Source organism: Mesocricetus auratus, unplaced genomic scaffold, assembly GCF_017639785.1.
Source record: "Mesocricetus auratus isolate SY011 unplaced genomic scaffold, BCM_Maur_2.0 Super-Scaffold_100045, whole genome shotgun sequence".
In the NCBI taxonomy this organism is placed as follows: domain Eukaryota; kingdom Metazoa; phylum Chordata; class Mammalia; order Rodentia; family Cricetidae; genus Mesocricetus; species Mesocricetus auratus.
The window spans coordinates 7,372,197-7,444,285 of NW_024429222.1; the positions used below are offsets into that span (position 1 = coordinate 7,372,197).

General features: G+C 45.0%; 2 long non-coding RNA genes across 2 annotated transcripts; one reads left to right on the forward strand and one right to left on the reverse strand.

The window, feature by feature from the left end:
- Window positions 1-12,682: 12,682 nt before the first annotated feature.
- On the reverse strand, window positions 12,683-16,463 carry LOC121135908. The gene is made up of 3 exons (XR_005873026.1): window positions 16,345-16,463; window positions 14,435-14,607; window positions 12,683-12,973 (listed from the first exon to the last, which is right to left on the reverse strand). It is a non-coding gene; the product is annotated as an uncharacterized LOC121135908 (long non-coding RNA).
- A 22,568-nt stretch (window positions 16,464-39,031) lies between these two features.
- Window positions 39,032-42,955, forward strand: LOC121135958. Its single transcript, XR_005873076.1, has 2 exons — window positions 39,032-39,910; window positions 40,025-42,955. It is a non-coding gene; the product is annotated as an uncharacterized LOC121135958 (long non-coding RNA).
- Window positions 42,956-72,089: the final 29,134 nt, after the last annotated feature.

Here is a 72,089-nt window from a genome sequence, read left to right on the forward strand (position 1 = left end):
GTGACAACCCCAGGGAAAACAAAAAGATACACAGTACATAATTGCAATCACTGTGCCGCCAACAGCTCAGCTATGGGAACATTTACATGATCTAAGCATGGAGCATGGGTTAAATTCAAATCATGACACAACTCTGGAGAAGGTGGTAAAGGCAAGTCTCTGTGTTGTCAGCCGAAAACAACTCTTTTTCTTTTCTTTTTTGGCTGGGCTATCCTGGAACTCATTCTGTAGACCAGGCTGGCCTCTAACTTGCTCTGTAGACCAGGCCTGCCTCTGCTTCCAGAATGCTGGGATTAAAGGCTTGTGCCACCACCTCCTGACTGAAGACAACTCTCTAAAGAAAGAGGTAAAAAGCTCATACTGCCCAGTAGGAAGTTAACACACAACCCCTAGATTTTAATATCTAGAAAAGTCTGTTCCTACACAGACATGGCCCAGAGAACACCAAAAAGAACCCAGCCAGAGTCACCTGTGGAGACAGAAATTAGTGTGGGGCGGCCAACATTTGAAGAGGCCAAGGGAAGTCTCAGCAAATTCCTTTAGAGCTGGAAACCTGTAACTTCCTGAACAAAATTTATCTCACAAGAAAGAGGGAGAAGCTGGGCCATGATAATCACACAGCAAGCAGAAGTCCCTGTTGAACCATAAACAAGAAGGGGTTAAGGCGGGGTTTGTAGTCATGGGATTCAGAGCCACCAAGACGTTATCTTGACTCTGTCTTCGCCGCTGGGGAATTAATAGGTTACAATGAACATCTCTACCTAGGAAGGCCTGGCTGGCATGAGATTCAGCACTTCACAAGCACCCAAACACTGACAACAGCAATAAAGAAGCTGCCAATCCCAAAGGCACACAGTGGACACAGCTGCCATGGGCTGGCCTTGTAGACTGCCAGTATTCTCAAATGCAGATTGCTGGACCCCAGAAAACTGTTACTAAATGTCCCTGGTATCTACTTGTTGGTCACTGTAATGGCTCGTTTTCACAAATCACATCACAGGAAGGATTATTGTCTGCTTTATTGCCTCTCCTTTCTTTTGGAATTTTCTTTCTTCCTCCTTTCTTCCTTCCCCCTCCCTCCCCCTCTCTCTTTCTCTGTCTCTCTCCCTCCTTTCATTCTTCCTTCCTCTTCTTTTTTATCCCTCCTTCTTCCCTGTAGCCTTCTCTCCTGAGAAAGTTGTTATTCAATTATGCCAAGATTGAGTCCACTTACTGGCCTGGAATTAGTTTCTAGTTCTGGGGAACATGGAGGGGCCTCATGTGAGTTCTGCAAACCCCTTAAAACCATGAAATATTGCATTTGTGAAATATGCCAAAATGCACTTATTTTGTGAAGCCTCAGTGCACTTCTGTTGGAGAAGGGGACATTTGCAATTTGAAGACCGGGCATCCAGGTCAGGAGAAGGTGACACCATAGTCCATCCTCAGAGACAACTGGGGCAGGGCGAACATTCCAGGCTCCAGGGACTCATTGGTGTGCCCTGGCCTAACTGCTTCCATTTTGGTTGAATGTGCAGGTGGGGAACATGGGCTTTCCACAGCAGGATGGGGCACCAGGTGTGTTTCACTTTTGGTAGGACCCTAGACTGAATGGCTGATTCTTTGTACACCCCACTGCCTGTTCAGTGGCCCAGTGACATCCCAACAATCCAAGGCACAGGCAGACTCATCAGGACTGCTTTGGAACCATAAAGTTGACTGAGTTTAGACAGGCACAGGGAACTAGAGGCACTTAGTGCAGGTATTTATGAGAAGGTCACACAGCCAAGGGTACAATCAGAGAGCCACTGGGCTCCTCTGTATCTGCCATAATTGTAGATTGGCTGGAGCAGGTCTTTAATGTCTCTAAACCTCTGTTTCCTGTTTATTCAATTGGAATTATTTTATCCAATCCATCAGATTTCTTTCAAGGACTCTCTAGTGAAGAAATGTATTGGATGCTGTGTAAGTAACTGTTCAAAAGAAGGTGGCCAGAATTATTGCTTTTTAAAAGTGTGTAAGTAGTCATGAAGTCTCTCTGCTTACTCTAAGGGAAAAGTGACTTTAACATCTTTTCCTTTTAATTTTAGATTGATTTTTAAACTAAGTAAAATTGGCTGGGCCATATCTCAATGGTTGAACACTATGTACCATGAATTGAGTCCTGGGTTTCAACCCCAGCACCAAAACCAAAGATAAGCATATTTTTTTTAACTGTAGATACAGCTCAATATCAGAGTACTTGCCTAGCATGCCAAGGTCCTAGGTTCAGTCCCTAGTACTGAAAAAGCAAACAAACAAAAACAAAAAAATCAAACAATAAGAAAACACAAACCATAAACTCAAACATAATGCCAGGCATGGTGGCACAGGCCTTTAATTTCAGCACTCAGGAGGCAGAGGCAGGTGGATCTATGTGAGTTTGAGGCCAGTCCAGTCAACATTACAAGTTCCAGGACAGCCAGGAACATACATATATGTATGTATGTATGTATATATGTATGCATGCATATATGTATGTATATATATATAATTTTATTACATATATAATACATTATATTTTTAATTATACTATTGATTATATATGAATCATCAATATATAAACTTCATATGATTAATATATGTAATGATAGAATATAGTACATATATGTATCATTTTTTAAGAGCATCGTCTCACAGTGAGTGAGTCAATACATGAGACAGCCCTACAAAACAACTACTCTACCCAAGATGGCCATGATGCTGGTGGGGACAAGGGAGGCCTGAGCCACACAGTGGGAAACTTGAGTAGGAAAATGTGTTCCAAGACCAACCGAAGACACCCTAACTCTGATTTCAAGAGCAACAGTTCCCAGTCCCCCACTGTTACTTCTCTTGTGAAGATAGCTGGGGAGGATGTGGCAGCCTCCTCATGAGGACCACACCGGGGGCAATGGGAGCCAATTCAAGATGAGGCCTCTGAAAACTCACAAAGTTTCATTTAGCATCTTGTCCTGATTTGAACTTTTAAGAATTTTAAAATTTTATTTATTTATTCATTTATTTTTAAGATTGGCTCTTGCTATGTAGCCCAGGCTGGCCTCATACTCATGAGCCTCCTATTTCCTTGGGTGTAACATCACAGCCAACTTAGGAAATGCATTTTAGAAAGTCAATTAATATGTTTAAAACACTACAGCAAAAATCTGCAACTATTGTGATTTAATGGTCAAAATGTCTTTCTGGTATTATTTTTACAACTCTGATTCCCCTGTCTCTGACTCTCATGTCCTAGGAGGAGTGCTAAGGTTACAGATGCACACCCCCACATTTGACTGAGATTACAGATGTACACCCCCACATTTGACTGAGATTACAGATGCACACCCCACATCTGGGAAGAGATTACTGATGTACACCCCACATCTGGGAAGAGATTACTGATGTACACCCCACATCTGGGAAGAGATTACTGATGTACACCCCACATCTGGGAAGAGATTACAGATGCACACCCCCACATCCAGGCTGAGATTACAGATGCACACCCCCACATCCAGGCTGAGATTACAGATGCACACCCCCACATCCAGGCTGAGATTACAGATGCACACCCCCACATCCAGGAAGAGATTACAGATGCACACCCCCACATCCAGGCTGAGATTACAGATGCACACCCTACATCCAGGCTGAGATTTCAGATGCACACCCCCACTTTTGACTGAGATTACAGATGCACATCCCACATCTGGGAAGAGATTACTGATGTACACCCCACATCTGGGAAGAGATTACTGATGCACACCCCCACACCCAGGCTGAGATTACAGATGCACACCTCACATCTGGACTGATGTAACAGATGCACACCCACACATCTGGGCTGAGATTACAGGTGCACACCTCACATCTGGACTGATGTAACAGATGCACACCCACACATCCGGGCTGAGATTACAGATGCACACCTCACATCTGGACTGATGTAACAGATGCACACCCACACATCTGGGCTGAGATTACAGATGCACACCTCACATCTGGACTGATGTAACAGATGCACACCCACACATCTGGGCTGAGATTACAGATGCGCACCCCACATCTGGCTTTTTACACGGGTTCGGGGTCTGGAACCCACGCCATCAGTCCAGTGCAGCAAGTGCTTTTACCCACTGAGCCATCTCCCTGATCCTGTATCTTACAATATTTAGATAGCAGCTCTTCTTGTGAGTTGTCACCCTAGGAGCCACTGTGCACCAAGCAAACGAATTCAGAGAGCTCAACCTGAATGCAGCATGCCTGAAAGAAGGAAGGGCTCAGAGATACAGTAATAACACATAAGCCACACTTTCTTGTGTCTTTTATTGTTAAGCCACATTGAGATATGTTAATGTAAAGATGTACAATACTACAGCAAGGGCAACCACAGTGACCCCAGGACCCTGCAGTCGAACCAGGAGTGTTTGTCCCAGCTCCCCAGCCAGCCATCTTTCCCCTCTCCTCTGCCTTTTGTGTGCAAGTCTTTGCTGAGAGTCGAGTCTCAACTGATAAGGCCTCCGAGACATAATCATTTCCCATTGACAGCACCTTGCAACCAATTCACAAACATTTTCATATTAATATTGAGCAATTTCCCTACATTCTAATCCATCAAAGCAGGCTATTAATCCTTCCTGTACCATTCTCTATTCAAATGCTAACAATTTTCTTCTCACAAGCTAAAACATTTGTCCGACAGCCCCTCACACAAAGACCCCGCATTGTTAGCGATGATGGATCAGAGCGTTAATATGAAGGATGCAATGTAAATTACATCATTGATACTGTACATATGTAGACGGGAGAAATCTTCTTAAAAGATCATTTGTATGCTAAAGATAATGAAAGTGATCCCATGGTGCAGCAATCTTAATTTTCCTTTCTAAGCAGGGGGTGGGGGGGAGATTATGTGAGAGAATATGGAAATCCATCATGATTTATAACAGCATAAATGCCATCATTTACTTCCTGGAAAAAAGTGAAATACTCACTGTTTCCTTTAGAGGACTTATTGAAATGAATAAGAAACCTCGTTAAAATCTCTTAAGAATTGCATACCCTGAGTTTGCTCAAGGAGCTGTGTGAGTAACAGCTCAAGTTGGGGTGGAAAACAGGCGAAAACATCCACTCGGGGTACGCGGGCTGTGCGGGTTCATTGTTGAATATTACCGAAAAGCAGAGAGAGAACTGTGAGAGGCTTCAAGACTCATTCGTGCGGAACTGCAAACCTCCGCATTGGTGCTGGCACTAACTTCTTGTAAACAGTACTTGTGTTTCACGCCATCCAGATGCTGAAGGACATGAACTGGCCGTCTGTTTGGGGCCTGCGCTCACGTACACAGGTGCCTAGTAAGTCAGAGGCCATCCACTCACAATAAGTAGGTGTATGGATGCCTTGTCGGCTACAATTGTCTGCACGGTCCTCAGCCTTCCCTGGCGTGGGCCCAGACACCTGGTAGTCTCCCATGTCATCCTTTCTCTCACCAGTCTCCATCCCTAGGATTTGTTAATGCTCCAAGCCTGCCAATTTTCCCATATCTGCTGACCACAGACACAGCCAACACCTGGGGCTGAGACACTCCCAGCTAGCTATGCACTCAGAAAAGCTCATCTCCCTCTCTGCTCCTCTCTTCATAATATAGCCTGAAAAGGCCTTAAAATACAAATATGAACAAATTATTAGTAGTAATAACAATATTATTGTTAATTTTAATTTTGAGACAGGGTTTCTCTGTGTAGCCCTAGCTGTCCTGGAACTCACTCTGTAGACCAGCCTGGCCTCAAACTCACAGAGTCCCACCTGCCTCTTGTCTCCTGAGTGCTGGGATTAAAGGCACGTACCACTACTGCCCAGTCCAATGAATTATTTTTTAAGGAAATTTAAAAAAATGTCCTCCTTTGTTCATATGTTCATAGGATAATATTCCACTGCCTCCCTATGGTCTAACCCAGACTTGCTCATTCTGGTCATTTTGCCCATTTATCTGACCCTGCCCCCACGACTTCAGATGAGCAGGTGTTGGGCTTCTCTTGTTGCTGGTGTGTGTGTGTGTGTGTGTGTGTGTGTGTGTGTGTGTGTGTGTGTGTGTGTGTGTACCAGTGCATAACATTGCATGTATGTGGAGACCAGAAGATGAAGCTGGTGGCTTTCCTCAGTTTCCTCAGTTGCTATGTGTCTTGTCTTTTGACACAAGGTATCTCACTGATGAGATGAACCAGGTACTCACCAATTGCCTAGACTGGCTGGCCAATGAGCTCTAGGAATTCACCTGTCTCCCAAGTCCTGTGCTATGGTTACAGGGTCACAACTATGTCCAGCTTTTGCACATGGGTTCTGGGGATCCATCCAAAATCAGGTCTCATGCTTTGTAGAAGGCATCTTCTGAGCTGACTCCCCAGTCCCTGATGCTTGTGTCTCATCCTCTTATGAGTCCTCATATGCTCTGGCTGCCTGGAAAACTTTGTCCCTCCGCCTTACTGCCTGGAGTCTAACAAAGCTCTCTAGACATGAGCCGGTACTTCTTTTTTCAAGGAACCCCTTGGCACCACTCCTTATACCACACAACCCCATCAGAACCTGAGACCAGTTCTCTGGGTAGATCCACCCTCACCAGCCATCATTCAGTGTGCTTTCTGTGAGCTCATGGACATGTGAATTCATGCACATGTGATCATTTGCCTAAGAAGTTCTCGACTACCTGTGTCTACCCAGAGGGCACAGATCATAATGCCTTTGTTCTTTCTTGAACCCCACTCCCGAGCACAACACTTGGCACACAGTAGTTACTCAATAAACAGTGGAACAGTAGATAAACAGAGGGATAATGCAGGAGGACTGAGACATAGTACCAAGAAATTGCCACGTGAAACTTGAGCCCAATTAAAAACAAAACAGCAGAAAAATGTGAACCCCCACTCGGATCTGTTTGGCAATGTGCTCCCTGACTTTTTGTGTTTGCTCTACTTTGGAACAAATAGTTTTAAGTTTGAAGCAGCAATGTATGAGGGTGGTTGTCTGCTAAACCCATTACTCCTCTTTAAAGATTAGAACCCACCCTGAGTGATTAAGGACCACCATTCTTAATCAGAGCCAAAGAAGGGTCAAGATTCCCAAGCAACCTTCATGGAGATATACCTGTGGCCATGGAGCAATCAGACTGAATACCAGGAAGGAGAGAAAGAAAAGTGTGTGTGATGCTGGGGGGTGGGGGAGTTGTAAGAGATGGGGTGTGCGGGTGGCGGGGTGGCACAGAGACCGATCCACAGAATGCTCTAGCAGCTTCCCTACACACTCCATGACTCTGGATCAGAACACAGAGAACCTTGGAATCATGCAAGGGTAGGAAAGGAAAGCACAGCAAGCCACAGCCCTTTGCCTCCTGGGCATTCAGTGTGGGTCCAGCACTCTGTGGGGGCAGGGCTTGGGTTCTCCTAAGTGCAGTCTTCCAGGTTGTGATTTCCCCAGCATTGTGTACTGAGAAACCCTGGTGTCAGCAGGAAACTGCTGGAGGAGGAGGGGATCAAGGCCTCCATTTGTGTACACAGAGGGATGGGAAGGTTCCTTATCATCTTCCCCCTTAAGGGATAGCCCAATGGACATGCCATGTGGAAGACATCTGCGCCTCTGCTGAGAGGGTTCACAACCAGCACCAAACGACCACTGGAAACTTGGAAATCTGGGATGTCAGCTTTTCAAGCTTAATACTCCCTGCTCTGGGTCAGTGATTCAATCGCTTTTCCTCTAATCTGATGATTCTCCTGGAGAGTCAGGAGATATATAGTTATCCTTGTAAGTCTCAAGGTAATAGGAGGCTTCCGTTTTCCTTTTCCATGACGTACTTGAGAAGTACTGATCTGCAGGTAGAAAGGGTCCTTTTAGTCATCACCATTCCCCACTAAGACTATGGCTCAGAAAGGGATTCAGGAGAGTCCTGCCCATGCCCTTGGTAAAGAAGAGAGAGTTTGGTAGATGTTTTATCAAGTACAGAGTAGAAAACAATAGTTGGGGAGAAACTTGAATGTCTAGGACCAGGGAATTTGTTACATATCTGACAGCAGAGCTTGGCAGGGCATCCATAAAGCCATCAGACAGTGCTGGCTAGAGGAGGCTATAAAAATTACTTGAAACAGCCGGGTGTTGGTGGTGCATGCCTTTAATCCCAGCACTCGGGAGGCTGAGGCAGGCGGATCTCTGTGAATTCGAGGCTAGCCTGGTCTACAGAGCGAGTTCCAGGACAGTCTCCAAAACAATACAGAGAAACCATGTCTCAAAAACCCAAAAAAAAATTTACTAGAAGCAAAATTACCTGCCTAGTATCATCTCAACTGGAGGGAAATGCCTGGAGATTGGACCAAGGGTTTGTAGTGGGAGGATCAGGGATAATTTCTTCCTGGTGTTGTTTTTGCCTTTCTCTAAAAAAGAAAAAATGCATTGCTTTTATAAATAGATAAAAGACTCCTATCTGTTTTTAATCTATCACCTGCCTATTTATAATCTATGTAGCATCTACCTATCTAGTATCTAATATCTATAATCTATCATCTATCTTTCATCTAGCTATCATCTATAATCTACTTGTCATATATCTACCTATATTCTATCTTCTCTTACCTGTCTATCCATTGCCTACTATCCACATGTCTTCTATCACCTATCTTTTATTACCTGTCTATTCATCCATGTATCATATCTAGCATATTGGACAAAAGTTTCCAGAAAGAAGCTATGCCTTCAAATAGAACATTCTGCAAGCTCAATTAACTGATTGTTAGAATGTCCATGGGTATGCAGTGTTTGGAATTTTGTGAGTCCACAGCCAAAGTATCCTGAGCCATATTTAGCTATCTTAGCAACTACTAATTTAATATCAGTTTACTGGCTTCCTTAGTGCCTGACATAACTGTCTTGTGATCCTTGGGAAAACCAGATGAAATGAAACACTGGGTTCTTTGGGCTGTATTAACTCAGTAGACCACTAGTTTCCACCAACTCAAAAGCTAAGAGTCTCACCAGATAGCTTCCAAGGCCTACAGCAGATTTCCCGTTTTGCTAGGATCCACCTCTTTGATGCATTTGAAAGGGGTCTTGATTTGCAGCTTTCTTTGCTCTATTACTATAAAAAAAACTTCATGAAACTGTTGCCGTGTTGAGATATAGAAACTAAGGTAACCTAAATTTGTGTTCCCAGGCTATGACCACTCATATTTGGCCCCAAAATGAACCAGCTCTTTCCACATTTGAGTAGAGATTTGTGATTTTGTGTCTACAATGTCTGGAAATCAGCCAGGTGTCATCTCTATCTTCCCTCTATCATGCCTTCCATGCTTGACTACCATCTGTCGTTATCTGTTTGACTGTCCATCTGCATGTCCATCCATCTGTCCCTCCATCCATCCATTCATCCAACTGTCTAGCATCTATTCATGGTGTCAGGGCAAGAACATTGGTTTACCAGTTATCCCAAGCACTGACCTAGATTACAGAGCCTTTGCATCAGCCCAGGGTCTTCTTCCCTGCTGCTTGTGCTCTCATCACAGCTCTGTGCTCCAAAAAGAAGAGCAAAAAGGAAAAGGTAACAAACAATCTGACCGTGCCACCGGGTCTCCCAAATAGTACAAGCTCCTCCTGGTGCTCAGAGTGACCAGTGAGAGCCAGGCCAGCTCAAGCCAAAGGTGACATTTTACCAGGCTTTCCAAAAAGCCAGATTGTCATTTTAGAAATGCTACCAAAGGAAAGCCTGCCCTTTGTGCTGGAGCACCCCATCAAATCCCAGGCACTCACTTGTCACAGGCGTTCAGAGCACCAGGGAACTGTCTGCGGGAGCCCTTCTGTGCCTGGTGCTGAAAGCCTGTGGGTAGATAATTATTCAAGGTCAGACTTTTAGTGTTGGATGCCAGAAAAAGAGGGGGAGAATGCAAACACCGAGGGTTAGCCAATGCTTTGCAAACTCTTGCTTAAGGATTTCCTAATTAAGTTAAGTGGTCCCTGGCACACTTAAAAGCTGCTATTTGTGTGATGTCATCCTCTGGCCATTATCTCAGCAGTCAGTTTGCAGTATTCGGAGAGGCGGCAAGAAAATATTTGCAAACATCAACGTTCTCAAGTCTTAAAAGATAATCCCCCTTTCAACTCCCCATGAGCATATCAGCAGAGCGCTTGGGTTTCCAGATTTCTCTAAAAGGCAACACCAGCAGCTGGGTTGCACAGAAAACCTTTCTTCTGAGGAACTCAAAGACTTTTCTTAGTGGGATCACATCAATCGCCAAGCAAAGTCCTCAGAGGGCTGGCAAGCCGGGAGTTAGAGGTAATTAGGAATGCAGATTGAGAAGCCCTTTAAGCCAGCTTCCAGAGCAGAGCTCACCTGAATAAACCCCAGTAGGGTTTTAGTTTACACCAGGTGGGTAGGGTTCTAGTTCAAGCTTATGCAGGTGGTTCTAACCCAGTGGGGCATTATACTGACTCATTCATCCCTCGCAGTGGAAATATTGCCATTAGCACCTTTCTCCTGCAGGGAAACTGAGGGAGACAACTTGAAACCAGGCAACTCAACCTAAGTGACAATCTAAGTTGGGACTCAATTGCATCTCTGTTCTTTAAAGTTCAGAATCTAGCTCTCCCCATGGCTATTCAGTGTTTTACACCCAGACCGAAGGCTGAGGGCTTGAATAATACACTTTCAAAGAAGCATTACTTAAGAAATGGAGCTCTCACTGAAGCAGCTCGGGAAGCAAAGGGTGCTTTGGGGCCAGATTGTCTGGTTTTGAATCCTGGTTCCTCTAATCATTACTCTGGCCAAACTCCTAGTTTCTTTAGCTAGACAATGGAATCAGACTGTGTGGAGATTATTAAGATCATACATGTCAAGTAGTATGACACCACATTCACACTGTAAGTCCTCAATATATGTGTCAGTGTTATTTTTATTATTACAGTGTTGTCATAGTTCATCTTTGTTTGGTTGCAACAAAGTATCTTAGATGGAGTATTATATAAAGAAATTCATTGGTCTCACTATTGTGATGTTGGAAGGACTTTGACATGTGCTAGGACATGGTAAGAAGGGAAAAGGGAGGTGACTGTGTGGGCCAGGAACAAACAAGCTCATGGAAATGTCTAACTTTATAATCTCCCACACTAGTGAGAAGTAACCCAGCCTGTTAAGAGCTACATTGATCCGTTCCCTGAATCCCTTCCAAGGACAGTATTTCCACAGCTCAGCCATCTACGAGGGCCCAGTTCATCAAGGTTCAACAACCTCTCAGTGCTATTCCACTGGCACCAAGCTTCTAACACCTACGTTTTTGGGGGACACACTCAAATCACATCCAAACCAGGATGATATCTATTGTATACATCATGGTAGAACTTACTGTATATTTTGTTACTGTAATAATTCAGCAAACTTGTTATTGCTATTATTAGCTGGTTCTGTTCTGTGGATGGAAAGCAGCTGGGTCCCTAAATTCATACTTTGTGTCTTAAAGACCCCTGCCCAGTTAATTCTGGAAAATCTGACGACCAAACTTCCATCTCTCAATTGGCTCAGTCCAGGAGACAGCTGCTCCCAACGGCCCCTTCCTTCGGCTGGTTCTCCCAGCACCCTCATGAGCCAAGACTTCTCTAAGCAAACCTTCAGTGGACTCTCAAAGCAGGGAACTGAACTTGATTTCATATGCAAGAGAGAGCCCAGGGCTCCACATTAGTATCTTAAATTACGGAGCGCCAAATAAACTCCAGGTCGGACCAGCTGGTTTAAGAGAAGAGATAATAGGATACCAAGCAGCTCCCAGCCAAGTAGCTCAACTCATATCAAATGAAATTCAGCCATATTTAAAAGTAATTCAGCTCATTTGAAGCTTCTAGACATTCCAAAAGTCAGTAATAACTAAAGCACACAGTGTAATGGATAAAATGAAAACGTGACCCAGGAGCCTAGCATTTATTTAGACCCGAGCAACTGAAAATTGCCCTCTCTAACTGATAGGCCTAAAGTTATTACTTCATTCACTTAAGCATTTTACATAAAGTAATTCTCTGATGATAAATCACATTGAAATTGATTTCAGTTTGAAAAAATAAAAAATAAAAAAACTACACTAAAATGTGCGTGCTCAGAGGCCGGCAGAGCTGAATTATTGGGGTGCTCATGCTAAGAATTAATGACAAATTGGAAAATAAGCATGTAGTCACTCCAGAAAAATAAATCTGGTCCCCAGCACCACCCATTATGCAAAGGAAAATACACTGCCACGCGTTTCATTAGGAAAACTCATCTGCATCAGCGTTTATACTTACATATGTAATAATGCATGGTCCCAGCCTGAATACAAGGTGGTAATTCAATCAAAAAACTCACTTGATATGCTATCATAACCAGCCAAAATGGAAACAGAACCTGGGGAATAAATCACCCTCTTACTATTCAGCTGGGACCACACTGGGCTACTTTATACTACGAGCATTGGTGCAGTATTTCACAAATACAAAAGTCTTTATTTTCCTTTTCTTAACTGACATGTGGCTGTTGAAACTGGCAGCTTGCATAACTCCAGCAGGTGCTGAGAACGAGCCCCATGGTGGAATCAGACCGCGAGCGACGAAAACAATGAGGCAATTAACATTTTTTTAATTAAACAAATTTTAATCAAAATCTTAGCGACACTTGAAATTTTAATCCTAAGCATAAGGTTTGTTCATACATTTCCATTTCCAGGGAAGAAATCCAATGGAAAATTAGCATCACTTTCAAAGCAGTGAGATTTTCAGTTGCTAATTAGGCATCTTCTCCTGACTGATCATGTAATTTAGAGGATATACAAGTGGCATTTTACAAGGTTATTTCTCAGATAGTGTCAAGTAATCTGGTGTCTGTGTCCTTGCTGTTCCCTCTGCCTGGAACACGCCTGCGTTCGGTCCTTTTGTCACTCGGGTCTCAATGTCTCCTTATCAGCCTGTCTTCTCAGATACAACCTAGATGAGAAGAGAATCTCAGCAAGACATTGTCTACATTGGGATGGCCTGTGGATGTGTCTGTGGAGGACTGCCTTAATGAAGTTAATTGATGTGAAAAGACACAGGCCACTGTGAGTGGCACCATTCCCTAGGCAGGAGGTTCTGTGCAAGAGTAGAGAAACTGAGCCCAGGCAAGCACACACTCAAATGAGCACGCATACATGCAATTCTCTCTGCTTTTCACTGTGGGTGTCTTGAGACCAGTTAAGTCAAGTGCCTGCCACTGATTTCCCTGCAACAATGGACTATAATCTGGAATTGTGAGCTTATTCAACTCTCTCTTCTGTAATTGCTTTTTGTCAAGTTTTTAGAATAAACCATAGCAACAGAAATGAAGTTAGGGCACCAATCCTCCTTCCTATGACACCATTCTGGATTCTTTACAAAAAAATGTGAAGCAAGTTTAAAATTGGAAAAAAATAAGTCTGATGTCCTCATGCCAAAGTCTGGCCATCATTTCATACTCGTGTCCACAGTCCACTTCTTCCTTACACACAGACAATGCCAGAGTCCACAAAAAAAATTATTTTTGATGACCAGATTTTTTTAAAGATAAAGTCTTTTAAAATTTCCTCATAAGGCCGTTTTACATCTAAAATATTAACAACTACCTTCAGTGGTACTCATCCCCAGTTAAGTGTTCGGTCAGCCATTTTGTTAGAACTGGGGCCCTAACCTTACAATTTTCTATTACCAACGTCTTTTTTGACCTTGAGATTTGTTTTCCTTGTCTGTCTGTCCTATTTCATTTTAAGGTATCTGTGAGACTCTGTGTTAAAGAAACCAGGCCACCTGTCTTACAGCAGCTGCTGTTGTCTGGATTTGCTGGTTGCATCCCATTGGTCACTGACATGTTTCCCTGACCTTTGAATGTCCTGTAAATAGGCGGTTGAGTCTAGATGCTTAACCACACTCAGATGTAGTATGTTCTTAGCTGGGTCATTTCATAGTGATCGCTCCTAGGGAGGTAGAAAATGTCTGCTGTCTTCCTTTTCATGACCTTTCCATTCTCTGTCACTACTGGGGACTCCTTAGGGGTGAGAAGAGTAATGTTCCAATCCCAACTATCCTCCTCCACTTATTTAGTTAGGAGACATCTACAAAGCAAAGGCTTGAGCTGGTCAACCACCAGCAGACTTGGAGGTTGAAGACATGTCGGAAATGCAGGGGAAACACCTGAGTTGACAATTTTCAAAATAGACAGTTCTCAGAGCTTCTTCAAAGAAATGAATCCAACGATATCTGTCTACCACCTGTGCCTGTGTGCATCTATCTACCTACCTTAAATACACTGTTTTAAGTAAAAATAGAAGTCAGGCTAAGAGAAAACACTGCTTAGACAATGGGGATGGGAATAAGGTATGTGTGAAAGGGCCAGGGGAGGGAGGAGAGGAAGAGGCTGGAATTTGGAAATGTTACCTTAGAAAGCAGTTGTCTGTCACTGGGCCACTGATCAGATGGCTGAGCTTTAAAGGTGTTTGTCACAAAGCCCGATGAAGTGAGTTTGATTCTCAGGACCCACGTGGTGGCAGGTTGTCCTCCGATCTCCACATGTGTGGTCACACTTAAATGCCCACATGATAAATCAAATGCTTTGTTTATAAGAAAGAAAAGAGTTGTCACCCTGTAGAAATGGGGCAGGAAGGACTATGCTTATTCAGATTAGCTGACAGTATGGGCCTTCCTAACAAAAGCATTGGTCCTACATGGATTTGGGCAACAGTGTGATGAGGCAGCAGAATGGAGAAGCCCAGAGAATGAAACCACAGAGAATCAATCCAGAATTCTGATGCCCTTGCAGGTTCAGTCAGTGGTGTGGACATAGACACTGCATTGCCATCACAGGATGACACCAGCATCCTGGATCAGAAACCCAACAAACTGTGTTTAGAACACTCTTCCCCAGCTCTCTAAGGCAAGAATGAATGGGAGAGTCACTTGATGATTCAGAAAGTCACTCTCAGGCTCCACTCCTAGTCAGTACTGGGCTAGGTGTCAGGGACACAGCAAACAAGTCCCACCTACATCCTTCAGACCAGCGGCTGCATTGCAGAATGTTAAGAAAGGGCACATTCAGGTGGGACCCCAGAGCAAAGACATCCTCAATAGCCAGAGAGGGGTGGGCCAGCAGATGCCCTGTGGTCCAATGAGGCTGTAAGGAGGAGACTGGAATGTGCCCGGGTCAGATCCTCCAAGTCAGTTTCTCTGTTTTCCAGTCTACAGTAAGACGGAGCTTGCTCCCTCTCTTTGTAGCTCAATGTGGCTGTGTGGCTGGAGTGTCCAATAATGTGAACAAAAGCAAACCTGTGAGCAATTCTTTAGACTCTCTCCCTTAGGCACTATAACCTGCCGTGTCCCAAAGAAGTTAGCTGGCTCTGCCTGATATTCAAAGTGAGGACAAAATGACTGGAATCCCCTGTACTGGCTAGTTTTATGTCGATGTGACCCAAACTAAAGTAATTTCAGAAGAGGGAACTTCAGTTGAGAAAGCGCCCCTGCAAGACTGGCCTGTGGGCAAGCTTTTGGTGCATTTTCTTGATTGGTGATTGATGTGGGAGGGCCAGCTCACTGTGGGTGGTACCACTCCTGGGCTGGTGGTTCTGGGTTCTTTAAGAAAGCAGGCTAGGGAAGCCATGAAGAGCAAGCCGGTCAGCCTCATCCCTCCATGGCTTCTGCATCAGCTCCTGCATCTAGGTTACTATGCTAAGTTCCTGCCCCGACTTCCTTTAATAATGGGCTGTAATATGAAAGTATAAGCTGAAATAAATCCTTTCTTCCTCAAGTTGATTTTGGTCATGGTATTTCATCATAGCAACATAACCCTAACTAAGACATTTCCCCAACTCAGTCTATGTCAGACACTGAGCCTTAGGCAAAAGAAACCTTTGTAGCGTTCAGCCCCTGCAGTTCTAACTATAAGTTAGTCTGTCCTGGCTGAGGAAGGCCACAGGAGTAGCTGACCAGTGTAAGAAAGACCCTCTTACGAGAGTCTGGAGTCTCCCAGAGTTTCTCAGTCTTAATGATATTGACATTTTGGGTCTTTACTCATTAGGAGACAGAAGCAAGCTACCTCTAAGTTCCAACAACGCAAATGTCTCTCGACTTCGACACATGTCCCCAGGAGAACAGTCACCCCATTTGAGAAGCACTTTTCCCAAGAGAACAGGACAAGTTAACCACATGGGAGTGAGTCCGGCTGTGACATGGAGGGCAGCTGATAGAGAGTGACCAGGCAGGAAGAGGTGGCAGTGAGTCACACCGAAGTGTTTAGGCTGAGGTCACTGTTTGTGCAAAAGAAAGATCCGTCTGGCTATTCTAGGGTCACTTACTCTTGCAGACATCTTGGTGGTAGCCCTGAACATTGTGAAGTGACACGTCAGGAGTGTAGGTCAGGCGTCTTTTGTCACTCTCGTTGTTACAGGGGAGCTTCCAGACTGCAGTCACTTTGTCTATTTCATGGGAGAGGAACAAAGGCTCAGAGAACAAAATCAGTGTCCCAACACTGCCACTGCTGGTCATCAAGGTAACCAGTCCTTGCTCTTTCTCACTTTACCATGCCAAGTGACCCATGCAGGCCACACTCCCTAATGGTACATCAAGCATGACACTTACCACGTACTGGATACTGGGATGCTCAGTCAGTGGGCCGGCCTCTTGGGAGTTTCCAGCATAGACACGGCACCCTGGACCCTCCTGGGGTCTTTCCACTGACGGTGTCTGCATCCAGAAGGAGACAAGTGCAGGCTCATGTGCTCAAAGTCCAGTCTCTCCAGGAGAAAGCAGCAGGTGCCAGCAAGCACGGTGGCACAAGGACAAGCTGGCCCATGCCTCTGGCACCTGCCATGCCATGAGTGTGCTCTGAGAGGTCACCGGCCTATGTGAGTGTGGCCTTGCCTGAGATGGGCTTCCTCCTTTCTGGTGGGGAGGCCTCATAATCCCTCAGAACAATGCTTCCGCCCTATGAAAATGTGGAGTGATGGAACGCAGGCACAAGGTCTCCCAGAAGGCAGCACGAACAAACGGGCCGCGTCCAGGGCAAGACCCTGTTTGCCAAAAACGCCCAAGAAAAGCTCAAGTTTGATTTTACATTTTTATTTGTAATTCTCACTTTGGTTTCAATAGTCAGAATTCAGTCTTTCGTCCACCTGCTTGTCTAGTCTTCAGACACTTCTGACCAAACCCTGGGGTGGGGTGGGGGATCCTTGCTGTTGCCCTGCCCTGTGAGGCGCTCAGAACTCCCCGCCCCCAATTTCCTTCACCTCTTCACCAGTTGCAGTAAGAAAAAAAAAACCTTTCACCGGTTGACAAGAAAAAGTCAGTACTGCCTCAACTGTTGGAGAATCCAGGGAGCCTCTTTCTCATTTTAATTGGTTTCCTAATTGGACTGTTTATGGGTTGTGCAATAGCTTGGGATGAAAAGCCTGGCGAGCAATTATGTGCCTGGCATCACTATCTGGCAGGAGTTAAGAGTTTAATAACCAGAAAGAGAAAGCCCCAAGTCTACAGAAGTGCCACGGTTTGTTCTCCAGAAACACCCTAGTTCAAAAGAGTCCCCTAAGTCTGAGCCGATGTCAAGCTGCACCTCGCTAGCAGAGCGGAGTTCCTCCCTCGCTCTGCCTTTCCAGAGTCCAGGCTCCCTTCTGATTTAGTGGAATATGAAGTTGGGGCTCTTTGGAGCCTGTCAGGCTTTTAACTGCTCACGTGCTGGATGGCTGGAGCTAAGGGGGCAGGGAGGGCCCTTGAAGGACCTGATTGATTCTGTGGAAGGAAGGTTTGTCTTCCCTGGTAGGATGGATGACTTCATTCGGCTAGATGAGGTCACCCCCGTCACAGCAATAAAGCATCTGATAGTCACATGAAAGCCACTTTCAAGGCGGTCCCGGAACAAAGCCTGCTGGTGCCCCATTTGCTCCCGCAGGCAGGCTACCTCTGTACAAGGACCGTTCTCCCACACGGGCTTTATTTCAGAAGTAATCTCACACCTCAGGGGACATGGGAAGCCAAACTGGATGGTTCACATTTACAAAAATTTGGGGGGACAGAGGGAGACATCTTGCAGGAAAGATCACTAGATGTTTGGCGGAACCAAGACGAATGACACTTTCCCAAAGGAAATTTCATCCTAATTGTTGACACATCGCTACAACTGGGGCCTTGGTTATTTTAAGCCAACACTGCTCTGTTTCAGCTGGGAAGGTCTCTGGTATCAATTTTGTGGTAGGGAAACGGCAGCTCTGGGACCCTGGCTTCTGCCTAACCCTGAGGATCACACGTCACTTTCTCATAGTGCTATATCAGGGAGCGTGGTCCCTACGGGTCTGGGGTGGGCAGCACCGGAAGGAAGTTCTGGATTAGGGGAAGGGACAGAAAAGGGTTTGTGAAGCTTCCCTCTTAAACAACAGAGGAATAGACAAAGCCACACCCTGTCCACCACCACGGATCGTACTGGACAGTCACCTGATCTGTGTGACCTTTGTTGTCACGATTTGGCTGAGTACCTGGAGCTCAACCTGAGCACTCAGGAACCTCCCAAGTTCCAAACAGTACTGTCTCCACCCCTACTGGAGCCCAGGTACTCCTAAGCCTCACATACATGGATACTGCTACCAGCTGTGAGACACAGCACTGGACTGTGACTCCCCAAGAAACCACAGGACACAGTGACCAAAGCGTATCCCAGAGTTTTCCCATAACTTGAAACTTTTGTTGAAAACGTAAAAAAAAGCTAATTTAAACATTAATTTAACATGAACCTCCTCTAGCGTTCATTTAAAAATGAAAATGTGGGCTGTTGAGATAGGTCAGCAGATAAGGCAGCTGTCACCTAGCCTGATGACCTGATTTCCATCCCCAGGGTCAAGATGGTAGAAGGAGGGAACTGACTTCACATGTTGTCCTCTGTCTCCACACATGCGTGAATGTTCGTGTGCACATGTGTGCACACACACACTGTATAAATGTTAAGAAAAAAATCGAAAATGTGACATATTGATTAAGAGATTGACAGCCAGGCCACAGGCCGAGCTTGGGTAAAAGCTACTGTGAGAGGCCCCCATGTAAAAGATGTACGCTGTTTCGGGAACGTTCACATGGGAAGTGGTGTTGCTTAGAACTTCAGGAACAAGAGCACTCAGCACATAGTAGCCGCTCAGTTAAAGCCAAAGCCATGACCACACTCGGCATTGTTCCTAAGAGGGCTGTACTGTATGTACTTGCTTACAAATTTCCCCCCTCCCCACTTTTTATCTATAGAGATGCCTCAGCAAGTTTGGATGTCTTGATTTCCACAGACATCACTCCTCCTGTCTCCTTGCTCCCTGGGTCTGACCACTGAGGACTCTCTTGGCCTGGTTTAGGTCACATGTCCATTTCTGAGGTACATCAGTGGGATGTATTGAATGACCAGCTCTGGTCCTGTTCGCACCTCTTAAGCTACTTTGACAGCCTGCAGTATTTTCCCAAGGGAGAACCCAGGTCCTCACCAGAAGCAAAAATGCACCTCTTCTATCACACAGGTAAGGACTCTGAGGATCGGGACTGGGCATTTGTGTAAAGATGTCCTCTCAGACCCAGCATTTCACACATCTTGTTTGTACCTCCTCTTCCTGTTGCTGGCCACTGAGGAGTGCAGCTAAGCACGTTTCCAGAGGTTAAGACTTTACCCCACAGTCAGCACTGTCAGTTAGAGATGCCAGTGAGGGCTCTGTGCCAGCTACTAGGCCAAGGGCCACTCATTCTGACTTCCACACTTAACCCTTGGAGGATGACCTTGGCTTCCCATGCCTCCAGTTTAAAGTACCTGCTACCTCATCTCCTAACCAGATCCTCCACCTCTCCTCTTTGCCCACAGCCTACTGTCCGTCCATATGTCCACCACAGTGCCAGGAGCCTTGTAGACTGTGGACTCCCTGGGACAGGACTGTCCTTCATTTATATAGTGTGTGTGTACACACATGTCACACGAACATTCATGCATGTGTGGAGACAGAGGACAACATGTGAAGGATCCAGTTAGGAGATATGTAGATAATATCCCTCTCTCTCTCTCCCTGTCTCTCTCTCTCTCTCTCTGTCTCTGTCTCTCTCTGACTCTCTCTCTCTCTCTCTGTCTCTCTCTCTCTCTCTCTCTCTCTCTCTCTCTCTGTCTCTGTCTCTCTCTGACTCTGTCTCTCTTTGTCTCTGTCTCTGTCTCTCTGTCTCTGTCTCTGTCTCTCTCTCTCTCTCTCTCTGTCTCCCTCTCTCTCTCTCTCTTGTTATTCTCACTATATAGCACTGGTTGTGCTGGAACTCACTTTGTAGACTAGGCTGGCCTGGAACTTAGAGATCCACCTGTCTCTGACTTCTGAGTGCTGTGATTAAAGGCATGCACTACTACTCCTGGGAATAATTTATATTATTGAATTTTTTATGACAGAGATTCCCAAACTATGGGAGTAGCTTCAGTGAATTATGAAAAGCAACCCCATTTCAGAGTGGGATGAATGGTGTGAGCATTTGTTTCAGGACTTCTCAAAAGCTTTCTTATAGTCGCAGATTCCCAACACCCTGCGCCTTTTGCCAGGGTTCCAGTGGTAGCAGGGAGATGGGCAATAAGAACTCCACCACCACAATTCACTGACTGAAAAAGTGAGGCCCAGCTATTCGTGGTTTGTTGGAGGATGTAGCCAGACTTTGAACTCAGGTTACTACCGGGTTCACATTGTGAAGTTCTAGGTCACATCAGCCCCATTTCCCATTGTAGGGAAAAGAGAAAAGAGCCCTTTCCTGATCTTTTGTCACAAATCCTTCTTTTATAAGATTTCATAAAGCTAAGCTTATACACATTCCATGTTGGAAATGTTAGCCTAAAACAGTTGTCCATTTCTTTGAGCCTCCTGAGCCTGTGCCTGGCATATAAGTACATAGAACTTTCCAGGTGTGCTATGCTTGGACGTGGAGAAAGGACAGTCCTGTCCCAGGGATCCCTCAGTCTACAAGGCTCCTGGCACTGGTGGACGTATGGACAGTAGGCTATGGGCAAAGAGGAGAGGTGGAGAATCCGGTTAGGAGATGGGTTTGAAGTGTAGGCCTTAGAGAGTGAGCAGAGACCACCAAGCATCAGAAAGAAATGGGGAATTGCAAACAGAAGTCCAGATACTTCTACTCTACCTCAGAGCAACAGGAGCCATGTCTGTGAACTCTTACCCCAAGGCTTTGACCAAACAAATGTCATCACAGCAGATGCTAAGCACCCACCCCACTGGGAGATAGCTAGCCATGCTGGGCTGTCATAGGCTACTTCCAGAGGGTGTTAATGGAAGCTCAAAAGAGTCTGGGTCACCACCCAGACAGGACCTCATTTGCCACACAGACACAGTCAAGGTTACTTCTACTATGACCCGGTGTGGCGGCTGAAAAGGAGTCTACCAATTCTTTCTGCTCATCTTTTCAAAAGATAGAATCTCATCGGCCTTCTTTTGAATGTGGGTCCACTTGGTGACTTGATTTTAATGAACAGACAGGACTGTCTTTGGAGCTACTGCAGACGAAGGATAAGGCATTTGCCCAATTCTCTCTCTCTCTCTCTCCTTTTTTTCCTTTTCTTTTTGGTTTTTCAAGACAGGGTTTCTCAATAGCTATGGAGCCAGTCCTGGAACTCACTCTGTAGACCAGGCTGGCCTTGAACTCACAGATCCGCCTGCCTCTGTCTCTGGAGTGCTGGGACTAAAGGCTTTTGCCACCACTGCCCTGATCTCCCCATCTTTCTTTCTTCTGACTCCCTTCCCTCTTGCTAGTTTCTGTCTCTCCCATTCCCATATGTCTCTTCCCTGTCCTGGCATTACTCTTTATGGATACTTTCTTTGCCCATCACCAGGCTGTGAGGTTGACCAGTTGCCTAGAAAGGCTGCCAAAGGTGCTCTCAGACAGCCTCAGCTGAGGCCTCAGCCAAGAAAGTAGCCTATGAATGACATTCTCAAACATCCTGCTTTAGTTCTAAGGGAGTATGGTTGGAGGGAGGGGAGTAGGCGAGGGGAGCCCCCCAACTTCTCTTTTCAATCATCTTTGTAGATTTCTCTTTTTCTTTGCCCTATGTGAAGAGAAAACACAGGACAAGTGCAATAAGGAATTGCTGTTCATTTGAGGGTTCTCGGCTTGAGAGCACTGGCTCCTGGAAACGGTGGGGAAAGCAGACAACAGCTTTGAAATCTTCCCTGGCCAGCTCACTGTCTCTAAAGCACCGATGCCCCTAATGTGGTACTGGTTAGAAGCATTCCATGGAGCTGGAGACTTGAATGGCCTCTCTAGGCAGTCCCTACACACAAATCCTGCCTTAGCAAACCGTTAGAAGGATGAGACCTTTTTTTTTTTTCTTTCATTATTTGTTTGCTTGAGATACAGTTTCACTTTGTAGCCCAGGCTGGCCTTGAACTCAAAGTAACCTTTTGGACTCACCATCCCTATTAAATCAGTTTCTCTTGATTCAAGGCCAGCTATTCTGGCCTAGAACTGGTGTGGTCAGATAGTATACACCCTCCCTAAGGACCTGACAGTTTCATTTGTTAGTTCCCTGGCTACGCACAGTGCCAGGTACAAGATGAGGCAGGGACACCAGGCCAGAGAAGAATGTGCCTTCCACTCAGTGGACTCCACTCCTGGGCCCTCCCTGGTAGGGTCTGCACAAAGCTGTCCATTTTCAATTACAGACTGCAGGGATCTTCCCTGATCAGCAAGAGATAATTGGATGAACCTTTCTTTAGTGACTCAACAGACAGAGTTGAAATTAAAAGGTTTTCTTTTTAACTATCGGTTAAAGATAAAGCTGCATTGATGGGAGAACACAGTGGCCTGAAGCATGCTGGGAAGGAGATGTTTTTCTCTCTTCATCATCTTGGGTTTTCTGTTCCCTGTCTGTGGAGTGAAGTTGTGGGTTGATGGTGGAAACACTGGAAATACCTAGTTATAGATAGAGCTAATGACGACCACAATGTAGCAATACCCACTGCACAGACCACTGATGTTCAGGAGAATCTGGGAGTGTTAAGTCAGAGATAGAGCTCACCCAGGGAGTCTGGGTTCCCCATTGCCTTTCTCAGTCATTGTAAACTGATCTGAGGAGGTCTAAACGGCTCCATTTTGAGCTTCATGGCAGCCTTGTGAGACCCCATCTTGGAGGTAGGACGGCTGCAGCCAGCAATTTCTTTATAACTAGTCTCCGCACCATTCCCCAAAGGGCATCCTAGGCAGGTGCATGGAGCCTCTCCCCCACCCCCAGCCAGCCCACACAAATAAAATCCTAAGAATGGCCAATATATTCTATGCAGTCACAATAGCCCTCAAGAAGGAATGCATAAGCTCATAACTTCCAGCCCAGGCTGTTTAGCATCCCATTAAAAATATTCAAAATATAAATCAAAATTCATGGGAATAAGTAATATTCAATTTAGAATTTATGGTATTTTAAAATAGGATGATTTCCTCAAATGCGCAATAAATTTGGTTTTGTGGAATTGCGCTTGCCAGCTTATCGAGGCGGCGGCTTTATCTGCACAGCCCACCAAAGCGGAGTCACTTTACAGAATCTAAATTCACAAATCAACTGTCGTCTTCACTTCACTGATTCATTGCTGATGGGCCTTTCATAAGGTAGGGAAAAAAAATCCCTTCCAGAGTTGACAAGAGTAATAAATGGGCAGGTTAGCTCTGCCCATCCATCCGCTGGCCCGCTGACCCGCCTGTAGTGATACATGGCAGAATAAACTCATAAACCAGCCGTGGCATGTGACCTCTGCAGAGTAAATGGAAACAGAGGCGCTTTCATGTTGATCACTGTGTGTGAGGAAGACGCTCTGACCAGAAATTACACAGACCCAAAGAACACCTTGGAAACAAGAAAGTAAACAGGGTAACAGAGAGTCAAAAATCCTGACCCTTTCCTGGATTTTCTCTTTATGTATTTTCACTGTCCCCGCTATCCTGTTCTTCAGGGCAAGAGAGTGCTGGTGTAACACAGAACTGGAAAGGGCACCTTGAAGTCTGCAGAGCAAACCCCACTGAGACTCTAGAAGGGAGAGAGGGAGGAGAGGAGGGAGGGAGGCTGGTGGAGGGAGGGAGATGGGGCTGAGGAAGAGCCTGACACTGACCATTGGTCCCTAAGCATGCACAGAGTACAACTGTCTGTCTTTCACCGAGCAAACACTAGAGATTTAAATTTTAGAAAAAGAAAAGGCAGCTTTCACGTTCTGAGCTGTGGCCTATGGTTCACCCTGTTTTTCTTTGTTGTTTGCTTTTTTAGGATGCAGCCTATAGAACATAATAGCATTTTCCATTTTCTAACCAACGGTTTTCAGAGCAATCTATGACTCTTGCTTGTATTTGAGAGAAAAATCAAGGAACACATTCAAGAGTATCCTAGCTATGAAAGCACCTGCAAATATATAAATCTCATTTCTTTACATGCAACCCTGGACAGAAAGGACATGTCAGGTTTTAGAATGATGAAGATATGGATTTCTGTTTACAAACAGTTCTCATTAGTGTGGCTCCTGACCTTGTAAATTTAGAGTCTGTACCCAATACTGTCAGAAAGTGAATGTATCTGAATTTATTTTTATTTTATGTGTATTGGTGTTTTACCTACACACAGGTCTGCATATCATATGCTCATGGAGACAGTGGAGGCCTGAAGAGGAAATCAGATCCCTAGGAACTTGAGTTATGGCTAGCAGCCATTCAGGGGCCAGGGATTGAACCCAGGTCCCCTGGAAGAGCAGTCAGTGCTCTTAACCACTAAGCCAATTCTCCAACCCCAGAGGAAAAATGTTAACAGGAAACATAACACAGTATAGTTCTAGGAAAGTTGGAAGGGGAAAAGCCACTTGCATGAAATAATTTGTAGCACTCAGACTTTTTGTTGCTGTCCTCAAATCATTGATGAAAACCACCCTAGAAGGATGGGTTTGCTCTGCTACTAGTTTCAGACTTTACTTGCTCCACAACTGCTTAGTTCCATGCACTCATGTCAACACCATGGTGACAGGAGTGAGTGGTGGAGGAGAGCTATTCGCCATTGCAAATTATATCGCACACACACACACACACACACACACACACACACACAATAAAAGACCCAGAGACAGATATTGGGGTTCAGACTTTAAGCTGAATATCAGAAAAGCAAAGCAGCCGGCCGCTAGCTTCTCACCTCTATCTCAGGCTGAATGACCTGATCCTGTCTCCAGGAGCTCTCAGCAAGCCCCGACTATAACCTCTCCTCGGTGTGGCTGGAGAATGAATGCCCCCTCTGCCTCTTGCTCCTGTCTTATACACCTTTCATGAGTCCTGGGATTAAAGGCGTTAGCTATAATTCTCTTTTAGACTGATTTACTCTTGTATAGATCTGAGTAGTCTTGGACTCACAGAGGTCTGTCTACCTCTTAATCCTGAGTCCAAGGATTAAAGGTGTGCACCACCACCTCCAAGCTTCTAGCTATTGGGATTAAAGGGGTGTGCCTGGTTTCTACGGCTTGTGGCTCACTTTGTTTTCTGAATCTTCAGGCAAGCTTTGATAAATCATAAATAAATATATCACCATAGCAGATGATCAAGTAGGGATGGGTGCCAAGCAGAGCCTTCAAAGGTGTAGTGCCACCAGCTACAGACCAACCCATCAACCTGTGATAGACATTTCATAATTAAACCAAACCATCTCCTCAATACAACTTCCTGTTTGCTTGCATTTGCTTTTGCAAGTGTTCATAGGAAGAATAACATTTTGTATATTTTGTACTTCTCATCTTATTTTTATTAATTTTTTAGTGCTAGGATTGAACCCAGGTCCTAGTGATGGAGGTTGTCCTTCTGTATGTATGTTTCTCTTAATGGTTAATGAATAAAACATTGTTTGGCCAATGAGGCAGAAAGATAGGTGGGTCTAGGAGACAAGGAGAATTCTAGGAAAGGTAGCCAGAGTGAGCCTGTCACACAGAGTTGAGATGCTTTGGAAAAAGTAAACATGCCGGGGCATTAAAGGGTAAGCCACAGCCTCATGGCAATACATAGAATGACAGAAATGGGTTAATAATTAAGACAGAGCTAATCAATAAGAAGCCCTAGTCATTGGCCAACAATTTAATAACTTAGTGTTCATGTGTTTATTTGGGGCTAAGGTGGCTGCTGGACTAAGCTGGCTGGACAAGAAAATTCTGAAACAGCATAGCATACTAAACACATACTCAACTTCTGAACCATACCCTGGGACTGTATTATTTTAGTAAATTTCACTATGTTGTCTGGAATTTTAACTTTGATGGTTAGACAATCATTTATAGATACTCTATAATTTCATTCATTCATTGTTCATTTACTGTATACTTGTTGAATATTTAGGTGTTTCTAAAATTTCAAATTATGAATGCCTTGTTCATAACTTCCTATTTATGAAGATATACTCATTGACATTTAAAATTCAAATGACTGGTTAAGTAGCAAATTAAATAGAGGCCAGGAGAGAATTAACATAAGGGAATTACCATAAGACATAGACTGGAGAAAGTTACCGAGAATAAAGTGCAGACACCCAGAGAAGTCCATTAGAGGCCAGAAGCAAGGGTTCATATTTATCCAAAAGTGGTGCGCTAATTACTTTTCTATTGCTGTGACAAAATGACCAGGGCAACTTATTTTTAAAAAGGTATTTAATTGGGCTTACAGCTCCAGAAGATTACAGTCCATGACGTCAAACCGAAGACATGGCAGCAGGAATAGCTGAGAGCTCTCATTTGGAGCCATAAGCAGGAGGCAGAAAGGACACTGGGTACACCTCCCCCACCAAGGCCACACCTCCTCATCTTTCCCAAAGAGCTCTACCGACTGGGGGCTGGGCATTCAAACGTGCGGGGCCAAGGAGGCCATTCTCAGTCCAGGCACCACAAGAAGCTGGAAACGAAGGTGCAGACCAAGGAGGCCAATAGAAGACTGCCAGCGGGTCCAGGTTAAGAAACACAGTCGAGATGATCACAGGCTTCCCAAAGCAGCCCAGGGGGTGATGGAAAATGACTTCAAAACACAGTTAATTACTGAAGCGAGTTGTGGCTTAAAAACCCCTTGATGCTGAAGGGCTTCGTGGAGAAAGAGCAGTAAGATCGAGCAGGGGTGAGGTGCCCCGGTGGGAGCTGAGTTAGTAGACTTCAGTAAGCAGAGTGCCGTGAGTTTGACTGGAGATGGGAGAAGGGAGCAGAGCTAGGGAGCGCCTGCCCCTCCTTGCTGAGGCAGTCACCTGTGAGGGCCCTGCCTGGGGACAACAGACACTGTTGCATATAAATGAAAAAAGGACCTCCTTAGACCAAAGCCTCCTGCGCAGATGGACAGGGCCTTGCTATTTCCTTAGGACTCAGAGCATCCCCACTGTTTCTCTGCTTGGGGTGTATGGTACTCTGATGTCGCCCCAGATGGTTTTTCTAAGGATGCAAGCTGGAGCGTCCACTCAGGACCTACACCTGTAATTTTATCCAGATCTGTTCACCTCACAAAAAAAAAATTCCTGCACACATGCTGTGTTCCTCTAAGGCCAGAGATGCTGCAGTGAACAAAACTGTCAGGGACACCTTGTCCCCTTCATAGAGGCACAGATGGAAGAACCTCGACAGGTGAAGATACCCAGCATGCAGCGAGGGCAAATGAGGAAGAGAAGCAGAGGAAGGCAAGAAGAGCGCAGGACAAGTGAGGGACAGTGGCTCCAGGAAGAAGGCGTGGCCAAAGGCATGACCAGAGACACCATTGTTAAGGGCTAGAGGATGGTGGCGCAGGCCTATAATCCAAGCATTTGGTACGCTGAGGCAGGAGGGTTACCGTGAGTTTGAGGTCAGCCTGGTGTATGTAATAAAGCCCTGTCTCAAACCAAGGCAATCCAAACCAAAAGGGCTGCACTCTAGTAAGACTTTCTTTACAAATCCAGGCTGCACTTGACCTGTGGGCCAGAGTTCACAGAAGGTGGTGATGAGGCTGAGATGGGCTTGGAGATAAGGTCACCTGGGTGGGCATCCTCAGGAATTATTTATGCTTGCCATTTAATACAAAATTGCAATGCTATATTATTTTGCTGAATAGAATGGGTTAAATATGTGAATAAATATCACATAGAAATTCACAAAATATAAAGGATTGCTGTGTGACTGATGCCCCTTCCCAATCCTTTTCTTTGATCCCCAGCGGCCTCCGCTGATTTTGTTTCTGGTGCTCGGGATAGAAGCCAGGGCCTTGCACATATTAGACAAGGGCTCTAACCCTGAGCACCACAACCCTTTTGTAACATTTTTTTCCTTTAAAATTTTAAACTTCTTTTTCTGGGCTGGCCTTGAACTTGATACCCTCCTGTCTCAGACTTGGAGTAGCAGGGATTATAGGTGAGTGTTTCTGTGCCTGGCTCCCTCAAGTTTCCTTCTTAATTACAATTCAAGTATTTATTCTGTATGTGTAAACACACTTGATGTGATATACCTGTTGGCCAGAGGTCAACTTTAGGTAGTTGGCTCTCCACTTCCTCCATGAAGGGTGGTGAGGTTCAAGTCAGGCTCTCAGTCTGAAGGTTTGCCGGCTCTTCAGATTCTTTAATTAAAACCAAGGCTGACTTCTGAGGATCTCCAGGCCAGCTCAAAGAGCTGGTATTAAGCTCACAAGGAAAGAGCACTGTAATCTAGGTGGGTCTGGAATCATACAGAATATGCTGGCTGGGGTGGGGTTGGGGCACTATGAGGTGGCTGTAAACTCCCATGTCTATGCTCCAGTGAAGCATCCATTTGGCCATTATCCATGAAATGGAGAAAACAAACTTCAGAAGAAACAGCTATTTGAATTTAGTGCTTTGTGTTTCAAAAACAATATTCTAAGAAGCAAGTCTGAGGTCTTCAGAACACACAGTCTGCATTCGTTTGACTCCAGGTGGGCTCGGCCATGGCCATTTACCCACCGGGGTGTTAACTACAAAGCATCTCCACTCCGTTTCATTATCTAATGGCACTCGGACTTGCAGAGCATCTTAATACGAGCTGATGCATATGCATAGAGCAGTCTCCGTTTTATGAGGAGCAGTTCATGCAGATCATAAAATAGGAACCAGGGCCCCAGTCCAGCACTGAGGTAGAGGGCAGGCACCGGACCCTGGCATGGTCGTTTGGTCCTCATCCAAGCCCTCACCTCCCCCACCACACACACACAAGTAACTGTGGCAACTTTCTCAGACTTGGTATCTACTACTTGTCTTTTTTTTTTTTTTCAAATATGACTGTACCATAAACCATGGATTGGATTTCATTAAAAACCATTAGCATTTTTGTTTGCCTATAAAATTAACTGCAATAAAAATTGCCTTCTGATTAAATTTTTATCTCTCTCTTGAATTGCCTAATGTCACTGAGTCCAAGAGATGGACCTTCCTTATGGGGCTTTAGAATTTTCTACCAAAGTAGTAGCTTTGTGCTAGATGGGACACTTCATTTTCTTTAACTTCCTTACTTTAAGAAATCAGTTTACTAGCTGAATTGCTTGGTACTGAGTCTAAAATAGTTTCCTGCTTCAACCCTGCTGTGTGTGCCACAGGAGTCATCTAAGATGCAGGTGGCCATTGTTCTCCTGACGATGCAGGAATGCAGATAGGACAACCCTGGTACATGACCTGCATTCCACCAGATTTTATTTTCGTTTTAAAGCAAATTGGAAACATATTTTGCAATACAAATGTTTAATCTGCAATGAATTTATTAACTACCGACTGGATTTGATTCAATTTGGGGAGAGAGAGAGAAAGAGAGAAACAAGAAATAAGAGAGACAGAACCTATTAGAAAGGAATTGTGGAAAGCCCTCTTCCTGCAGCCTGGCAAGCGTTCAGGCTACATATGGTCACATAATCTTTTAAAAAGCACAATTCAAGCCTCAATTTAATTATGTAAGAGCATAAATGGAATTACATTGCTGATGAAGTTTGGTACTTAAGCTCTAGCACACACCCACCAGGCTGGCAGAGCAGCCGGGCCACGTTGCTCTTGGCTTTCAAACAGCCCAAGGCACCTCTGAGGCTTGCCTGAACTAAATCACAGAGGCTAGGCCTCTGCCTATTAATGGCATCACAGGCACCTTGTAAACATGATTGTAATGCAAGGCTAATCGCTGGTTTACAGGAAGGCAGTCTGCACTCAGTTTCTCTCCTTACTCCTTGGCCATGCGGTAATAGAATCTCTTGGGCTGCTGTAGAGTAGAAATAGGGACTCCAGGCTGAACCCCAGGTGGGCAGAGTTATTTATGTAACTCTCAGGCATCCTCTACTCCCACTGATGAGCCACAGAGGTCCTGGAGGCCCTCCAAGCCTCCTTCTATACTAAAGGAACTATGGACACAGATAAGTGTCTCAGGGTCAGAACCCCTAGAAGTAGGCTGGAGGCCTGGGTCTCCTGATTCCAGGCCTGCTCACTGTCTATGGTGTCTGTCAGCAGGGAAACTGCCAAGTTGCTTTCTCCTAGTAGGGATCCATTGGTACCTCTGTGCCAACAGGTCTTGGCTTCCCCAGTCAACTGGGATTCTTCGAGGCACTAGGACAGAGTGTGCCACCTATGTACAGATGGGACTGTACCCAAGAAACCCCTGCACAGTGTTTCAGAGATCTGATGGCTCACATTCCTGGAGATCTCAATTTCAGGTGAGCAAACAGCAACTCCACAAAGTTAGGCCATCCTCCTGGCGCTCTCATCCAGGAGAGGGTAAACCAGGGCCTGAACTCAAGTTCATCTCCAAAACCAAAGCCTTCAGGGTAATGCCCAAATATACAGGGATCTGAAAAGACAGTCACCTCCAAGAGGTCCCCTACCCTGATTTTCTCCTGGGTGTCAGTCTGTGGTGTAGCCTCACCTGACTCTATCAGCTAAGGGAGGCACAATTGATTGAGGAAGTTCCCCAGAGGAAGAATGGAACACAGTCTTTTTTTTAAAAGAGGCAAAGCAAGCTCTCTACTATTGAACCTCAGATTTTTACTTTTGTTTTGACCCACGATCTCAAGAAGATGCCCTGGCTGGCCTTGAAATCACTGTATAACCCAGGCTAGCCTTCAGGCTTTCATCTTTCAGACCTTAGGATTAGTGAAGCAACTAACAAAGTCACATGTTGCTTAGTGCCGAGGACAAGTTCTGAAGATGGTGTCATTTGGCAGTTGTGTCACTGTGTAAACATCACCATCCAGGAGCCTGGCCTGCTTCACACTTGACTATATGGCTTGATCTGAGTTCAAGGTCCCTGCCATAAGCTCTGAGCAGGGACAGCAGAGCCACTCAGCAAACCCTCTCCCCTTCAGGAGTGAGGACATTCCAACCTTGGCGCTTGCCTGCCTAAAAGCTGGGTGTTGCTCACGGGGCACCTCCTCTTTGCCACATTATTCATTAGCTCCCAGTCACTGACCTGGAAGTTAGGGAACCAGCGTCTGATCAATCCATCCCACTTTTGCCAAATGCTTATGTCTTGGTTATTAGTGACACCAGCTCACACTGACTGGGAAAAATTAAAGCTGACCTTTGATGCTGACAAGACAGATGCCTCTTTTACAGCTTCTGAACTTGCTCTAAGAAAGAGTCAAGGAAGTTTACACAGGTACGAGTTTTGCACTTCATACTCTATTACCTTGCGTTTTTTCCATTTACTCTCTGTGTATATCTACTTTCTCACTCTTATGAAAATATTCTAGAAATGAAGGATTATAGCATTTTAAATAAGACAATAGAGGTAATAACTCATCACATTTTCGGTTTTGCTTTGTTGCTGGAAACTCGGGACCCAAATTGTTTTTCACCTTTCTGAAAATTGTTATTAAAGTTGTTTATTTACTCTGTGTGTGTGTGTGCGTGTGTGTGTGTGTGTGTGTGTGTGTGTGTGTGTGTGTGTGTGTGTGTGTACCAGCAGGTCCCACAGCGAATGTGTGGCCGTCAGAGGACTCTTGCAGACATCAGTTCTCTCCTACCACGAGTCCAAGAGACTGAGCTCAGGGTCTCAGGCCCCAAGCTGCTGAGCCAACTCACTGGCCGCAGATTTGTTTGAATTGTAAGCTGCCCTTTGCCTTAGTTTGAGCAATCTTACAAAACACTCTTTCATTTATTCACTTCATTTTTTACAACTTTTTCTGTTTTCTTTTCAAAGAAAGTTGTCTTAATTCCTTCGGGGAAGATGGGATACAATTAAATCCTTCTTAACACCAGTACCCACTCTAGCTAGCTGTAGCCTCTCAGAATAATCTTTCCCTTTTCTTTGCTACTCTCAAATTTCTAATGTCACACCCCTCCTTCTTCTGTCCAAGCCGCTGCCTGGCTTGGTCCCTTCTTGGACCCCAGCCTAGACCTCAGACACAGAACCAAGCTTGGCTGTCTCCACGAGAGCTCAGAAAGACCACTGTTACTGCCACTGGTGGGTCTGCAGCCCCTCCAGAAGCCGGCTTCCAACAGGTTACAAGATCAAGACCATCTGATGCTTATTACCTCTCATTAACCCTGACACACAACCAGCTGAGAACAGCACCTGTTTGAATGTATGAATTACATTCTTTCCAAAAATTAATGGGCAACATCCTAAAACTCTCCCTATTACAAAAGTCAATCTGATTAATCGAGAATAGAAACCCTCTGAGCATAAATGAATACAGTGGAAGACACTTTGAGTTACTTCTCCTGCCTGATAAAACCATGATCATCTTAGAGTGTTCACAATACCCAATGAGTCCCTTTGATCATCTGAGAAGATTAATTGATCTGGCTTATCTATTGTTCTATTTTTTAATCATTTAATTGAGGATATTAAGAGAAGTAATGGTAACAAGTAACAGTTACTAGGCTCTGATGTTCAAACTCGTGATATGATTTCCATCATCTAGATTTCTCTGGCGCCAAATCCTAGTGCAGTAAGAATTTGCATACAGAGCGCCTCCAGCCTCCAGCCACGTGCTGTTGCTTAGTCCTAAAGACAGCCGTCCGCCACGGCAAATCACTGTAGCTGCACTTAATTTTAATTATTCTTTTACATCAGATAGATACCCTGCAGTGGAATTCTTATAATTAAATAGAAATTAAAAGTTTCTAAAAGCCTTAATTTCAGTGACAAATTTAAATGCAAATGAATGTACGAGGAACCAGATCTCCCTCCCCCACCCAATGGTCTACAAAATCTCTCCAGAAAGGGAATGTCTGAAAACCAGGTGGAGAGTCTCGCCTACAATCCTGCACTTGGGAGACTGAGGCAGGGGGATTGCAAGTTGAAGCCAGCGTGGGTTATACACTCAAACTAGCTCAAAATTAGCTAAATAAAGGTCTAAAGTGATCCCGGAGGCTCCTTTGGGTACCCCATAGCCCTCTGGGAACCAAGTCTGTTTCATCTTGCTGTATTTGACCAGAGGACAGCTGTCCAAGAGAATTATTTTAAACAAGGATATCTGTACAAGTATCAGGGAAGCGGGCCTGGAACAAAGGCAGTGACTGAGGAGAGGGTAAGGAGAGGGAGGCTGCTACTAAGATTGAGATCCCCCAACCCCCAACCCCCCCCCGTCCCATTCAGGAAGTCTGTGAAGAACACACAAGGATGTGCACATGCCTGCCGCCTCATCCTGCCGTAGGGGTGTAGGAGATGAGTTTGAACATACTTCCCTACCATTGCTCACTATTGCAGGCTGCTTCCAAAGGGGTGTCAGAGTCCCACATGAGTCTCATCCTTGCCACAGTCTAAGAAAAGCCCACACCAGGGAACAGATGTCCTGTGTCCTGGGGGTCCTGGGATGGATAGTGCTAACAATCAACTCGGCAGAAATTCAATCACCTGGGGGATGTGAGCGTGTAGGGGGTGAGGGAAATTGTCTTGATTATGTTAATCAGACAGGCATCTACCTACCGTGGGTGGCTTCATTCCCTGGGCAGGGAAGCTAGGACCATGCAAGAGAAGGAAAATTGACCTGAGCTCTATCATGCATGCATTTATTGCTCTCTTCTGATTGTGGCTGTCACGTGACCATCTACTCCAAGCTCCTGACACTGCAGTTCCACTGCCAAGATGGGCAGTAACCCAAAAGTGTCTGCTAAATAAACTTTTCTCGCTTAAGACACATTTGTCAGAGGATTTTAGCACAGCAGCAGAAAAAGAAACTAAGACAGAACCCTTAGTAAGGTTCTAGAGGAGCCAACAGCCACTGCTCCAGGAACCCAGCTCAGAGGCTCCAAACCATAATGCGTTAACCCTCACCGAGAGGGAGCAGCCTGCATCCGTATTTTCATGCTTATACAATTTATTTCTCAGAACACTGGAAAAATTTACCCTAAAATTGATAGTTCTGCATTTTCTTAAAAATATTTATCTAGCCAATCCAGAACAAGATTGGAATTTTGATTGATTTTCTGCAGTTGTGTGTGTGTGTGTGTGTGTGTGTGTGTGTGTGTGTGTGTGTGTGCATTCGTGTATTGTGTGGATTTGGAGATTTAACCCAGGGATTTAAAGATGTTACGAAAGGATTGGAGAGATAGCTCAGCAGGTAATGGTACCTGAGTACCATCCCTGGGACTCACATGGTGAAAGGAGAGAACTCACGCTTGCTAGTTATCCTCTGATGTTCATACAGAAGCTGTGGTGTGTACATTCACACATAGGTACATTAATTGTAAAGACAAATACTTTTTGCAAGATTCTAGGAAAGCTCTATACTATTGACCTATTGCCTCAGATCTTTATTTTAGCTTAGTTTTGACAGGCTAAGAAATTGCCCAGACTAGCTTTAAACTCACTGTGTAACCCAAGCTAGCCATCAGGTTTCTACCTTCCTGACACCTAGTTGGGATTAGAATCTTTAAAGTAAACAAAGTCATATGTTGCTTAATACTGAGGACAAGTTCTGAAGATTGCATCATTAGGCAATTTTCTAGGTTGTGCAAACATCACAGCCTAGATGGTCTAGCCTGTTTCACACTAGACTACAACATATAGCATGTTATTATACTGAGTAAAACAGGCAGCTGCAACACAGTGGTAAATATCTGAGTCTAAACACAGGAAAGGTCCATCAAGAACCTTGAGCCATGAGACTGACTACAGATGTGGTCCATTGTTGAAACAGGTGAGTGACTTAGGCATAGACAGTGTTCCCCTGAGAGAAGAAGACCTAGTCTCTTAACTTATGGAAGCTGGCACTCTACCATCCCCTGAAGCAAAGGTGTGGGAAGGTCTCTCCAAAGTTAGAGCCAAGCTTGAGCATGAGGCCCTGAGCTCTGACCTCATGTGAGGGAAGGTGATGTTCCATTCTCTGTTCTCTACTGGCTAGCTCTCCTTCTCTCAGCACAGGAAATGGTAGTGAATGGTCATAATCCGGAGCACATCTTCTGCTGGAAACCTACATGGCAGAAGGAAGCTTGTCTTTGCCTTACTAGCACTTCCGTTCCTTCGCTGGCATTAGAGCCTGCTTCTTCAGGATTCTGGTGTATGCTGAACACTGGCTGAGACATCCAACCTTGTGGACTAGAATTTTTTGGACTTTCTATTCATGGCCAGCGATTGTTGGATTAGCCAGACCGCAGCCTGAAACTTATTCTAGTAAGCCTCTTCCTTCTTTCTATACATAGAGATTTGTTCTGTAAATTCTGTTACTCTAGAGAATGCTAAAATCAACCTAAGGAACTTAGTGACCAGTAAAGGTAAGTAAATTGCCCAAGATAACACAGGAAGGTGGGATTTGAACATAAATCATTTGGTTCCAGAGCTGAGCTCCCCAAGCATCTGTCCATGATGCTTCCACACACAGGTCAGAAGTAGCATCAGGACCCAACAGCTACTCATGTCCCTGCCCTGCTAGAGTTACACAACTGTCTTGGTCACACAGGACCCAGTTTCCTTGCCCCCTGAAGAGTCCTATGGAATGCTGGTCCACTCCAATCCCAAGTGTCACTGCATTTCTTCATCTTTCAATGTAGATTTGCAAAAGATTCAAGACAAAGTTTTAAGAGGTGTGTCTCTCTGAAACAGGCCAGCTTGGCTGCGTCAGGAAACTGCTGTGTGTTTGGGCATGGGGGATCCCACATGACCTCTGGTGAAGCAAAGGGGATCTGGTCTTGGATTCTGTTACTCTTTATCACAGCACAGTTTTCAGGATCATTGATTCCAACCAGAAGAGTGACCGTTACTCTGCCTGACATCCCATGCTTGTCTTTGTTAGCTTACAAGAAATATTTGCCTTCTTCACTGATGTTCATTGTCCCTGAGGATACCTGTGTCTGGTTGTCTCCGACTCTGGATGGAATTTAAGAGACTCCTTAACATGTCACCTCACCCCAACAGTAATCTCCTAAGTCTTCAGACTCAGGAGGCTATCAAAGCAATGGAGCCAGGTTGGGACTAACAAAACCACAAGTCACAGTGTCATCCCCTGGAACTACAAACTCCTATTTTAATAATATCACATTATCCCTACCCAGCTTCCATTTAGTTACATATTACATACATGAAATGGATGTAAATATTTTGGGGAAACAGCTTTTTTGTAGATTAAATGTATTCTTTGACAATTTCATACAGACATATGATGCATTTTAATTATTTTCAGCTCCACCCTAAAACCTCCCTCCCCTCTGTCATCCTCCCTCCTCCCTCCATGGAAGTCCTTTTCCCACATCCTTGGCGTTTTCCTTCTATATTTGTGCACGCCCATGTGTGTGCAGGCATGCCGTCACACACTCAGGGAAGCCAGAATGCAGATGGCAAGAGTAGCTTCTTGCCTCTTTGTCTCCCGCTGTGCTGGCTACTCCAGGCAGAGCTGGCTACTCCAGGCAGAGCTGGCCTCTGAGAGCTCAGTCAGCTCTCCTTCCTTTGCCTTCCATCTTGCTCTAGGGGTGCTGCGATTACAGATGTGCACATCTGGTTTTTTGTATGGATTCTCTAATGGAGTTCAAACTCACGTTATCAGGCTTCTGTGGCCAATACCCTTACCCGCTTCACTGTCTCTCTAGTCCTGTGATTAACTATATTTTAAATGCAATGCAAATTAAATTCACACACATGCAAGCTTTAAAAAAATAAAGGAGCTGGCCCTCAGGTCACCGGATCATAGGCCCTGATCTTCAGGGCAAAGACAGCCATTTCATTTGTGTTTTAGTTAGGGTTTTATTGCTGTGAAGAGACACCATGACCATGACAACTCTTGTAAAGGAAAACATGTAATTAGGGCTTTCTTACAGGTTCAGAGGTTTAGTCCATTATTGTCATGGAGGGAAGCAGGCAAGCAGACTGGAGAGGTAGCTGAGAGTTCTGCATCTGGATCCACAGTGGACATTGGGCCTGGCTTGAGCTTCTGAAACCTCAAAGCCCACACCTAGTGACACACTTCCTCCAACAAGGCCACACCTCCTAATAGTGCCGCTCCCTATGAGTCTGGGGGGGGAGCATTTTCATTCAATCTACACAATTATGTTGCAAAAGAGCACAACTTGTCACATATGTGCTTGGAGATCTCCACCTGAACCAGAGGCCTACTTGGACCTTCTCAAGAGGTGTGCCTATCCCTAGTGACTGTCACTCAATAAGAGTGTTCATGCATTTCAAACACAGCAAGTATTCTCTAGACATGTGGACAAGGAGAATGAACACCAAGGCTGTATTCTGTATCTCTGTAGTGTTTACCTGATCCTGGGGCAGGTGACACCTGGTACACCTGGGATGGGAACATCTCTGGGACTAAAGTTCACTGCAGCTGGGCTCTCCTTGCCTCACAGAGCAGTGTCCCTTAGGCACTAAATCCTGGGATCCCTCTAGGCATTTCCAGAACTGCCTGCTCACCCACACCAGGCTGAGACACAAGGCAGATTCTCCTGCTCACCTTGCCAATGTCTGAGAGCCAAACACACAGTTATGACTGTTTCAGTGGAAACAAATTAGCAGACAAAACATGTTCCCTCCCCAACAGAATGGTGCTGCTAACCCTTTCAGGCTGCAGACACAGAGCTGTGGAAGGGGCACACGTGTGATCCAACAAGTATTATATCTGCTACAACTGCAGAGATGCAACCTTCAAGATCTTTGCCTCGTGCCATTGAACCCTGGGTGTGCTAGGGGGGATGGCATTTGCAGGAAACAAGAACCCAGAGCTGAGACACAAGTTCCTGCAGGGAGCAAACAGCATAGCCTGAGTCCCACACACAGAGGTGGGTATGTCACAGGAGTGTCTGAGCTGTGCTGTGGCTGAGCAAGTTGACATTTCAATGACATGAGCACATCAACTTGGGCTTCCTCTGTCCCAATTTGCATCCTTGCAAAAACAATGCAAGCAGTAGGGAGCTGAGGAGTACTCTCTTTACCAAAAATAATTCTATAAGGAGTTGGGAAAAGCAAGTATTTTCCTGTAGAAAGTTATGGAAATGAACAACTTACTGGAGCAGAATTAAAATCTAAGTGGGATCCAACCTGAATGTCAAGGGCCAGGGTCCTGGAGCAAATAAAAAGAACAAAGATGAAACAAGAGAGAAAGCCAGCCGAGCACCAGTGTTCATCTCGACTTCCTGACAGTGGGCACGTGACGAGCTACTTACACTTCCGCACCCCACTTCCCACCATGACAGACTGCACCCCAGGCCTGTGAGTCAGAAGAAACCTTTTCTTCCTGTGCGTTTCTTTTGTTAGGTATTTCGTCACAGCAACACAACCCAAGTTCCAGCTTTGGTACAAAGACACAGAGAAGAATACAGCCTCTAGGTTTCTGAAGTGTAAATTGGGCAATGTGGAAAGTGTATCAGTTATGAAAGACAGAAACAACTCAAACTTCTCAAAAAAGAGCTTAAAAAAAAAGATTAACTTTCACAGGCTCGCTTTGAAACTGCAATCTTTCTACCTCAACCTCCAGAAAACTGAGGTTATAGACGGGTCATATCACAGACAGAAAAAAGGAAAACAAACAAATCTAATATACTCTAATAATTAAAGATCTGAGAATATTGCCCTCGGGTATGGCTTGATCTAGTGGCTTGTCTGATATCTTCTGGACTTGTGATTTTCCTCTCCGGGAGTTGAAGTTCTTGGGCAGGCGCTCTCCCTATAGAAACCCATGGAAGCTCCACACTTAGTCATCTTAGCTCCACGGACCCCACCAGATCCTATGCTTGTCCCTCATTGGTTCAAATTGAGTCACATGTTCACCTCTGAACCAACCATTGTGGCTAGAGAAATGTGATTATCTGATTGGTCAGGGCAAAAAAAACGCCGGCTGTGGCTGTTAGCTGGAGAGAAAGGCAGTTAACGTTTGAGAGCCTGAAGGAGCAGCCGAGGCCAGGCCTTAGAGAAAAAGCTAAGCCCCAGGAGGGTGTGTAACAGGAGAGAAAAGGATGGCAGGGCCCGGGCAGAGTGGGAGAGGCTTCCAGGATCACCGTGGTTCATGGAAGGAGATAGGCGCGCATCCAATGCCGAAGAATTAACCAGATGTAAGAATTCTCTGGATTAGCATGCTGCAGAATTCAAGAGCCCTTTTTAAATTCAACTCCTGTTGCTTGCACACTGACAAATTGCCAATCTGCATGCAGCAGGCACTGGCTAGTCTCTCACAGATCGACCCCGACTTCACTGAAGCAACAGACTGCTGAAGGGACACTCTGTATCCTTAGGGCCAACGTGCTCTGCCTGGCATGTGTGTGTTGGCTGTCGCCCTCTATCTTTATTTACAGAGACATAAGCATTGCTTTCAATAAGATCATAATTGCAACAGGAGCCTACCTAATGGAACTGGAATTGGCACACCCCGGATCTGCGGCACACCTTGTAGACTGTTAAAGGTTTCTGACTGGCTGGGACTCTTCCCCATTGCTTGAATTTCCCCCTTCTGATGGAGCAGAATAGAATGAGGAGACAAGGACAACCAATATTAGTAGCTGGCGAGCAGGTGGGGACAGACGCTGGGGCTACCCAGCTTTTCTTGCAGAGTTCTTAGCCCAAGCAGCAATTGCATTACTGTTGTAACAGTTTTAACTGTTACTGTTGTGTCTCTGTAACCAAGGCACCTGAAGGATTGTCAGCATTGACCCTTGGCTTCAACCGTCTCAGTGGGGAAGTCATAAAGGAGTCGTCCTTCAGGGCTTGTCAGGACATACCAGGAGCGTCTAATAACCTGAAAACCCCTGCCTCTGGTAACTTAAGGCAGCCACAGCCCCCACTCCTAAACGTTCCAAATCCTCCCTACGTCAGCTAGAGACCAAGCACTCAAACACATGAGCTGGTGGGGATGTTTCAGACTTGGACCACAAGCATTTCTTGCCACTGATTTGTGAACATACAGATGATTATGGTCCTCAATTTCTCCTATTAAAAGAGACAGTAGAAGAACAAGAGAAAGGAAAGCTGATAACCACTTTGAAAATAATTGGTGAATCTGTTTCCCACAGAGCTCAGGACAGACAGCACTGAGGCGTGAGTCACCCACCGTCAGCCCAGAGCTGGGTCTTCTGATGGGCATCCTCTGCGAAACAAAGACACACACTGTTCACTTCTGCTGGGGAGGCACAAGTCCAGGCCTGTGCTCCCAGACTTGGAAACTCCACTCGTCCGACTGCAGCTCCTCATGACCCCCCCCCCCCCAGGCTGTGAGAGGCTTGACTTTGCTGTGATCACTTTTTCCTTTCTGGCTCAGGCCTGCGTTTCCTAATCCTTTACTTCCACTGTCACTGTTTTCTTATGGGAAAAAAAAAAGGCACTGGGGCATAGTCACCAGGTGTGTGCCCATCTTCTTCACCTGCCTAGCTGCCACCAGCTTCCTCAGTCCGCGTCTCTGCCCTGGGCTGCTCCTAGTGTAAGCAGGAACCTCCCAGAACTGAAGGAGCATCAGTTCCATCATGCTTTGCTTGTTCAAGGTCAGGTTCAGAAGTCACTATGTAGTTTCTGAGTGCATGAAATGCCTCAGTCTGAGCTGAGGAGAAGACGGAAATCTGAGCAACATCCATGCGTGGATTCAGGAAGCCCTGGCTCGGTGCGGGGTATGTCTACAGACAGTGCAAGAGCCATGGGCCCGAAAGGGACAAATTGTGTCCCTGTGGGAAAGGTTGCGCACACATGTCCCGTAGACGCTGGTCTTTCCAGCTCCCCACCCCCAGTGGCTTGAGCAGTGAGGTGAGTGCATGGGAGACCATCCCATCTGCCTCAAGCCCAGCAGCCCTGTTTCTTCTAGGTCTTTCTGAAGTGGGTTCCTCGCACACAGGAACCGCCGAAGGAGCCCTTGCCTTCACTCACTGAAAAGAATTGCTATTACGGGTTCTGTTCCTCCTTAAGCCAGTCACCCTCACGCTGATGAGGCCTTGAATTAATTGGCAAATGAGGATTGGCACACAGTGGTGAAGCAGTCGCTCTGTGCTAACAATTTATCCAGATGGTTGCTAGCTACGGACCCTTTCCTCTTGTGTTATGGTACTTCCTCTTGAGGCCACAGACAAAATTAAGGCCCCAGGAAATTCATTCCCTCTCCACATGGGCCCTCAAGCCCTGTTATGCATTGAGCTAGGTGTCAGGAAACTTGGTGATGGTCTCACAACTAGGAAGGGCAAAGCTGGGATTAGGAGCAGGGTTACCACCCTGACCACCTGACCAGCTGACCACCCATCTCCCTGCACCCCAGGGTCCTGGCATACCTTGCTGGGTGCTGCTGTGAGGTATTCTGAGCAGGGGAACATGACTACCCTGCCCAGCAGAGGAGCTGGGAGAACCCCTCACACTGGCAAGCGTTAAATTAGAGCTGTGATCAACACAGCTATGCTGAGATCCACGTGGTCTGAGACTAGGAACCAGGGCATCTGAATTGTAGGGATACCAACAGGGCAGAGATGAGTAGATGGGAGCAGAGCGCCGCAGGCATGCGCAAAGCCCCTGTGGCATGAGTAGCGCCCGTTGTATGCCTGGAGTAGAGAAAAGAGGCAAATTGGAAGCGGGCCATGCGGGACCCAGGAGCACACTTGGGGGCTCTTGCTGAGAGAACCCTGGGAAAACAAAGAAAACCAAGGACATTTGGGTCTGGGAATCTGCAGAGGAATTAATCAAGGCTCAGCTGGTTTGTGAGGTGAGGCAGAAGCAGCCCAAGGTGGCTAAAGGATGGAACTGTTCCATTGTTTTGGGACCTCCAAAAGGTGGGAAACTGGGCAGACCTGGCCAGCTATGAATGCAGCATAGAGGAATGGAAGCAGAGGAAGAGGGACAGGAGCCGGGTGGTGTGGCGACCACTGCAGGATGGAAGGAAGGGCAGGTGAAGCAAAGAGGCCATGGGCAGACCATTGGGGTGGTGTTCTAGAAATGCAGGTGCAGCTGCGCATGCCTACCAGTGGGATCCCACTGTGGTCTTAATTTGTAATCCCTGATGAATAGCAGGGCTAGGTGCCTTTCATACCCCGTCAGTTACTCCCATGGCTTCTATGAATGCCCTATTCAAACTTCCGGTCCACTTTGGGGCTTGTACCATGATTGTCCCTTTTTGAATTGTTGATGCACAGAAGTTTTTATGCTAAGAGGGAAGGGAAGGACACATAATTACAGTCCTAGCTAGGAGGGCTAGCATCAGCAAGATATCTGTCAATGATAGCATATTGTTCTCACTAACAATGGAAAGAGATGCTATTTGCTCCATGATGGGTCATTTTCATTGTGAACTTGACCTCCCATTCTCTGGTAAATGAAATTCCAAAGCATAGTCCTAGCTTCCACAAAAGAGCAAGACTGTGTTCTACTTGCCTTCAGTGTCTGGTCTACTATATTTAATATATTGTCCTCTGAAGTCTATCTTTGCTGTCACAAATGACAAGATTTCGTTTTTTTCACTGCTTAGTAATGTTCCATTCTATGTATGTAACAAATTCATCTAAGTTTTTTTTTAAACTTGAACTATTTGAATTTGTTAATGCCCTTGGTTCTGTGCTCTTTTCATGTCCAAATAAACCTTGACTTCCCCCAAGATTGAAAGTTATTGTCTGTCTTCTTAAAGAGGTCAGTGGGTTGAACTTTGCATAGCAGGTGCTGCTCCTGCTTATGCTGTGGCATTACCAGGGGATTTTGAGTTGAAAGACTAGGAAGAGCTTTTGCTTTAGAAAGACCTCGTCCTGGTTCCACCTACTCCATGGTCAAGGACCTGGTGACAGCTTGCTTTCTAAATCCCTCATCAGCAACTTTCCATTGCTCCGGGAGCACCTGCCTAGACTTCCAGGTTCCAGGAGCCAGCAAGTTCTTGCTTTCTGCAATGACTTCTGGCACAGAGTGGTGCTGGTGAGATCTTAGTTGTGCTGCATTTCTAAAATACCTCCTCTGTTAATTATAGGCACTGCTGAGATTCTAGTGCATGCGTGTGTGCTGTGGCCATTTCTCCAAAGGCCCCCAGCAGTTTCTGACAGACAGCACTTAGCCAGAACCTAGCATGCGCTTCTTGCTCCATCCCATGAATCATACTAACGGCTTCCCATCTCTCATAATTCTCTTTCTGTCACTCTGCTCACTCAATTACACTTGCCCTTGTTCATCTGAGACTTACAGTTTGGGGCTTGGACTGGAAGAGAGGGGGGTAAAAAGGAAAAAAAAAAGGCAGGCCAACTTCACAGTGCGAATTTCCTCACAGTCGGGAGGTTTAATCCAGGTTTGTGTCTCGGCTTGCACTTTGAATTCCTTCCCTAACTGCCTCTAAGTAATTCCATCTGCCTCTGGGTCTGGCCCCATCTTTAAACCCACTGGCAACAATCCCTTTGTTCAAGGCGCACCTCAAGCATGCTTTTGAAGATGCTTTCACATTCAATACATTTCTAACAGACCATCGAGGTCTCCACTCATGTCAGCTTCAGCTGTGTGAGGTGGGATTGCTCCTTTCCTCTGAAGACTGGGGGCTTTAAAAAGGTATCCCAGCACAGCCAGCCAGTGGGTAGCAGTGCTGGGTTTAAGAGGTGCTGGGAAGAATAAAAGGTATTTGCAAATGTGATGTGTGTGGGGAATGTGTGGGATGTGTATGGTATGTACACGTGATGTGTGACGTGTGTTTGACATATGTGAGATGTGTGTGACCTGTATGACATAGGATGTGTATGATGGGTGTTTGAAGCACGTGTGGTGTTTGTCTGATATGTGTGTGTCACTGGGGAGAATCAAAGTGTGAATCTAAGGTTTTTATTAGATCCCAACTGAGTGAAAACTGAAATGAAAGGACACGGCTACTCCTAAAGTATGGGGAAGATTTTTAGTGTAGATACAAGGGAGAAGGCTGAACATGGCCAGCAGACTAAATTGAACTATGAGAGGAGAGAGGGAAAGCAAGAGAGGAGATACCAACGGAGAGGGGCTCAGAGACCAGTGTAGTCAAAATGGCTGTTAGGTGGGGATCAGATGCTGGGGGAAGGAAAGTGAAACCCAGCCTCTTGGAGGGAGAGGTTTAGAGAAGGAGGCAGGGTGGGAAGTACTGGGAGGAGCCACAGATACCAAGTGATACTGGGAGAGCTCGGGGAGCCACAGGTACTCAGTGATGCTGTGGGGAATCACAGATACTGAGTGATGCTGGGAGAGCTAGCCAGCATCAGCTTTAATATGTTACCAGGCACCTCAGTTAGCTTTTCACCCCAGATTTCTGAGACCTAGCATCTACAGTGGAGGGCCAATAGACCACAAACCTGCCAACCCATTGGACAAATAGTGAAATGAAGCCTAAAGCTGTTGCTTGATAGGTTGATAGTCATTCTGGGTATGGAAGGTATACAAGTGGCCCTCCACACATACATAGCTGCACCCTAACCAGATACATGCAGGCCATTTCCATGCTCTGGTCTTTGTACTTGCAGGTCCTGCTCTTAGGTGTCATCTTCTGGGTCTCTGATCCTCCTCCTGGTGCCTGGGTCCCTCATTTCTCTGGTGTCCATTGGCTCTCAAGTCACCGCTCCAGGGTCTGTCTACACCTCCCAACTTTGTGCTTTGTCAGCTTTGACCAAGTCTCTGTTTTATCTTGTTTTTGTCTACACACCCCCCAATTTGAAGCTCAGTGAAGGCAAAGGTATTTTTCTATCCTTGTCCAGTGCTGCCATGTTGCTCAATAATAAATGAATAGTTAAATAATTCACACGGAAACCTGGAATTTTATGGTGCTCACAGGAGCTGAAGCACAGCAAAGCAGAGGTGGGAGACAGATGTGTTGCTCAACAACTCTACTCTGAGACCCACAATCTGCTCTTTTTTTTCCCCATGGAGCAAAAAAAAACCAGGATGGCAGTCCATCAAAAAAAAACTGCATTTTCCAACCTTTCTTGCCCATAGCAGCACTCTTAAAACTGTAAGTTCTAGAAACAGGAAGTAAGTGAAAGTTGGGTGGGGTTTCTGAGAAAATAGATCTACAAAGTTGCTGACTCATTAGTCAGGGTTCCTTGTCCCCTTTCCCTTATTTTTCCAAACATATAAATCATAGCTGGTTCATCAGAGGCCCACCTGCAATGCTGAGGCAAGGTTGAATATGGTCACGTTCTTATTTGGGGTCTCAACGACTGCTTGTCAAATACACTCCATGCTTCAAATGGTTGATTGGGCATCATGAAGGCACATGTTTGAATTTATAGGAACCCTCAGCAGACATCTTGGAACTCTATGTACCATGAATCAAGAAATGTGGTTCTCTAATGACAAAAATGTATTCATTACATAAATGACCCAGTTACAACTTAGGGAAGAAAGGGTTCATGGTTTCAGGGAGTTTACCCATGGCATGTTATCCCATGTACTCAAATGGGTCACACAGTGGAGAAGAGCTAGACACTTCATGCCTAGCGGAAAGCTAAGAAAGTGACAGGAAGCGGACAGGGATATTAGACCCTCAAAGACCTGTTCCTGTGACCCACTTCCTTCACTGAGACCACACAAACCAAAGTTCTTATATCCTTCCAAAACAGCATCATTCACTGGAGACCAAACATTAACACATGTACTTCTATGGGTATTTAATTGTCAGACTAAAGATACATATGCTCACGGTGTTAGGGTCTCACAGACAACCACTACAGTGACACTATACCAAATTCTCCCAAGTCCCCCAAACAGGGCAGCTGGGGTCACCAGAGACAACTCTGAAATAGCCCAAATGGAGGTTGCTGAAAGTCAGTAATTCCATCATGCCTTGAAATGGCTCTTACGTTTGAACACTGGCCACTTCTGGATTCGGAAGCTGGGAACGATGCCTTTCCTGCCACCTCCCTCTTCCATCCACACAGTCAGGTGGACACTGTGCTTATTCTAAAATGGAGCACAGGATTGGTTTGAGTTGGAGCAGCTGATCGAGCATGGGCCAATCACAATGCTTTCTTAGGATTTTCAAAATGGAGCCAAGGTCTTACTCCAGATGGTAGAAACTGACTTGTATAAACTCGGGTGCTTTAGCTGGTCATGTTTTAAGCAAGAGAAGTAGAGAAAGACAGAAAAGGAAGAAATGCAAAGTGTGTGTGTGTGTGTGCGTGTGTGCGCGTGTGTGTGCGTGCGTGTGTGCGTGCGTGTGTGTGTGTGTGCGTGTGCGTGTGTGTGCGTGTGCGTGTGTGTGTGCGTGTGCGTGTGCGTGCGTGTGTGTGTGCGTGCGTGTGTGTGTGTGCGTGTGTGTGTGCGTGTGTGTGTGCGTGTGTGTGTGTGTGTGTGCGTGTGTGTGTGCGTGTGTGTGTGCGCGTGTGTGTGTGTGAGTGTGCGTGTGCGTGTGTTACAGAAAGAGTGGAACTGAGGGAAAAGAAACCACTGAGTCATAGACTTCCTAAGCCCACTCAGTATGGCTTCTTCTAACCCACTCCTAACTGTTGGCTCTTAGTAAAGTCCCAAGACTTCATCTAAGGCAGTGGTTCTCAGCATTCCAAATTCTGTGATCCTTTAATACAGTTCTTCATGTTGTGGTGGTGAACCCAAAACCTTAAAATTATTGTCATTGCTACTTCATAACTGTAATTTTTGCTCTGTTGTGAAACATAATGTAAATATCTACATTTTCTGATGGTCTTAGGTTAACCCTGTAAAAGAATAATTCAGTCCCCAAAGGAGTCATGACCCATAGGTTGAGAGCCACTGATCTAAGACCTGTGGTTTTTATATACATTAGATGGAATCTACTTCTGTAACTTGAAGCCAAGACTGAATGACTATATAGACCTGGAAATACTCTCAGAATTTTAAGAACAGTCAGTGCTTTATATGTGGTATCTGTGCTGGCTAGTTTTATGTCAACTTGACACAAGTTATAGTCAACTAAGAAGACAGACACTACTAGAAAAATGTCTCCATAAGATTAGGCTGTAGGCAAACCTGTAGAGCATTGTTTTAATTGGTGATTGATTGGGCAGGGCCCAGACCATTAGGAGTGTTTCTACCTATGGGATGGTGGTCCTGAATTCCATAAGAAAGCAGACTGAGCAAAGCATGATGAATAAGCCAGTAAGCAATACTCCTTCATGGCCTCTGCATCAGCTCCTTCCTCCAGGTTCCTGCCCTGTTTGAGTTCCTGTCCTGACTGCCTTCGATACTGAACTGTGATGTGGAAATGTAAGCCAAATAAGCATCCCCACATCTTACTTTTGGTCATGATGTTTCATCACAGCAATAGTAACCCTAATTAAGACAAAATTTGGTACTAGAAGTGGGGTGTGTTCCTGCCACAAGACACAACAAGCATTTCATTGGTCTGGAAGCTCAGACTCCCCCCACCACCACCACCACCACTCTGGGTTTCTGATGCACTTAAGTTAAGGAATGAATAACAGATAACAGTGTCAGAATGGGGTGATTGGTGGATGACTTCTCCACATTGGAGGTAAGAAAAATTATGTTTAGGGCATCCCTTGGTGTGACCATGTCCTGTGATCAAAGTAGATGGGAAACTACAACTACCTAACCCAGGCAGAGTGACAAAGGGCATAGGCCCTTTGGGAATGAAGGTATGGGTCACTCCTCCAGGAAAAGAGCCAAGACAAGCTGAGGTTCTTGCTGATGGTCAAGAATGGGTAGTAGGGGACAATAAGGCCTTAGCTGGTGTTTGTAACTACTGTCCCCTACTACCCATTAGATAATCCTGACTAATGCAGTGTCTTAAAGTCATACCTCTATACATTATTTATCATCAAACTGATCATTTAAGCACCCCTTACCTATCCACCTATGATGTATCGTCTGTCATCCGTCATCTATCATCTATCCAGGTCTTATCATCCATCACACATTTTTTTCCACGGACCCACATTTGCTTGAGTATCTGCTTTATGAGGCAACATGCTGAGCCAAGGCTCTTGAGCAGCAGGAGGGAGCATGCAATGATGTGGTAAGTCTCCCCATCCCATCCACCCCCACCCACAGAAAGCTACAGTGATCTCCACATGGAAAGAAGCGATACTAGAATTCAGAACTGGGGCAATTTTCTCAGGGAGATGTGGCTATTCACTGCTGGGCCCTCCCTCCAGTGCCACTGTCCCATTCACCACCAATCTTGTCAGTGCCCCCATACAAGTGTCTTGCTTTAAAAGTCACCAGAATTAATGGGTCAAAAGATCACCCTCTCCTCAGCCGAGAACCCACTTCTACCCCGCAACACCCCAGGAATCATCTACTTACAGCTTTCCCTATGAAGTGGTTTGAATAAGAAATACCTGCCCGCCCCCATAGGCTCAGGTATTTGAACACTGAGCCCCAGCTGGCATCACTAGTAGGTCATGTGCTCAACCTTCCTGGAGGGAGTGTGCCACTGGGGGCAGGCTTCAAAATCTGAAAGGTTCACTTCACTCCCAGCTTACTCTGTCTGCTTCATGCTTGTGTGTGAGATGTGAGCTCCCAGCTTCCTGCTCCTACTATTCACTTCCATGGTTCCCCCACTGAGATGGACTCCTATCCCTTTGGAACCTCAAGCCAAAATAAACTCAAGTAGCTTTTGGTCATAGTGTTTTATCACAGCAATAAAAATTAACTGGGACCTTTAATTCCGGCACTCAGGAAGCAGAGGCAGGTGGATCTCTGAGTTTGAAACCAGCCTGGTCTACAGAGTGAGTTCCAGGACAGCCAGGGCTACACAGAGAAACCCTGCCTCTAAAAAACAAACAAACAAACAGAGAGAGTTGGTACCCAAGAGTCACTGTTGCTGTGAAGAACCTGACCTTGCTGGTTTGGGGAGGGATGGGGAAGACTTCCCGATTTGAGACTAGAAATGTGGTTTAAAATATGGGCAGGTTTTAACAAGCCATCCTAGTAAGAGCCTGGAAGACAGTAGCTAGGAGCAAGGGGCTGCTGGAGAGTTCAGAAGGAATCAAGGACATCAATGGCATTTGGGCTAGAGGTCATTCCTTTGATATTACAGTAAGTATAGCTGCCTTCCACCTGGTCCCAAGAACTTGCCTGAGGCTGATTAACTGATAATTAACTAATTTCTTTGGCAGCGACTTCAAGACAACATAATGTGGAGTCTGTTCCAAGATAGCACAATACTGTTACTGGTAACAGTACATTTACAAAGAGCAAGCAACCATACAACTGAGAAAGAAAAAAGCCCCCAGGAACCCTAAGTGTTACAAGCCAGGCGTCTGCCGGAAGAGAGGCTGCAATTATTTTTTTGGTGGGTGTTTTGTTTTTGTTTGTTTGTTGTTGTTTTGTTTGCTTTTTGAGACAATGTCTCTCTCTATTGCTTTGGCTGTCCTGGAGCTCACTGTGTAAATCAGACAGGCCTCAAATTCACAGAGATCTGCCTGCCTCTGCCTCCAGATGGTAGGATCAAGGGTATGGGCCAACACACCTGGCTGAGGCTGAAATCCTTAAGACAGTCATTATCATTAAAGATACTGCTGTGGAACAAAAGGAAGGGTGCCTTCAGGAACGAGACTCCACCCATCCCCATCGAAGCTTTCATTTGTGAAAGGAACTAGAGTTTTCTGTTCCTAAAAAGCAACTGCCAACAAAAGCTGCTGCTTACAAGGTTCAAGAGGGCCGGCAGGTTCTGTCCCAAGCTAGCAGCAGAACTGGGCAGTGTCGTCCATAGCTGTTGGCTTTAGAGACACAAAGGATGCAAGAGTAAGCAGATTGTGGATTCTTCCTCCATGGTTCCAGAGAGGCACCGAGGAGGCCAGTAAAGTGGAAGAAGACCCTGAAAGGGTAAGAGGTTGTAAGTAGAAGAGGTTGTGTGAACTTGTGAATGTGAAGCCTGGGTTGCTACAAAGACCACAAGATATTAGAGACGGCAGCACCGTAGAATATCTGCCAGAGAGAACTGCCCACAGGGGAATGGAACCAGCCCAGCAGCGGAGCTGGAAAGACAGACCACTAAGATCTTCAACACCAGATGTGAAGCTACAAGGTTTGGAGTCTGACGTGTTGGGCTTGGTCTTGGCTTTGATCCAGTTCTTTCTCACTGTGTCCCCCATTCTTCCTTCTTTTGTGCTATCATACACTGGAAGTGTGAAATATGGTTTTTCATTTTGCAGTGATTACAATGAAGAGATCATCCAAGTCTCAGAAGAGACTTTGGATGGGTTTTTGTTGTTGTTTTGCTTTTTAATTAATTAATTTTTATTCCATAGGTCTGAGTTTTTGACTATTTTAGATATATTCACCATGTGTGCTGTGGCTGCAGATGCCAGGAGAGGATACCAGATCCTCCAGAATTGAAATACAAGTGATTACAATTGTCCATGTGAGTGCTGGGAACTGAGCTCAGGCCCCTACAAAGCAGCAAGTGCTCTTAACCGCCTAGTCATCTCTCCAGCCCCTGGACTTTGGTCTTTTAAGTAGTATTGAGATTGTGAAAGGCTATGGGGACCTTTGAAGCTGTATCACATGCATCTTGCATTATGATGTGTTCATGAGCTTACTGGGGCCAGGGAATAGAACATGGTGGTCTGAAAGAAATGTTTCTATGGGCTCGGGTATTTGAACACTTGGTCTTGGTCATGTAGGTTTAGGATGTATGGTCTTGCTGGAGGAAGGATCTCACTGGGGGTAGTCTTTGAGGGTTCTTAACTTCATATTACTTCCAGTTCACTCCCTGCTTGTTTGTGTTTGTGGTTAATGATCCTAGTGCTCAGCTTTCTGTTGCCATGCCTGTCACTCTTTCCTGTGCCTCCCCACCACTATAGACCATCCCTCTGGAATTATAAACCAAGATAAACACTCTTCCTTAACTTGCCTTTGGTGTTTCCTCACAACCAAAGAATATCTAATACACCTCTCCATACCATAGACATGCCTGTCCCTCCTTCAGCTTGAAGTGTAAGATCATGATCCGTGCTAACAACCTATGTGCCACCCTCCCTACTCTCCCACCTCCCTTTTAGATTTGATGTACACAATTCTTCACCTCTAAGGACCTCCCTAACATGTTACAAACTGACTTATGCTTCTCAATCCATCAAAATTACCTGCAGTGAAGTGGTCAGATAAGTGACCTCCTGTTACGGTGCATTGTGGGTGTCCTCTAGAGCTGGTTGCCTTGATATATCACGGGTAGGGGAGTGATGTTGGCAGCCACCACCTTCCTGCTAGCTTTAGTAATGTTTTTATTTATTTATCTGCTTATCCATCCTATCTATCTTTCTGTCTGTCTACCAACTTATCTATCTATTGACACATGGTCTTACTATGTAACATGCACCACATGTTCAGCCTTCTTCCCCTTATGACACCTTTTTCTAGTTTTTGGTTTTTGTTTTAATGGTTGAGAGGAACTTGAAGTCATGCTAAGATGGCCAGTCTACAGTGACAGTGGATCAGCACATTCACAATGCTACACAAACATTTCCTTTAAAGTAAGTTAACCATTCAGTATATCACACTAACAAAAATTAGAAACACAAAGATAACTTAACAGGAAAAATTTTAAGCCCTACAAGGAAAAAAAAACAATAGTGAGGAATGCAACTTTCAAAAACATAAATGAAGTGACACACGGTGCCCATAGATGGTGACATGCTATATCCATGGATGGAAAATTAATAATGCAAAGATATCACTTCTCAATTCAGTTTGAATCAGTTTCAACCAAACTAATTTTTTTTGTACAGTCAAAAAAGTTTATTGGAAAAAATAAAAAACATTACTGGCTAAAATGCTATATGCTTTTTTGCTAAGCATTAACTCTCAGGAAAAAAATTAGGTTTATCTGTTAAGCAGATGATCAAGACTATTGAAGACCTTGTTTAGAAAAATAAAAATGGTGAACTACTAGAAAAACATGAACCACATTTATTAGTAAATCACTAAAGAGCAGTTGAGAGGCAGAGACAAGAGGATCTCTGTGAGTTCAAGCCAGCCTGGTCTACAGAGTGAGTTCCAGGACAGGCTTCAAAGCTACACATAGAATCCTTGTCTTGAAAAACAAAAACAAACAAAAAAGCAAGCAAACAAACAGAAAACTGATCAGAAAATTAAATAGCTATATTTCTAAGCTCATATGCCACAGCTGGACTTTTCTTTTGGCCACCACCTCACAAATAACAACATGGAGACTAATATTAATTATGAAAGCTTGACTTCAGCTTAGACTTTTCCCCGACTAGCTCTTATAAGTTAAATGAACCCATCTCTATTGATCTATGTTCTGCCACTTGGTTACCTCATCTCCCTACTGCAAGTCCTGTTTCTCCCGTGTCTTGCTGGTGAATCTGCCTTTCCTTTTCCAAGAGTCCTCTCCCTACTCACAATTATTCTCTCCTGCCTAGCTACTGACCGTTCAGCTCTTTCTTATACCAACCACAATAGTATGTCTTTACACAGTGTGCAAATACCCCACAAGAACATGCAAATCAAACTACCAGGGATTATTGGCAGGTTGGGCACGAAAGCTAAGCACACAGACGCATAATGGTGTCTTCAAAAGTAATTCAACCCAAAAGTTACCATTCAAATTAGGCAGGAAGCAGAATAGCAGCCCGTAAAGCATCACTTTCTTCCAACTGGGAAGAATAGCTGGCTTGCAAATCAGTAAGCAAAAGTGAAACTCTCTTAAACAAAGAGTCAAAAAAACCCCAGAAACTGTGCACAAGAGAAGAAATAAAAACAGCGTGGTGGTGCTTGCCTGAAACTCTTCATTTTGCAGGTAGAAGTTTAAGACTGAAAGATGAAGACCAGCTTTATCTTCACACCTTGTCTCCAAGCAACAGTAAGCAATTATTGATAATCAACACACCAAGGGCAAATTTTGACATTGCTAATAAATAAAAATACAACTTAGAGGAGAGACAGATCAAGGGTTAAAAACACATACTGCTCTTGCAGAGAAATGGAGTTCACTTCCCATACTGGGGAACTCAAAATTCCTGAAACTACAGCGTGGGGGAAGGGAGATCCTATGCCTTCAGCCTCTATAAGCACCTGTGCACACGCACACATGCATGCATGCATGCATGCACACACACACACACACACACACGCACGCACTTAAAAATAAGTTTTTAAAACCCTTTCTCCATATCCTCTGTCATATCAAATTCTAAGAGTCAAGGTAGAAAAAGTTTTAATATATGCTTTGACTACTACTGTTAGCAGTTTAAGTGGAACTTCTCTTTCAGAAGTTCAATTTGGCAAAATGAATCAGTTGGTAGTGTTGAACTTGTTCTCTGTTTTGAACCACAAAAACCCACTTCAGAGAATTTTCTCTAGCCTAAGAAAATGATCTGAGATGTCTACAAACGACTTATACAATGCACACACACACACACACACACACACACACACACACAGAGTTTAAACAGCTTCAAGCTGAAAATAGCAAGCCAGTTTCAAATGCCTAAATACATTAAGTATAAACTCATGAGAGAATAGCAGCACCCTCCAAAGGGGCAGTGCTCATGACACATTGCAGGAAGGACAAGAGGATCAGAATACAGAGAGCTGCTTAGGAAATAACACAGTATCTGCAATGATCTTGCCTGGAGGGAAAGTGGATAGGGGATTTTATTTATTACCCATTTTAGCACATTCTTAATTTTCTACCAAAGAAAGTTGGTTTTGTACTTTACTTTAAAAAAACTGACATAAATGTATAATCATTGTAAAATTATCCAGTTGAAGGTTGGCACCCAGAATGTCTCTAGGAAGAAAAAGTGAGTTTTCATTCATCCAGAAATGTATGTATTTATGTACATACATTTACTTGTTATATGCAACAATTACTTGTTGGCAGGATGAGAAAGTTGCTTAACGTGAGAGCTTCCGGAAATAATTGCCAGGAACACTTCAATACATTTCTAATACCTGGAAACCGAGAATAAAGCCCTTTTCTTTATTTCAGTGTAAAACCATTCTCCTCATCTTTTTAAATGACCCCCCCCAAAAAAACCTGCAGAGGAAAACATTGGGCAGGGGGCAAGAAAAGGAACGAACAACTCAAATAAATTAAAAGCAGAGTACCCTCTGTCCACCGGTGTACAGGAGAAATGCTGACCACGCTCACACTGGTGAGCGTTTATTGGCATGTGAAGCATGGCATCCGTGTCGGGGACTCAGAGTTGGCTATGAAACTGAGATAAGCAGGAGGGAGGCGGGAAAGCCCGGCACACCAACCCAGCCAGGCTGGGGAGCACCTGAGGCCGGCCGGGGTCTGCCCCTTGCCTGCCAGGGTTGTACAGCAGGTGAGGGCCAACATTAGGGAGTTTTAATCCCGTTCCGTTGTATGACTAGCTGGGGGAGTGACCTTTAGCGAGGTCTGGCCCTCGTTCTATCCCACAACTAGATTTTCCTTACAGAAAATAAATTAAAAAGGTGTGACCTTGCTGAAGGCTTGCGAGAAAATGAGGTACACTTGTCACCAGCAGAGGAGCCTATTTGTTCGATTTGAAAGGCTGCGGCTTTGCTCTGATTAGAAGTTAAGATAAAGGCCGGGATGAAAAGACGAGGAACATTTCCAAGGGAGGAAATTAAAGAGCTACATTGGAGAGCCTTTCAGTACTACAGTGGGCTTTTTGTCTGGCGTTTATCGGGCCCCATCAGCCACACCTTGTCCCTGTGCTTCTAGCTCCCTCTCCTCCAGGACACAAAAGACAGCCTTGTAGAGAGAGGATGAGGAGCCCTCTAGAAGATAGCAGTGCCCACCCTCTGCCAGGCTGGGGGCGGTTAGGTCGCAGCAACAAAAGTGACCCACCCAAAATCCAATCCCTGCGTCAAAAGACTCAAAGTCATTTCAAGTCCACTCAGGGGACTCACTCCACAGTTTCCTGGCTTCCTTGCTGGTACTGAAATGTCTATACTTTCGTAAGTCAGCAACAATTCTCACCTCGAAAAAGAACAAAGCAAAACAAAACCCTAGTCCAGCCCCCTGTGTATTTTATAGGCATCTGTTATGCCCCAGCATGGCCTTCAACTTGGAAAGGAATAGATAGATGCATGAGAGAGAGAGCCACGAGGAAGCACCTAGCTTCCCTGCCTGGCCTCAATTTAAACCACATCCTAAATTCTCCTTACAGACAGACAGCCTGAAGAACAGCTGGGTGGGTCAGATGTCACCTTTCTTGTCTTGCTGTCCTTTCTTCCCTTCCACACCTCAGCCTTCTCCACTCTTCTCCCTGTATGCCCTCACCCAGCTGGAATGGGGCCCCAGTGCCTACCCAGCATGCCCTTCTTCCCAGGTCCTGGCTGTCTCCACCATCATCTTTGCTTTAAGGTCATCTTTTTAGCGATTTGAGAACTGGCTTGTGTGGAGAGTGACCCTGGCCTTCCAAACATTTGTGGAGAGAAGGAACCAATGACAGTGAAAACCAACAGGACGATGTCCTTCCTCCTCCTGGAAGTGCATGTGCAGCCATGGGACCCAGACCACCCACGCGGGTGCCTCCATCTGGCTTTCAGCAAGAGGGAATTCAAGATGACCGAAAGCTGAGCAACAGGGGAGAAGTGTAGGGTCACCTGGGATGACCTGCAGAGCCTTGCAAAGGACTGTCCCCAGGTTGTCCACTGTCATACTGTGTCCCTCTTGCCAGACGCCCTTGATTTACATCCAGTTCGCAGTCACGGTTCTCAAGCTCTCTGTAGAAGCTGGGCTCTGCACACTGTTTTCAGTGAATTCGTTTTCCTCTACAGTTAGCAACTGCTCGCTCTGTCACTTGCCACTCAGAACGCCCATGATACAAATTCTTTCCAGGCACAGCACACTCTCCCAGCTCGATAAAAAAATTTAAAAACTATATCCACATAGAATAATCTCTTTCTCCTCTCCTCTGATCCAAACGGTGCTCTTTCACTTAATAACTGTTTGTTCATTTATTTATTTATCATGAGCTAGGTCCTTCTATTCGGTGGCAGTGATCAGAAGGCAAGCAACGTGTGATGTTTTTCTGAACCATAGGAACATTTTTAAACCTCATCATTATGTACTGGAAGTGACACGGTGTGGCAGCAAATGATAGGTGGGTGGCAGGCTTTCGCAGGTGGGAGAGGACACACAGAGGAGGGCACTGTATCTCAGTCCCAAGACGGAGGAAGAGATTGCTGAGTGACTGAACACTGAGTAGGAAGGAGCTGGAGGTGGAAGGAGGCAGCGGCCATAGCTGACAGAAGCAGAGAGCCGATTCTACAGACTCAGGAACGAGAAGCTGAGAAAGGGCTGGGACCAAAGACAACGGGAAGATGAAGGACCAGCAGGGACAGCACAGGGAACTTGGAGAGAAATGGACTGTGTCGAGGCTAGGACTCTACTTCCCATTGCCACACAGTGATGGCTACCACACACAGTGGATGGTGTGGGTACCTGTCTCACACAGAGTCCTGCTCCATGACCTCTGGGCTCTCCAGCAAATGCACGATGACTTTTGCTTCTGAGTCTTAAGCCAGGCCTGTTGCCCCAGAAGGCAGAAACACTATCTTTTCCCTATCCACTCGCTCTCTAGAGCCTGTGGGAGGCCAGCACATAGCTGTGGAGTGGGATTACCAACCCTGCACTAATGTTCCCCATGAATACAGAGAATAGTGCCTGGTGCATCCTCAGTGTCTGTTCCCAGCATGACTTCTGATCTTCCACAGGTCCTCCAAGCTGTATGAGTAGTTTGCACTGATATCCTGTAAGCATAGCATGGTCCCTGAGTGCCAAGATTTACCAAGAAGGACTCAGCTTTCTTCACTCAGGTTGTAGTGCTGAGGGCTGACACTGTGTTGAGAATGGCTGCCCTGTCAAATGATGTGCACCACGACACATTGGGGATGCGTTAGTGGGGATCTCCAGCACACCTGCTTCTTACCTGGCTGTATAAATGGGACCTTGAACTGCCATTTATCTGCACCCCTGACATTTTGTCTCTGAACCCTGGCTTACCTATTTGAAGTATGGCTTACCTATTTGTACCCCACTCCATCCCAATGAGCCGGAGATCCAGCCTTGCCTGTATCCACCTACGGAGTTCAAAGTGATCTAACTTGCTTTTCTGTTCTCATAAAAGTACTGAGGGTACTGGCAGGAGGCTGGTTTCTGAGCAAGGTCACAATTACATGACAAACTAGGACTACCTAACGTCCACACCTCCTACACACACACACACACACACACACACACACACACACACACACTGAGTAAACATATATTAATAGTACAAAGTAAAGGTGTATGATATTTTCAAGAACCCATTTGTACATCTATCAACCTTAGTCTTTTTTTTTCCCTGATGCAAACGCAAAGAATCTTTTATTATTTAACTAACGAGTTAACTGTCTTAACTCAGGACCTCCGTCCGTTCATCACAACAGGGGTAGTGGAAAGGTGACCTCAGTCTCGTCTCCTATAATTTTAGCAAAGCCTTCTGTGAACACAAAGGGCTAAGCCAAGTGCATTTCAGTGTGGCAGTCTAGAAGTTCAAGCTCCGTAGCTGAATTGAGGTTGAGGGATGGGACCAATGAGAAGTGTGGTGAGAGAACCCGTAGACCAGAAGGAATAAACCGGAACCCAGAGAGAAATGGAATGACGACCAAGCAAAGGCAAGCAAACAAGCTAGGAGCCACCCTGCTCCCTCCAGAATCCCAGGAAAGTCTAGGAGGGCCCTGGCCTCTTCCCAGGCATTCTGGGATTTGTTCCTAAGAAACAGGATTCCTCAGCTAACATCTGGGTGAGAGTAGAAAGCCACAATTGGAGGGTTCAGAGCTTCTGGATCTTTCCAACACTAACATTCCAGTCAAGCCCCTTCACAAACAGTTAAACAAGAATTGCCTAACAATTTTAGTCTTGAAACCATCATTTGAAGAAAAGAACTCAATCTCTCAGCACATTTTTCTCTGCAAATATTCTCTCTAAGTAAATGTACCGCACAGTATCGCTTGTCCAGAAAAACAATTTGTCTGTTGAACGAAGCCCAAAAGCCTTATGTCAGCAACACCATCCCCGGGCCTGACCTTACTAGATCTGTATTATTTAGCATTCTGAGTATGTTCAGTGTTTGGTGGCACACAAGACAGAGGAGGGAATGCTACCAATGTACCAGGAAGCCAATCATCAGAAATACCACTCCTTAAAACTTCTGGTGACAAGGGGAAGCCTTACAGTGCCCGCAGACGCAGTCACATCCCCCAGCATGAACTGCTGCTGCTGACCAGACTGCAGGCAGGGGCTCTGTGCCCAGCCCCCCAATATTGATCTTGGCAGCCCCTCAGGTTCACCTCCAGGTTCTGTTCCAGAGAGGATGGATAGACACTAGGTGTGCCACAGCACTCAGGAACATTTGTCTTGTCAATGGCTCCCCGGTTTTTCCGGTGTCTGGGTCATGCTTTGTGTGTGACTGAGAGTCAGTCCTAGAACCTTTTGTTTCTTCCCAGAAATACTAGTCTGAGTAGCCTGAGCCCGGTGTGCTTGGCAGCAGAAGTGTTTGAGAATGCTAATACTGTAGATATTACTCTGTGTGTGTGTGTGTGTGTGTGTAAAAGAGAGGGGGCACACATGCACACACACAAGTGCAGAAAGGAGGTGATGGAGATAGATATTTTGGAGATAAGACCCAAGTTCAGATAGGAAATCTGTTGGTACTTCATACACATACACAGAATTTATACAATATTTTTATTATATGAAATTGTGTAAAATCTTGTATGGAAGTATATGCAAATTGTGTGTGTGTGTTTTGATCCTTAACCTATCACATGAGGCCAAGTATAGAATTTTATACTTGTGAGAATATTCAACACTTGAAGCTGGGTATAACAGCGCATGCCTATAATCCCAGTATTCTGGACACTGAGGTAGAAGATTCAAGAGGTTGAGGCTAGCCTACAATCCATGGTAAAAACTTATTTTAGAAACAAAACCACAACAGAAAGTGTTTTCTGGAGTGGGGAGGCTTCTGAGTGCGTGATAAGTGTCTAACAATACTCTGACCACTTGGTATGCTTCATAGACCTTAAGCATTCTTACAAGGGGCCTTTGCACTTAGCACAGTTACTTCTCCAGTTGTCCACAGGAAGATGATGAAGTTAAAGGAACTAAGTATCTCCCCAAGGTCCAGTGTCTACAGTGAGGATGACAGACAGTGCTCACATCCAGCGGCTGGGCCTCTCGCCTTAGTCACACTGCTCGCTGAGATCTGACATGTTTGCACAGCCAGTGGAGGTAACCGGCTCCCACTAAAGCCAGTCTGTGTTCAACACTTCTGCATTTCTTAACATGCTTCCACCTGTCAGGGTCGGCCATAGCGAGAAGCTGATCCGGTGGGCTACGTGTCCCTCACCTCCTCTTATTTTAGTTCCCTCCCATATCCCATGGCAAGATCTACAACGAACACCTCTGGTAGATAAAAACCATGGGGAGCAAACAGAAGCCCCACTGTATGACCCATGTGTAACATGTACATTGCAAAGTTAATTAATACTCTTAGCTATGACTTGGTTCGCCTAGGTATTTATTTGAGAAAACAGAAAAACTTGACCCAGGATAGTACAAAGGGAACTTTGAATGATGCTAGCAGTGGGCACAAAGCCTGATTGGAACACCGGGCACAATAAATACCAGACTGTTTGTTACCTTAACCGAAACAAGTACCTGGAATGCTGCTGTAGAAATCCAGAAATCCAGAACAGTAGGGAAACCACCAGTATAAGAGATTGAGGGCAAAAAGGATGGAGAAAATCTCAGCCAAGCCAGTACCAACCTGGAGGGTGGCTGATAAAAGGGGTGAGGGTGCAGACGGGGCTGGCTTTCCTGTTCAGTCTTTATGGTCACTGTGTCAAGGTGCCATATAAAGTTATGACATTCAGGCTTAGTGGGCCTCAGACTCTGCCCTTTAGACTATGGTAAGCCCAGTGTGAACCAGTGTGCCTATCCCAGGCTCACGTAATTTCTCTGTCTCCAAACTACTTCTCAGCCAGCACAGTAGAGACTACCAGTACCTTCTGCAAGGGCTGTGGAAGAACAGGTACCAGCTCCATAGCTCCGCTTTCCCTCACTACCCTCATGCTGCCCTACCATCCTAATTACACCTAGATACGCTCTATCTCCTTCCGGGGTGCCCTGGGGCCTCTCTTTCTACCCAAGCACACTACATGTGTTGTTTCTTACAAGGGGACTCTTCAGATGAAACCTGGTGCCTTAAGTGTTTTCTCTACTTGGTGAATGGGGGACAGTCTGGGAGTGTCTGGGGGTTGTGGAAAGATACACAGAGGTGGGATCAGGGAGTGAGAAAACTGGGCAATGGAAACTGAGGCAGTTTGCAGCACTGCCCTCTGTTTCTTTAGAACCCGGTATTCAGTGCCTTTGCCTTGCTCTGACTGTAAACTTAACAGAAGCAGCTTAAAGGAGGATCTGGGATCATTCTTTCCAAACATGTCAGTGCATTGTGGTCCTGGGAAGGTCACAGCAGAGTTCATGATGACGGAACTGTAGTGAGACTCCCCTCATTATGGTGACCCAAGATGCGGAGAGAGCACTTGAGCCTGGGGCCTAGACATAACCTTCCAAGACCTGTTTCTAGTGACTTACTCCCAGCGGAGTGGTTCCTAAAGGCTACACAACACCCCAAAGCAGTACCGCCACTCTGGGCCCAAGCATTCAATCATTAGCCTATGGGGACATTGCAGGTTCAAATTGTAGCAAGCTTCCTTCATCAGATCAAGGCTTTTGCTATTTAATTCCAGTTTCTTATTGTTAAGATCGCCATTCAAACTGAATACTCAGAAACTGCCCCTAACAGACTCTTGACTCCTCCTCCAAGCACCTGTGCTCACTTCTGTTCTTAGGGCCCTATTACTAGGATAAGAATGAAACTGACCTCAAATGGTCAAGAAATAACACACCAGACACGTGTCTGACAGTAAACAACACATACCAGGCATGGACACAGCCTTCTCAGCCCAAATGCATGCAAGTCAAGGCCGTATCAGTCATCCTTCACTCTGGCACAGAAAACGTATATGAACAAGGCTGGAGCTTTCCTTGCTCTGACCCAGAGATGGAGTCAAAAGCTGCTGGGGTTTAATTTCTAACCTTAGCTTTCTTTGTTGAGAACTTCAAGCCATGACCTTATGGAGGGGGAAAAGGCAAAAATGAGGTGAGGAAGGCTGCCTCTTTCTGAGCACCTAGTATATAGCCGATACTGAGGCAACTCATTCCTGGAATGCTATCCACCTACCTCTAGCAAGCTTCACTACGCATAATGAAGGCATTTGTGAGGTCTGTGGCTTTGAAACTCTCTCTCTCTCTCTCTCTCTCTCTGTCTCTCTCTCTCTCTCTCTCTCTCTCTCTCTCTCTCTCTCTCTCTCTCTGTGTGTGTGTGTGTGTTGCTCATTCTCCTTTAAGCTTTTCTTTCAGACCCAATTTTGTATATTCTAATTGCAAAGTCTGGTTCAAATTTCTAAAACACTCTCTCATAATTACCACCAAACAAATGCAGCAATTCCGAAAAGCCCAAACATGTGTCACATTAATTCTCTCAAGAAAAAATACTTTCATTTTTCTTGGACTCTAAGCAAAACGGACCATAAGCAATGTGTTTGATAAAATGACAGGTGGAATTCCATCCAATTAAGACATAAATATTTTTCCAGAGGCTAAACTCGCTGCAAAATAATAATCCTCACTCAACACATCTTTACATGTCTTTGGCAAAACACCTGTCTAGAACTGTTAACACTAAATATTTTGGGAGCTCTAGACTTCAAAGACATCCCTGCAAACGTCAAGCGTTGTTAAAATGTTGAAGTAATTTTGGTTAAATGCTTCTGTGACAACTGTCGGACTTGATTTGTTTTAGCTGAATACATTTGGAATATTGCTTGGAATCTTTGAGTTGGTCATTTGCCAAGAGATGAGAATTGGACCAAAGTCTAAAGAATTACATGCATCAAAGAATTGGGGGAAAAAATGGAAGGACTCTTTGGGTATTTTAAAAATGCAATTTATCTTGTAGGTTTCAAACTTCAAAAGAACATTCTTACCAGTTGATGACATTTATAGGAAAATTGCAAAAGTGTCCAGTCGAAGTCATTCTGGATTCATGGACAAGTCCATCTGGACAGTCACACCTAAAATTCCTCTCGGATAGAGGAAAATAGCGCACAGTACATTGATGAAACCAGTGCCGTGGGGGGGAGAGATGGCTCAGCAGCTAAGAGCGTGTACTGTTCTTGCACGGGACTTAAGTTTGGTTCCCAACACCCATATCAGATGGTTCAAAAGTGCCCACAACTGTAGCCCCAGGAGATCTTATGACCTCTTCTGGCCTTTAGATGTATCCACACATGGACACGTGCACACACACACACACACACACACACACACACACACACACACACACACACCCAAAAACTTTAAAATAAAGAATACATCTTTAAAAGAGAAAACTGCTGATGGAATAATGCAAAAATGAGGTGTTTTCTGAGACATTCTGGTAATTCTGTCGTTATGAGCCTACATTTATGACTCACAGAAGATATTTTAGTGAGCATTTATTCCAACCATGTTCTTCCCTCCACATAGTCCTTCTCTTCAGACAGGTAAATTGAGGCTCAGAAACGTGAGCTCAGTGTTAGTTGACTAACAGATGTCCTGGCTACAGAGACCTCGGAAGGGTGGTTGATGGGAAGGTGCCTTTGAAACATCTCAGTGGGAGATAAAAGAGAGAGATAATGTCTAAGAGGTGGAGTGAGGTCAGAAAGCAGAATTAAAGTCAAATGAATAATTACTGTGAGCAATCATGCTAAGCATTTTACATGTGTTATCTCATTGTCGTAGCTGCCTATGCAGTTATTATTATTAGTATTGTATAGATTAAATCTCCCAAGAGCTTGTTTACACTAAGCAGCTAGCAATTAATAGACTCAAGACTTGAGGTCTACCTGCACAACTTCAAAATCCTTCTTCTTGACCGTACAGTGGGCTTCCTTGCAGTTTTTCTAACTAGAGTGTCTCTGTTCCTTGAATACAAGCAGACACCATCACAGCTTGGGAACTCTCAAGGATAATCAGTTGGAGCATCCAGACAGAGGTATGGAATATCCCATAAAACTTCAAAGTTCTGTCCCATCATCTGAACAAGATCCCTTGTTATTTTTGTAATATTTATTAGTATATTGATTACCGATAGCAATGAATTTCATTATGATGTTTTCAAACATGTGCATGATATATTTTGATCATCTTCACCCAGTTACCACCTCTTGCTGCCTCCACCACCCGACTCTTTAATTAGTCCATCCCTTGACTCTTCCCAATCTGTCCCCCTTCTAAAAAACAGCCAAATGAGTTTCATTAGGGTTGTTTGTAGGAGAGTCTTAGTATGGTGGGTTGTCAGAGCTATTTCCCAGGATAGTTTTTAGATTACTTAGCAGGTTTTAGGCTAGTCTCTGAGATCTTAGAGCCTGCTCAGCCACCATGCTTGATTGGGTAGCACCCGGTCTAGGCCCTGCCCTGCACCCAACACTCCATGTTTGAACCGAACAAAACCAATGTTGAATACGGTTATTTTTCACTTACCAGAACCTGAGCAAAAAGACTGTTTCTTTCTTAGCTATCTCCAAGAAAATGCAGACACTGGCCTCCTAGGATCAATTTAGTCAGATGTCCACAAATTCTCACAGACCAGAGAAATGGAATGTGCTGATTAGCCAGCTCTTGGTCATATGTCCAACCTAGTTGTGTGAGGAAATGGTTTTCTGCCTGGTCTCTAAGAGACATGGATTGCTAAGAGACAAATCCAGGGCCTGTGACATAAAGTTGCCCCACAGACCAGCAAGCCAAGAAATGTCCCCCACCTCATCTCTCTCAGACGCTAGGGGGCGCTAGGGCTAGACTCAATTTAAAAAGGGCATAAAGAGGTTGAGCCAGCAAGTGTGGTCCAGAGGCTGTTGAGTCACCTGGGGAATCATTTTAGATGCAGATACCCGTTTTTCACAAATTTGTCTCAGAGTAGATGGTGCAGATGGGAGCCTATGACGTGTGTTTCCAGAGAAGTCGCATTAGGTTGCAGGAAGATACGTCTATGATCATTAAATGAGTTTCATTGAATCCCAAATTGTAGCCAGAAGGGGTCTTTAAATCAAAGGCAGGCATGCTGACATGGCTCTCTGAATTCCTTTCTGTACCTTTCGCTACCTTCTGGGCAGTGCCTGGCACTCACTGAATGCTTCTGGGGGAAGGGGATCTTCAGTAGCTGCTGGTTTATGGACCGGTACCTGGAAGATGTATTCAATGAGTCTTTCAGACTGCTTTGGAAGATCAGCACACCATAGCTTGTTAGGAAATGCACCAACCCCATCGAAGGGATAGAGTATTTTATCAAAACAGGCCGAATCCCAGAGCTTTAAAAGAAAGAGCATTCCCAAAAGTTGCAAAAATACTGGTGTTTAAAAGGTGGGGGGTGGGGTGGGGGAGAAAAGAAGAAACAAAGTATTGTTGTTTGAATCCCCTCTCCTCCTCTCCCTCGTCTTTCCTCCCCTCCTCCCCTTCTTTACTCTCTCACTTTGTTAAAAGTCCCCTTGGTAGACCTCCAAGCCCAAAGCAATAATGGGAGCTAAAAATCTTTTTAAATGCCTCCCACCAGGGCGATAGGGTAGGAATCCCAGCAGAGGTCATTCAAGCCCCTTGCAGAAGGAGCTGGTTACTTGAAACTTGAAACCACTAAAGCGCTATCACTTCAAGGCAAACAGACTAAGAGGATTAAGGTGAGTGTCCCTCGTAAGAGCCTGGAAAACAAAGCTTATGTTTTAGCATTACAAAGGAGGGTGCATTTATATGGGTTCTGCAGGAGGCAAACTATGTGAAGACTTTAAGATTGGTGTGGGTGAGGAGGGGCTTTGAGCACCAAAAAGGCAAATGGGGGGGGGAGGTGATGGGAGACAACAAATTCCTGCAAGATTACCCACTGTTTCCAAAGAGCCAGGCTATAATTGAGGTTAACCCAGAAGGGACAGGGACAGGCGCAGGAGGTGGAACCTCATTAGACTGCATTTACTGTATGTGCTTGTGATTGGACAAACAGTGGGGCTCCTCCCATTTTATAAGAACAGTGGGGTACATTAGGGTGAATATCAGTCCATCAGTCAAGCCTGCTGGGGAACTCCTTTCATACAAACCAACTTCCAAAATGGCTTCATGGTGGAATTAGTGACTACCCTCTCTCTCCCCAAATCTGTCTCCAAAGAAACTGGATTAAATCAATGATGAAACAATTTAATGAAATCAATTAGACATACAAAGAAATAAATTAGAGGCTGTGACAGAATTTGAAAGTCTTAAGGAGTCTTCTTCTGAAAAGCACACATTTATGCAAAATCTAGATCCCTGTGTGAAGTTCCTGCAGGTGTAACAGACCTTTGTGAGGTCCAGTGTCCATCTCACTGGGTGATAATTTAAAATGGGGCATCCATTATAGTAGACTGTATACTCAAATCAAGAACTGACTCTAAGCTAGGGAATGGTGATGCATGCCTTTAATCCAGCACTTGGAGGAAGAGGCAGGTGGATCTCTGTGAGTTCAAGGACAGCATAGTCTACAAAAGTGAGTTCCAGGAAAGCCAGAGCTGTTACACTGAGAAACCCTGTCTCCAAAACAAACAAACAAACAAACAAACAAACAAAAAACCGAGTCTATTCATTGGGTCTTGAGGCTATTAATTGCTAGTTGTTTAATGTAGACACCCTTTATCACATTACATAGATCATTTCATTGTGTAGCCTGATGTTTAGATTGATCTCCATAATTTTATCTTTTACTTTCTATTTTGGTTTTTGGGATTCAGAGTCTCTCCATGTAGACTAGCTATACCTGAAACTCACTTTTGTCCCCCTCCCAAGCTAAAATGTGGGTCTGAGAGACAGCTCAGTTGGTAAAGGCACTTGCCACCATGCATGATACCCCAAGTTCAGTCCCTGGAATCCACAAGGTAAAAGAAATGCACATACACACAAGTAATAAATAAATAAATTATGTTAAAAGAAAAACTCTAAGCTAGTGTGGTGGTCTGCTCCTGTAACCCCAGCGTGGTCTACATAAGACCCTGTCTCAATAACAAATCAACCCCAGTTCTGCTTAGGAACTGCTGCCTAACAGAAGAGTCTTTGGTTTAGATTGGCTGAGAAGCGGAGTCTGCCCACTGCCTTCCATGTGGCATATGGCCCTGGCACTGCCAGCCATCGGCTGCATTCCTCAGTTGTTCTAAGAACAATGACATGGCAGAGTAGCCCCGGGATACTCCAAGACTCTCAGTGGTACCTTCACTTGGTGACTCCGTGAAGCTGAGAAAGACTATGCAGAAGGCAAGGCTTTGTAGACTCACAGACCACCCATCTCACCTTCCGGAGACTCTCTGTGAAGAGGAAGGCAGACCCTCTCTCCAGTCCAGGTGTCTGCCCATTCCAAACAGACATGGATCTGGATTGCTGGCTTTACCTGTGAGGCCCCCATTAGTGTTGAGGGCTAGCTCTTCCATTCTAGGTTCATGTGTGGAAGTTCATGCAGGTGAAAATGACCTTTGTGGGTCCCAGTGTCCCTCATCTCACTGGGAGATAATGGGGCACCTATTAAAGCAAACTGTCTATTCAAAGCAAGAAATGGGTGACTGTAACATGTAATTTTCCTTGCCAGCTGCCTGGGCCTTGCCACAGTTGCAGTCCCCAAATAACACACAAGACACTGTATTAATTATGAAGCTGTTGGCCGTTTGCTTGTTTCTTACTGGCTAGCTCTTACTTATGCATTTAACCCATAATTGTTAATCTAAGTATTTCTCTTACCAGAGAAAAGGGTCAGGACCTCTTACTGTGGCAGCCTACTTCGTGTCTGACTCTGCCTCTCTTTCCCAGAATCCTCCTTGACTCCTAGTCCCACCTACTTGCTTCCCTATTGGCCAACAGTGCTTTATTCAACAACCAATAAGAGACAGATTTACAGAATGACATCTCCCATCAGGTGACTCATCTCCCTGTGTCCTCCTCATCCAGAATAGAAGTATGAAGCCCCAGGGGCTCAGAGCAACTTCTGAGACTGCTTTCATGGCAGGGATAGAAGACCTTGAATTAAAAGATTTACTTAGTTCTTTTCATTTAAAAAAATGTGATAAGAATGCTAAAAGGCAGACATTATTTTTAACATTTTGAGAATGTGTACTTATCTTCTGCCCAAGGGTTAGTCAAGAAACTTAAAACCTTGTTCCTAGAACTGGAAAACTCCAGAATATTCAGGAAATCCTCTCTAGTCTGTTTCCATTTCTGAGCAAGTCCCCTGGGACATGAGGAATCTAAACTCCAGCTCTGATCTCACCAAGACCTTCCTCGGTGGTGGACTAGACACCTGCCAACAGTGAGATGGGAGAATGAGGGAGCATCATATTTATTTTGTACCATGTGGCAAAGCAAGAAAAGGATGACAAGTTTGTCAGGTGTCATAGATATCAGTCCCTTCTCACTGATAGTCCCAGGAATGTGGATCCAAACCCAATCTATTTTGGAAGACATTGGAGAAACACCTACAGAAAAGTGAAGTGAGTCATAGAGGAAGAACCTGTAGGACTCACTACTCCCCTCATACAGGGGCTGTCACCGCTTTAAGACGATTGGACAGCAAAGAACATAAAGAACTCATATCCTTCACATGAGGAGGGAAGAAGCTCTGTGCTAAACTCAACCCCCTACCCAACATGGATAAGGATCAACCCTTGGAGACGTGAACTTCTCCAGCATCCAGACCTGTCTGGTGCATAGACCAAGCCTACTCTGGGAGCTGTGCTATGCTCTTGGGTAGAGCGCAATGATGTTCCTAGCAAGAGGCCATATGCATGAAGGACATCCCGAGTGAATCATGGGGAGGGTCCACTCTCTACAAATGCTGATTTTTTTCTCATCCATACCACATCTGTACCATGTTAAAGAAGCCATTGCAGTTTCCAAAAGGAATTTCCTTCGTTGATGTTTTCCAGGGAAGGGACAGCACCAACATGGTTCTTAGAACAAGGGCCTATCTCTTAAAGACAATGGTCACTCTTGAAAGACCAGATCCCACAGCCTGGAGATATCACGGCATGCTTACCTGTAGTTCTCCCCAGCATAGACAGTTTAGAAGCTGTCTGTTCTGTGGCCTAATGGCAGCCCCTGATTCATGGCCTTAACCAGCACCTCCATGTGTTTTTGTTTGTTACGTGTACTATCTTGAACTAAATCACAAGGTATGAAACTTCCTGCAAGCCCCTGCAAACCTTATAAAGATCTGATGTTTTCTTTTTCTAGGGATTTGGTCTAGGGTTTCTCTTTAAAGAGCCCCGTCCACTGGCTTATCCCATGGCTCCCCCCCCTCCCCCATGGTGACTGTTTCTCTCTCCCTGGCTGGGTAAATGAAGCTTCTCTTCAGGTCTTTTGTTTTGTTTTGTTTTGTTTTTTGAGACAGGGTTTCTCCGTGTAGCCATGGCTGTCCTGGAACTCACTCTGTAGGCCAGTCTGACCTCTACTTCACAGATCCACCTGCCTCTGTCTCCTGGAATGCTGGGATTAAAGGCATGCACCACCACACCTAGGCTCCCCTGCTAGAATCTCCAAACAAGCTCTCTTCAGGTTTTAAAGGGAAGTTTCTCTCCTTAAAGGCCGTAGCACGCTGGACTCTGCCATTTTCTGTCTGGTGTTCTCCCTCCCACCTCAAGGCCCACTCAGGACCTTGAGCTCCTTTCTCCTAAAAAACCAAGATTTCCAAAGGGAATTACATGTCAGTTTTCTTTACCTGGACAACTGCCACTTCTTTTAAAGGTTTTTTATTTTAATTAGCTGTATATGTGTGGGTATGTGAATGTGTGTGTAGGTGTTCATGGAGTACAGAAGAGGCCATCAGAGCATGCCCAGCAGAATATACATGCAGTTTTAAGTTGGGAACCCACATAAGGTCTTCTAAAAGAGTAGGAAGTGCTCTTGACTGCTTAGCCATGCCCAGACCTATGGTTTTTTCCCAACCATTATTTGTTTACTTCTTATTCTTAATAGTCCTGAGGATGACACCGGGCAGTGATGATGCATGCTTTAATCCCAGTACTAGGGAGGCAGAGGCAGGTAAATCTTTGTGAGTTTGAGACCAGCCTGGTCTACAAGAGCTAGTTCCAGGACAGCCTCCAAAGCCACAGAGAAACCCTGTCTCGGAAAAAAAAAAGTCCTGAGGATGTCCTGAATCTCCTCTAGTTATTTGATGAGGGAACCCAGAGTGGCTGTGAATCCCTCCAGGAATTTCTTCCAAATAATAGAAAATAGATAAGTGTAAATGGAGTTCTTAATTGGTCTAGATAATAAAAACCTGGAGTTAGATATAGAGGGAAATGCCGAGAGATCAGAGAGAAGGAGCAAGCCACAGCACACTTTACCTCCTCAGTATCTCTGCAAACAAGAAAGAAATTTCTTGTTTTTCCCTCCTTATATCCTGTTTCCAACCAATTATCTCACTTCCTGCCTGTCTGTACAGACCTCCAGACCCCTAATGGTTAGCTAGTGGCAAGCTCCATTCTCTGACCCTCAGACAGGCTTTATTTGTACAAGCGAGATATCACCACAGATAATTCATCCCATGGTGGGTGGTGCCCTTGACCAAAGCCATTCCACATATTTTCAGGACATAGCTACTTCTCACAGAGCATCTCTTGGCCTAGAAAGATTGCTAGATGGACAGATGGAAGCTTCTTCTTCACCCCTGTGGGTTTCCACCTCCACTGACTGTCACTTCCCAGGGAGCATAGCTGTGCACTCTCCCGTCCCAACTGGTGGCTTGTGCCATGTGATCTTATACTGTTTGCTTCAACATTTTCCAGTTTAAGTGTAGCTTGATATGGTCAAAGCCATACAGTAAAACCTCACAGTTGTTCTTCTTGATTCCTGTTGGATAAACAACCTTAACTATGGATCAACATGTGTTCCTGGGGTGACCCAAGGGATGGCTTGGCCCATATTTCCATCCCTCATTTTGACCTCATTGATGTGAGGTCCTGTAACCTGTTTGATGCAGGAAAGATGGGTGAACTTTAGACGGACAGAAACCTTCTGATTCTTCCTCTGCTTTAGCCTAGCCTCTGCTTCTTCATTCATCATCCAGAGCACAAGTGGGAGGCCATGATCCAATGAGGCAAGTGATAGCCTGTAAAGAGATGCCTTTTTCTTTTCTGCTGCTTTGGTTTTTCCACACCAGTCGCCTGGGTTCTGCCACGTTGTAGTCCCCAAACAACACACAAGACGCTGTATTAATTATAAAGCTGTTGGCCTTGCTTGTTTCTTACTGGCTAGCTCTGACTTAAGTATTTATCCCATAATTGTTAATCTAAGTATTTCTTTTACAGGAGAAGTTTCCGGGTTTCTTATCCCTATGGCAGTTACATCTTGACTCCCTGTGTTTTTCCTACCCAGAGTCCTCCTCGACTCCTAGTCCCACCTATCTTGCTTCCCTATTGGCCAACAGTGCTTTATTGGCATATACACAGGACTTCCCCCCATCAGTAGCCAACTTGTAGATAAGGTTGTAAATGTACAGATGGGCACCAAGCTGGGGAGAGCTGGCTGGCCACATCCCTGCTATCACCTTGCAACATTAAGATCTTATTTTATTCTGAGAAGTAATGACTCTTATCACTCACGTTTTCTTGGAGAGAAAAAAAGACTTGATAGTTTCATTGGAAACTTTTACCCAACCAAACCTAATTTTTTTAAAACTAGAAGAGTGTATCAGAAGAAATCCATTCTTTATGGTGTGTTTTATTCTCATTTCATCCCCAATCTATACGATGTTCCAGAACTGGCCTGTCATTCCCCTCTTCTCTTGTGGTTGGCACTAATTAGCAGTCTGTTACTGCTACATTCCGCTGCTGACGGCTCTGGAAAGACTTTTCCATCCTGTGCCATCTCCCGGCACTCCTAACCTTTCAACTTCTCACTCTGGCTTGCTTTAATTTGTAATCAAAATTACAAGCTAATGAAAGAACACACAGCTTGTTTTAATGGGATGATTTGCTTGTTTGCTTTAAAAATTATGCCAATTTGCCATTTTACCAAATTCACGTTTAATTTTTTAAATTCAAGCTACATCTTCACTATCACAATCCAAAATGAGACTCCTCTTGGACTTGTTGCATACAATTAAATCGCAACAAAAGGAAGCCGAGGCCATTCCATTTTTCATAGGCAGTAATTATTCTTTAACTATTGGAATCCGACGTCCCTCAGGAGCCAATTATGGAAAAGCTCTCATCACACATAGGAAACACACAAACAAATCCTTCAAGCACAAAGAAAATGTCCAACATTAAAGAGCAGCGTCCAGAAAGCCTTCCCCATCAGCTGGCCCAGCTAATTATAAATCTGATTTTTTTGGAGTGGTTGTGTTAGATAATTATGACGCCTATTCATAACATGAACAGCGCAGCTTTTAAATGGCTTTAATAAAGATCTAGCTGCAGAAAAAATAAAAGTTCTAAGAGCCATGATACAAAAAAATCACATTGTAATAAGACCTGAGAGAAATGTGGAAGGTGTTTTAAATAGAAAACATTTCATTTATCACATTATATATATTTAATAGACTTGACTGCGTGTGCCACATTGAAATGCAAAGTGAGATGGTTCGTCAATGCGATTTTATAGGAGCCACCCAATACTGCTTTAACCCAACTTAGATATGTAGAATGTGCTTCATAAAGCTTTGAGTCACACGAGAATTGTATCA